The 72,089-nt window shown below is 36.7% G+C and overlaps 2 protein-coding genes across 2 annotated transcripts; one reads left to right on the forward strand and one right to left on the reverse strand.

Moving 5' to 3' along the window:
• Positions 1-5,247: 5,247 nt before the first annotated feature.
• LOC140240761 (uncharacterized) lies at positions 5,248-13,000 on the reverse strand. Its single transcript, XM_072320532.1, has 2 exons — positions 12,518-13,000; positions 5,248-7,688 (listed from the first exon to the last, which is right to left on the reverse strand). Exon 2 carries the CDS (start codon positions 7,595-7,597, stop codon positions 6,254-6,256), a length of 1,344 nt encoding a protein of 447 aa, XP_072176633.1. The 5' UTR covers positions 7,598-7,688; positions 12,518-13,000; the 3' UTR covers positions 5,248-6,253.
• Positions 13,001-18,551: 5,551 nt separating this feature from the next.
• On the forward strand, positions 18,552-33,273 carry LOC140240591 (sulfotransferase 1B1-like). The gene is made up of 6 exons (XM_072320353.1): positions 18,552-18,708; positions 29,267-29,526; positions 30,722-30,839; positions 31,342-31,439; positions 32,199-32,382; positions 33,164-33,273. The coding sequence occupies exons 1-6, from the start codon at positions 18,552-18,554 to the stop codon at positions 33,271-33,273; spliced, it is 927 nt and encodes a 308-aa protein (XP_072176454.1).
• The last annotated feature ends 38,816 nt before the right edge of the window (positions 33,274-72,089 follow it).

Here is a 72,089-nt window from a genome sequence, read left to right on the forward strand (position 1 = left end):
TCAATGAATCAAGGCCATCCAATATATTTATTATCATCTATACAATCAAGTAGAGCAAGCATTTGTAAACTGCACAAAATTACCCGGCTTCTACTCGTCTTTGAAGTTGACTCGGCAGTCACATCCCAGCGCTGAAAAGGGGAAACCCCTAAAACTGCGTACATGAAACAAACAACTGGCAAGATGCTTGCGCGCTTGTGAATTGTAACAAAAGCGACGCGCACTAGTAGCAAGCGTTTGCGCATTCAGCAAGCGCTCGCGCAATAGACGAGACAGCATTGAATATGGTATGATCTTGAACGGCAAGTAACAACGGTAGCCTATGGGGAATTAATACGTTGGCCTATGCGTTTCGTTCAATATGCTCTGATATTTAACGGTAAAAATTGAGCGGACTACAATACGCGTTTTTAATGCGCCGCTAAAATGTCCTATCATCTATATCAGAGCATATTGAACGAAACGCATAGACCAACGTATTAATTCCCCATAGGCTACCGTGGTTACTTGCCGTTCAAGATCACACCATATTCAATTCTGTCTCGTCTGTTGCGCGAGCGCTTGCTGAATGCGCAAACGCTTGCTACTAGTGCGCGTAATTTTGTTTTAATAGGGAGCTTTAGATTTTGGACGCGCGGACGTTCAAAGGGGAAAAAAAAAACATGATCTGGGGCCCGTTTCATAAACTTGTCATCAGTGACAAGTTGTTATAGATGTGACAAGCTACTGAAATCCTTGCATCTGATTGGCTGAGAGCAAATTTGTCATAGAAATGTGGCAGTTGTCACTAATAACAAGTTTTATGAAACGGGCCCCCGAGCGTGCGCAGTGTAATGACCCGCGCTACTGCGCACGCTCAGATCATGTTTTTTCCCCTTTGAACGTCCGCGCGTCTAAAATCTAAAAGCTCCCTATTGACCGATTCTGTGACGCGCTATGTGTATTTTTTTGGCATGGGCGCAGCCATAGTGGGTGTATCAGCCGACCCCCCCCCCTCCGCACTCCCCCACCCCTCTCCCTACATTAGCACGCGCGCAGAATGAAAAACTGCTTTAGCCTGTAGGCGTCTCGTACTGAGTGCGCGAATGCTTCCTTAGTGCGCGAACCTTTGGGTGCGTTCGAACGCTCTAAAGCGAACCAAAGCGAACTGAACTAAAGCGTACCGTACCGAACTGTGCCAATTTTGGAGCGTTCGAGCGCTCTATGGAGAAAGCGTACTCACGAGTTATTTTTAGAAAGGTCACGCTTGTTTGTAGCAAGAATGTCATTCACCCCTGGCGCTTGAACTATTTACAGCTGTCCAGAACAAAGAAAATGATGTTTTTGCATTGTGACGTATGCGCATGATACGCGCATGCTTTACAACGAACTTTTGGTACGCTTTGGTACGCTTTTGGAGCACATCGGGAAGTGGTCCACTTTTGGCTCGGTACAGTACGGTACGGTACACTTTAGGAGCGTTCGAATGCTCCTCTGGCGCGGGTACGGTACGGTACAGTTCGCTTTAGGAGAGCGCTCGAACGCACCCATAGTTACAAGTGCGTGTAAACATGTTACCCCGGGGTGGGGGAGAGCAGGGGGGGGGGGGGGGTCGGCTGATACACCCACTATGGCTGCGCCCTGTGCCGTAAAATGTCTGCTGCCCTCAACGAACCCGAATCGGTCAATATAACGCCTGAAGAGATCCCTGTCATTTGATTGGTTGTTTGACATTGGTAATTCGGCCCATTTCACTATGACGTCATCACCCGTGCAATTGCGGCTCCATTTACCGTGCAATTTTGGATCCATACGGTTTGCTCCATTGCGCGCTCGCTGAAAGCCTGGCACACTACGCGTTTGCAGTGTGTGTATGCGACAGCGCGCTACGCGCTAGGCTAAGGGTAAAGCGCTCAGTGAGCACTCTCGCGATCTCAGATTCTCTCTTGGTTCTTTATTGATAAAACATCAAATGACAATGATCTGATTTAGGCGTTATATAAAACAAATAAATGTTTTTCATTCGTGCTATGGACAGAATATTTCATTCGGTGAAAGATGAAATGTAGATCCATTCAACTCGGCTGCGCCTCGTTGAATGGATCATTTAATCTTTCACCTCATGAAATATTCTGTCCATTGCACTCATAAACATTCATTATTTGTATAACAATTCACAAGCGCGCAAACATCTTGCTGTTTGCTTGTTTCATACGCAGTTTTAGGGGCTTCCCCTTTTCAGCGCTGGGACGTGACTGCCGCGAGTCAACTTCAAAGACGAGAAGAAGCCCGGTAATTTTGAGCAGTTTATGCTTGCTCTACTTGATAGTATAGACGATAATAATTATATTGGATGACCTTGATTCATGGGATACCAGGGGATATTGCACTCGTTAGGGTCAATATTACACTTATCTTCGATTCGTGCAATATTGGCCCTAACTCGTGCAATATTCCCTGGTATCCCATTCATAGCCATCCAATATAATATAAGTATTTTCATGCAATAAATGCATGCATGTAAAATGGTACAATATTTGATTTATACATGTACATGCAACCAATGTTCTCATTCAAGTGTGATTTTGTGTGTGTGTGCTGTATGTATGACTTTTAATGAACTGCTTACAGTGTATTTTAAACAGGCATAACGGCTGTTCCACTGTGTGCATGTATACATTGTTGGTGCAGAGAGGTGGATCAATTTGATGGGAAATGCAGAGGCAGTGGTGTAAATGTAAACAATCCTCATAATACATTGTCAGTTAAGGGAACCACTATCTTCCTGTGAAATTATTCCTATTCCAATGCTTGATATGTTCGATTTTAATAGTCACTGCAAGTTTGAGCTAAATCGGGTAAGAAGTAAGGAAATCCTAGCTTAGCAAAGTTTAACTGTCAGTAGAGGGCATCAGACAGCTTGTGACGTATTTGTGGACATGTCTCCAAGGTTTTATACTCATAAAATTTCACATTTTTTAACTTTACTCAACAATATTTAGCGCAACTCCTCTGTAATCCAAATATGGCACGAAGGAATGCATTTTGCAAGCGCATATTTTGAAGTTGAACACTGTTTATAGATGTGAATCAAGAGAGAACTTTAAAATACTGACATTTTGTGTAGAAAATGAATGGAAAGGTGTCCACAAGTTCCACCCTGAGTTAATAATGTCGCCCTATAGGTTTCATTCGTTCGTTCGTTCGTTCGAGCTGTAGCTTCCTTATTCCTTGTCCCATTTAGCTCAAATTTCATTTATTTGCAATGAATAGATCAGATATGTCGAGCATTTGAATAAGAGCTCCCTTTAACCCTAATAAGGCCGGGCTTTTGGGGTATGCTAAAATCGGAGGGGGGGGGGGGGGGGGGGGCGGATTCCGCCCCCCCCAAGATCTCGGCCATCGGTGGTGCGATCGCGACGAAATTTGGCATGCGTGACACCTACGTCATAATCTACAAGATTGTGTCATAATTTTTTTTGAAACAATCAGTTTCTAATTTCAAGTAATTAATCAGGCAAATTAAGCTCAAGATCATATTTTAGCCTGATTAAAAGCATTAAGAGTCTACTTTTTGGTCTGTAAATCTGTTTTAGCATATTCAACGATTGTACATCACAAAAACTTCCAAAACTCATTTCGATTCTTATGTATTTTATTGTTTTCAGAATTTCTTATGTATTTCTTTGTTTTTCAACTTTTGTTTTTTCTTTGTTTTTTCATTGGAAATTGTCACTGACCACTTTTCTACCATAATTAGCATAAAATTAATCAATGAAAGTGATTAACTGTAAAAAATAATCAGGTTTTTATGACTTTCATGACAGAGCACTGTTTTCCATAGGAAATGTACACAAAATCACAAAATTGTGCCCGTTTTGGGGCGACATGCCGTTACAGAAATGGGCATGGCTTCGAAAAAGTAGACGGACGTTGCAAATTTAGTCTCAAAAGTTGCGCGAGACTTGAACGAAGAAAGTCAAGAAGTCTCGCGACGAAACCTTCTCACGTTACAGAATTATAGCGCGAAACGTCGGGGGGGGGGGGGCGGATTCTGCCCCCCGGCCCTGTTAGGGTTAAAGAGCCCATAGCGCGATGTTGCGATACCGTGGATACCATCCCAGGTTAGCTTCATGGACAGGCTGCTATCGGGATCTTCAAGGTTCAAGGGTATACATTGTACATGACCAGAATCCCCCTGTATCCCGGTGGGCAACCAATTAAGATTGATTTAATCTGACCACCCATGTTTGCCTGCGCTACCGGGTCTCCAGGCCAGTTACAAATTAGTCTGAGAGGAAAGAGAAGAATGTTACAAGCACAACAGAAATTTTGATCAAAATTGGATTAAAGGTAGGGAAGTTATGAAATCGTAAGATTCACTGATTTTTGCAAAACAGTTCCGCACCCTGTTTTATGAATAGTTGTAATTGATTACACAATTGATTTCTATGATTAAAAGTCTATGACAGCCTGTGTAGGGAGGAAATTTATAATCGATTATATCTTCATAAAATGGGGCCCTTGAACAGATGATATGAATATGCAAATGAGAGAGCTTATGATGTCATCACCTCGCCATTTTCCATTGATTGTGCATAATGGAATGATGAATATTCAATTTTCTGCCATATAAGTTTGAAATAGCATGGTACCCCGGTCTCAATACTTGTTACTTCAAAATAATGATCAGTCAGATATATTGTGAGTGGAGACCGTAGCCTGATCGCTTTGAAAAAATAGAAGAGAATGAAATATATGAAGATGTTACCGACAAACTATATTGCAAGTTGTGAAGCGATGACATCAACTCACTCTTTGCATATCCATACCTTGTATTGGCTGTTCAAGAAGTGCTTTCATGAAATAATAATTGGCAGTATCATAACTTGCCCAGTTGTTTATCCGATTTTGATCCAATTTTCACAAGTGTGCTTGTAAATTTTTACTTTTTCTTGTCAGATTAAATTCTTACTGGTCTGGTTCCCCTTTTACCTCCCAGCAAAAAAGTATGCCCAAGTATTTACTGTACACCCAGCGGGTACTGCAAACACCACTGTGGAAAGGAACATGTACACAAACACAATAAAACATACATAAAGTTATACATACACATACGCACACACACACACACACACACGCACACATACACACAGAAGATACAAGTACATACACAAAAGTCTCGATGTGCGTGGAACTAAGTTAAATATAGTTTTACTAGCCATCCAATGTCAACACAAGCAGTTGTATTACAGAAGATAAAGGCAAGTGTACGTATACAGTATAATGTTTCCCTCAAACAAACATATTCAACCATCGATTTTCCTATTTCAGCATAATAGTGACAGTAGTTTCTGAAGGCCACGGTGGTGTATACAATGTATACAGTGTATATATTTTTATTGCAGTACGTGACGGACGAACGTTTTTTTTTTGTCTTAAAAAAGTTATATGCGTACACGTTGACGCCATATTATGGCATCGTAAAATCAACAATTAACCTAATCACATGAAATTCTTCCGTCGAGATGTTTTCATTGCAACTGATTGACAAATTGCCCTACATCGACGTAAATAAGCACTGAATTGATCAGTCAACACTGATCAATTCAGTGCTTATTTACGTCGATGTAGGGCAATTTGTCAATCAGTTGCAACCTAATCACAGTAGTTTCAGACAGTCGCATCGAGTGCAAAAAACGCATTAACTCACATTTTCTTGGTATTGACCCAAACATTGATTCTTTAAACAATATACAGTGTATAAGCCATAACATCCACAGGGAATCAAGGTTACACTTGCTGCACGTACCTCATGGACTTAACGTAAATATCAAACTGAATCACTCCACTCGAAGACAAAATTACCGACAGCCTGATGCCATGAATATTTGTCAATATTGATGAAAAGTTAACCAGCTTGACGTGGTGCTCACTGCTCGTGTAAGATTGTGGAATGTCATTATTTTATTGTTACATTACTTCCCATGTACGATAATGTACCACAAGTATACTGAATACATAAGCCTGTATATATACATGATACACAAAATGTACGACTCTGTCCAAGTTGCTCGCATATATTATGCTCGTACGATCCTTTAATCAATTACAGACTCATATAGAACACAGCTTCAGAGACAAACAGAAAAACGGGCTGGAGAATCTAGTCCCTCGGGATCGTGGTCCGTCCCAGGTGGCAAGCAATAGTCGGGAAACGGTATCAACCATGCATAATGTGCCATACGGAGAATGAGATCACAATCAATTCATATCAGTTCTCTCCATCAAGATCTTCTGTCGTAGGTCCAGGAGGATCTTCGTCTCCAACAGCTCCCGCCATAGCCTCATGCTTAGCTGCAGCCTGAGCCGCAGCGAGTCTATTTTTCCTCTTTGCTTGCAGAATCTCTTCGACGCACTTTCTGCGTCGCTCTATCTTCTTCCGAATGTCGTCGAGTTCTGCAAAGTGCCCACTCCTGAGGGCGCTGATCTTGAGCTTCTTTGCCAGGGTGTTCACCAAGAATTGCTTGCGGATATTTTCGATGTCAGCCCCTGTGGCATATGGGTCGAGTGCGTTACGACTGGCTTCCTCAAACTCAAGCATGAACTTTGTGTTAAGCATCGACTCCTGTGCCGCCACGCCATTTTCACTCTCGTCTGCAGCGCCAGGGTGTTTTTTCTGTCGCGACTCTTGCCGACTTTTGCGGTTCCCTCCGGATGTCTTCACTTTTGTTTGCGCTATTTGCGGAGGGATCCGGGTCCTTCTGCGCATGCGCATCCCGCGCACAGACTCTCCGAGATCAGGGACGTCATTAACGTAGATCGTCGAGTTTTTGCTAGACGGACTGTCTGCGCGGAAATGCGATTCAGGGATCTTGAAGCGACTGATGGGGCTAAGCCGCCTCCGGTAAACGGGAGCAGAGACATTGAGCTGCACTTTGCGAGGAGGACTGGGTGATGCACTTCTAGTCGATGCCTCCTCTGGACTGTCTGTTCTTGGAGATGACTGTTCTATATGGTTCTCTGCATGGGCACTTTTTTCGTCTGTCATTTCTCCAAGTTCAGACGGACTCGTCACCACGGGCCTCGGAGAGTTAGGACGACTGGAATACTTTAAGGCAGACTCCTCGGACAGACTTGGGGTGTAGATGATCGGCAAGAGAGAATCTCGATGCAGAAGGAGCCCCTTCTTATTAAGTTGAGCAACCGCAGTTATCTCTGAATTGTCGTCCCCTTTCCCATTCTCGGATGTAGTAGCTGTGTAAGTCTCCTGATCTTCGTACTGCGTATCGCACTGACTATCGTCTACGTCCACACTATCGACTTCTTGGTCCTCATTCAACGGTTCCATATCCACCGCCTGCGCCTTTCGCTCGGCGACGATATCGCACTGCCTCTGGAAGATATCCACGAAACTGTTGAGGAACGTGACTTGGTCGCGATCCAGTTCTCTCTCTCGGTAAGCGCGCGAGCGCTCTAGGAGACGCAACTCGCGTTCGAGCTGCTGATTCGTCCTCCGTTCGTCGCGACGCGCTTCCCAGATAGTGCGCTGGTGGCGCTTATTGCAAAACGCTCGCGCGTCGCGACGTAAGAGCGATTCTGATTTTCCGACCGACATCCTGTGAGCAATCTCTCGCACGCTTGATTTCTTCAGAAGCAAAAATGCGATGATATGTTCCGACACGGTTTCAAAAGGTTGAGCGATGTAACTGTGGAGAGAGAGAGAGAGAGAGAGAGAGAGAGAAACGATCGTCAGTTCATATTATCAGTATAATATGCATACGGCGTGTTTCCATAATTTGTCTATATAATTTATTATTATCTATCAGGGGGGCGTTTCATCAACGAGTTCGTCGGAGGTTTTCACCGACAACATTAATTTGCTATCAGCCAATCAGACGCAAGGATTTACACTGACAACTGTTAAAAGCTAATGAAATCCTTGCATCTGATTGGCTGATAGCAAATTTGTCAGTGAAAACTCCGACGAACCCGTTGATGAAACACCACCCTGATCTATCTATCTATCTATCCATCTATCTATCTATTTATCTAATTTCATTATGCAACATACACATACATCCTTGTCGTTATGCAAAATGACCATAATTAAAGAGATCTGGTTATCGTATAAATCAGGCACATGCATCATGAAACTCGTCATGACTTAGACCTGCAAAAGTCGCAGGCTTTTTGTAAGGTTGAGATATTGCAATGAGAGATGATTCGGCTGAATAAAAAAGATATGAAATAACATCTCATGCATTATCAAATCAAGAGAAACTTGATGATTTTTTTTTTTTGTAATTTAAATGTACAATTTTATGTACTTTATCCGACTTTCGTGGTCGTTTGCCCGAAGAGTGAGACAAGGAAAGTCAAGGACAGCTAAAATCTGAAGGAATGTTCGAAAGCGAGAAGCTTGGAATCGATGTTCGGCAAATTAATCAGACTTCCGTGGTGTTAGATCACGCACACACACACACACACACACACACACACACACACACACACTTTGTAATGTTTTAACGGCGCCATGTATAATCTCATCTACCTGATTTATTACCTATAGACCGTTATCTCGAAGCTATTTTCTAATTTATTCGCGTAGCATTAATTTGATGCTGAACAGGTTATCCTTGAAATCAAAATGGCGACTTAGGACAGAGAAATAACCACCAAATTATTTTGCAGTTATTTTGCCCTAGGTGAGAGCCATGCATGCATGTTGTATGTGTATATGTATATATATATATATATATATATATATATATATATATATATATATACAATGTATATACAGGGGCGGATCCAGGGAGGACAGCAACCGGCGCACGCCCCCCCCCCCTTTATTTTTTGTTGAAACAAAAGAAATAAAAAGAAAAAAAAATGGGGGAGGGGTGCGTGCGCCCCCCTTTATTTTTGTAAACACGCCCCCTCTTTACGGAATTCCTGGATCCGCCCCTGTATATATATATATATATATATATATATATATATATATATATATATACACACATACAGCCATATGACGTAAGTTTCACTACCCCTCCCGCGGAATGATGCGATCTTAACACATTAAAGGGACTGTACAGTACTGGTTGAGGTGGGGATTCATGTTTTGAACATTCCTAAGTGAGATAATGAGAAACCTCATTATGAAATATGAAAGACCATGTCGTTTTAAGAAGGATTCAACATTATTTTTGTTTGATGAAAATTGGTTTTCATAAGGCTGAGATATCCAAAAAAATGATAATAATAAAAGGCGACAGGCCAAGCCTTTTATCAGGATCTCTTTGTTTCACCTTGTTTTTGGATATTTCAGCCATTTCAAACCCGATTTTTATCAAATAAACTTTTGATACTCCTTAGAATGCATGCTCTTTGACATCTCATAGAGTGGTTTCTGAATATCTCGCAAAACGTTTTTAAGCTAAATCCTCACCTCGACTGGAACTGTCCACACCCTTTAATCCACCCTTCACTTTGTATCAGTTAAAAATGAAATAACAAAATGAGAGAAATGATATAATAATATCTGCCGTCAAAACATACCTCATACATTTTGCCACACTGCCATCGATCATGATGTGACAAAAATGACACAAAAACCAAAAATACATGTATACAGTGCTCCAAGAGCTCTTTCTATCATGTAATTGTATATTTATGTTAACAGGGCTCTTTTTAAAAGCGGGCCTTTTGACTGAAAAGACTACCCTGTTTTTAAAGAAGACTGAATAAGTAAATAAATAAGTAAATAAATAGATGAATGAATAAATACATACATAAATAAATGAATGAATGCATAAAGGAATAGATAAATAAATGAATACATACATACATACATACATACATACATACATACATACATAAATATATAAATACATACATACATAAATAAATGAATAAATAATATAGGGGCCCTACCACAAACTACAGTTAGTTGATTCAGGTAATGGACTGTGTGCAGTTTTCATGTCAGCAACTGACTAGAGTTATTCGTTGATCTGCCCAAATACAATGCTGAAATTCAGTATAATCCAAATACTTAGCAGCGCCGGGCGGTCATGCGCTTTGTATCAATCAGGAGGATATAGGTAAATAATGGAAACGGTGAGGGGAATATCAAATGAGGTATCACGGGTATACGCGTCGAGTGTTATACATGCATGTTTATCGCCATTGAAACGATTCAATACCATATATATAGAAACATTCATCTTTTGTCAAATCTTACCCAAGGGGCTAAAATTACCATTTTTCTCATTATACGAGAAATGAAAAATAAAAGAGGAAGAAAACAAATTAGTGATTTTGTTTAAAACTTGTGAAATCATAGTAAAAGACTAATACAAGTTTACAAATAACACTGCATAATATAAGCTGGCGGTTATGATTTTAAACACCTGAAAATGGTTTCAATGCGCTCGAAAGAAATTTTAATATCCCTGACATCATCAGGCTGTAAGGTTATAACGACAACGGTATTTCATCATTCATAAACAATGAGAGATGGAGAGGTGTAATAGAGAGAAATAGAGAGAGAGAGAAAAAAAAAAGAAGAAGAAAGAGAATCGTCATTGACGCGAAACTGATCGGTGTATGGGATGAATTCAACGACGGTTTAACGACCTCGCCCCTTTATGTGCACTCGCGAACAAACGCGTTGTCCATGAATCCACAACATTGTCTCCATGGTTACACGACGCTGTATCATGCATCTATAGTGATGTAAGTGCCTGTATAGATAAGGGTAATTTTGTTTAATGGATGAAGGAGAGAATTAAAAATACCCCGACTCTCTTTCGACCCTCGGACAGGACATTTCCGATGACTGCAAGTGCAGCTGTCGCGGACATGGAGCTTATTGTTAGCGCTGGTGTGCGTGTTGCTCACTTGTGATATATCGATATCAAACAGAAGGATACAAATGAATGATAGCATAATATCATGCACGCTGAAACAGCATAGAGATACCTGCGGTGTAACTCTCCTCTTTATTTCATCATCTTTTTTTTTTGCATCAATGTAGTATAAATAAAAAAGAGCAACATCAACAACAGATAAGCAAGAAATAATTAGAATAATGATGTTGCTAACAATATGAAATAATGTTCATTTCGTTCGAAATTCAGTGTTTTTCACTAGTTATGCATCCTGTAGAACGTCTACAACGAAAATTACTTTAATGGACATGTTCACCCAAATAGTGTGTATTGAGTATAATATTATTCAGGGCAGAATATTGTGTGCGATTATTTCCAGAGGATGTTAGATGAACTCATTGCAATGCGTTATCACTAATTTCGTAGATGTTGTTACCATGAAATTAAGGCATGCAGAAGTGCCGTGCACGTCGACGTCTAAAAACTGCATTCATCGGTATATCAGCCGTATTACTTCTTTTGCTTTAAGATTCCCGAAGAGCTGTACGGAATTACAAACTGTATAAAGACGATTCTCATACACATTTTTCTTTAAATCTCATTGCTTGCAGACTTTTTACGTAAAAATGTGCCTTGTAAAACAGAACAGTTCAATCTAAATCTTAGTATAATCTATACTGCTATACGTGAATATTTGTGCCTAGATGACTATAGATAATTTTGAATACACTCACACGTACAGAAAAGTGAGTAAATGAAAAAGCCATCTTGGCCCAAAACACGTCATAATGACAACCTTTAAATTGCGTTTTTATAATTGCAGTTGTCTAAGATAAGGTGAACATTAGTTTATAGCGTCGCTTCTTCAGTAGATTCTTTTCTGGCTGTCGCAGGAGGTTCCATGACATTTTCTCCGTCGACAATCGCTCCCATGAAGTATCTGCACGCTAAGACAAACATAAATTCCACTCACAAACATAACCCTAACCCTAATCCTAATCCTCACATCACACTAAACCTACACTAACCCTATTTAAACCCTAACTTCTTGGAGAAAATAAGATGGCGGAATAGTGTCGCAGGAGCAAATATCGTGTCGTGAATATAAGTAGAGGGATATGCATTCAGGGATATTGATATTAATCTCACCTGTGCAATTGTTGAAAATGATAATAATAATAATAATGATGATAATAATAATAATAATAATAATAATAATAACAATAATAATAATAATAATAATAATCATAATAGTAATGATAATAATAATAATATTAATAATTTGTATATGTATGTATATATTTATATATATATAAAGAGGCGGAAAGAGGGAGGGAGACAGCCTTATATAGGATATTTATAAAACACTACCTGACTGTGTTTTAGTAGTTACCAACTTCCAGAATAGCTAGTAGTTACTAGTACTCGTTAGTCTTTTTTTTTTTTCTGAGGAACCTTCATGCGTCCAAAGAGATTTACTCGTTTTCCTCTGTGTGTGTGTGTGTGTGTGTGTTTTACTGATCTTTACCTTATGATTGTGGTATGTATGTACAATATTTGTACTCAGAAAAAGGAAGACAATAAAGTTCAAGTTCGAATTCAAGATTACTTACTTAGCAACATGCATGTCACCATTTTTTACTCACCGTCAACATTTTTTCGACTTCTTCCGAACTTGCCTTTACTTCTCGATCCGCTAAGGCGAAGCGGAGCATTAGAATGTTGAAGAAATCACGTCACAGGATACGGTCTACGCAATCGTTCCACTAGCTGCAAAACACTCGCCGATTTTTAAAATGTTGTAGGATGATGAAGGGACACGGACATCAGTTCATTTTTCTTGGTCAGTCTAAGCTTCATGGATATAAGCAGAATGCCCCAGTTCTTCAGTCGTATCAAAGGCACGTGCAATAGAGCAAAAATCAATGATCTTCAGAGGGTCCTGTTCTGTGTCCGTTTCTCGTGATCAGCAATGTTTGCAGAAACGTGAACTTGTATGTACGACTGTGGTTACTGGCAGGAATCTGTATTTTAATTTTCATTTACTTTCCATCAATACTGCATGCGTCTGGCGCTGGTGTTCCTTCCACGTTACTGGAAATCGGACGCTGGGTATAGGCCATCTGGAAGCGAACCGGACTCCTAAAACAAGCAAACTTTCAGCCAGTGTTTGCACAAGCGTGTAATGACACGACGTATATAATTCTCACACTGAACAATGAATGATTAGTTTCGAGAGGTATGGACGGAGGAATAGAATCCGAGGCGAGTTAAAACAGGCGAATCATATTTCAAAACAAAACAAGTCGATCGTCCAGGCACTGAACGTTCATATTATGGTACGTCTCAAAGCACGCTAGATCCTGGTTTGTGTATAGAGAAATTCGTATTATGATAATTTGGCCCAAAACATGCTTTTGACCCCGAATAACAGCAACGCAGACAACAAAGAAGACTGCCAGTATAACATAGTTACACCGTTCCGTTCACCATTCTTTCCTCGGTTGTTAAAGGGGTCCTGCCTTCCTCATTCGTTGAGTGGTAGACAATATCTGTATCTCATTATTGAAGAGGAAATTCATCCAAATTGGTATCGCTGTAAGCTACCAGTCGATTAGAATACTGCTCGCGAGTCGATGAACGGGCACGAATTTATCCATCCCACCAATACAAAGAATTGATTGATCGACTACAAATGATGCAGCGCACAGCCTTGGTAGCCAGCATCACCCGGTTGCCATGGTGACCACTTTCATTCACTCTCAGCCGAGTGCCTATAGACTTTCTATGGGCGGCATACCAACAACTAGCCGAAATGATATCTGCATTAATCCCTACGTGATGACAGTTATATGATTTGGTACATCTGGTGGCGTTTCCCAAAGCTCCAAGATATTTAGCGCTGTTGTAGATGCTGATAGAATACTTGATAAAACATGCACTTTGTCTACTGTGAAGATAATGTTAGATTTCAGTCATTACAGCCTCTTAAAATATTGGTATGAAGATGTTTGGCACGTGATTTTTTTTTTTTTTTTGATACAAAGATATTTCGTTATTCAAGTACCAACTAAATATGTCTCCTGTGGCATCCACACAATCCTTCAATCATGTTATGTGCTCAGATCTCAAAGAAAAAAATCAATGATCTTGACTTAAAAGAGTTAAATACGCAGAGTTAGTTTTGTTCTTGTTTTTTTTTTTTTATTTGATTGCTTGGCAACACTTAAACATACACGTTGTAATTATAATATAAAAGCACAGGTGACAAGGATATGATAAACGGTGGCTGTTTATGAGAAATGCAAGGAGGGAAAATGAAGACGAGAATTAAAAAAAAAAAATAACGGCAACATTATCGTTAGCTGGTTCCCATTCGGCACCGCAGCGTTTAGTCTCGTTATAACTTCACACAGGCCCTGAAAGTTCAGGGCTTTAAACTAGTATGCTCTTTTGTGTAAATTGGCGTTATTTTGGAGGTGTTTTGCACATAACGCTTGGCCCATGCATCAAAGAATAACTATAGCTTAATCAATTATTGGGAATAGTTTTACAGTATATCACCGTGCACTTGACTTTCGTCATAACAAACCTCCGGAATAACGAACCCTCGTAATAACGTTTTTTTCATTTTCAGATTAAGGAACATGAAGGTTGTATAGAGAATTTGTGTGTTTTCAAAATAGAAACTTCAGAACCTTATTTCATTTCTGAATCAAGGTACCTTCGGAATAGGAAACACCTACCATTCTTACGCACGAAGAGGTCAGATGGAGCTACGGATTGACAAAAAAAAAAAAGGTTGCATGAAGGAAATCTCAAATGATTTTTATTGCACGTAAAGTAGCTAGAAGAAGCGATTCTTTGGTGTAAATACAGCACGTATAAATTCTTTGCGTATCAAACAAGTCGTTTATGAGGGTGCACATATTAAGTAAGTAGGCCTATACATTGTACCTCGTACAATGGTTTGTGTGAGGGTGTATGTGTGGGAAGGATGGGGGGGGGGGATGGAAAGGAGGGGAGGGGAATACACTAGTCGATGGGTCTGTAATAGTTGACTCTATCCTGATACAATGATGGTTGAAATTTATGTCTCTCGTCAAGCCCAGAGGTTCCGTCCGTACCTTCTCAGCAAGATTTTGTTTCCAATTTCCTCCGGAATGAGATTTGCCAAATTTTGTTACAATCAGATCATGGGTGACAAAGAGGAATTCAATTGCCAATATAAAACGAAGCCGGCTGCACAATGAATGATAGATATCAATCAATTCAAGCCGTAATTCTGATTACATATCGGACTTTCACGTGATTACACTTTCAGTGTGTATCTCGTACACAGCAAGATGATGCGCTCAGGCCAATTTCCTACCACTTAGCATGCCGCCCTAGCTGCCCATCATTGCCACAGAAACGAAAAATGAAATATCTCTTTACCATGCGACTTACCCGTCTTACTTCAGATACATAAAAATGTAGTAAAATCAAGATTTAAACAGCGGACGCAAAATTTTCATATGGTGAATTCGGAAATTTCATTTGGCTTCCTTGCCCAATGCCAGTCATGTTTAGAGTAAACGCAATCCTTAGTATCATTCAAAGAATAATATAAACAAAGAATAATATGAAGGAAAATAATGGAAGATATTTGATTTGATTTGATACATCTTACACATACAATGCATGTAAATGGTGTGTATATGGAATAGTCTTTTGTTTATGTCACATACATTATCAGTGGATCGTCATCAAAGCTTGACTGGGATCGACGTCCAGTAGATAAGTTATACATCTATGTACATCTATGTACATAAACAACAATTATTGTATAATTCACTGTCAGTAATTTCCAAGCTTAGGGGATTAATGTAAGGAGAGAGAAAGAAAGGTCTACATTGAGAGTAAAATCAAGAGAGGGTTTCTTTGCATCATGATATTTAAAAGGGTCTACAGGGCAATTACCCCCTGGGCAATTACCCCGGACCCTTCCCCTGTCCCTAATTCTAATCCTAATCCTGAAACTAATCCCAACCATAACCCAAACTCCTAACACTAAACCCAACCCTAGCCCTAATCTTAACTCTAACCTTACCACTAACCAGTATTTAGCCGGGGGGTAATTGCCGTCTGGGGGTAATTGCCCGGATACGTATTTAAAGGGGATGGCTAGTAACCGATCAGTGGGAATGCTGGGGGATGATTGTTCCAATCCTTGTGGAATTCATTTAAGAGTACATTATATATCTACTGTTGTGTGAAAATCATTTGCTTCAGAACGGTCTCATATTCAAGTAATTTGCAGATTAATGCCCCGTCACTGACCAGGCACGCTAACCTGGAAACACTAAACTGCACATTACTTGAATATGAGACCATTCTGAAGCAAATAATTTTCACACAACAGTAGATATATAATGTACTCTTCAATGAATCCCACAAGGATTGGAACAATCATCCTCCAGCATTCCCACTAATTCCCACTGATCAGTTACTAGCATAGATATTGTGAGGGCGCTGTGGCATAGTAGATAAGACCCCTGACTCCCAATCGAAGGACCAGACTTTGAATCCTGCGTAGTGGTTCCTGTCCTCGCACAAGACCCACTATTATCATTATTATTATTGTTATTGTTATTATTATTATTATTATTATTATTATTTTCATTATTTTCATTATTATTATAATCATTATTTTTATCATTATTATCATTATTAATTACAAATTTATAATCCTGGTACATGGGTATCGTGGAAAGAGTTGTTACCATGTCCACGAAATTTCTTTGTTCGCATAACAAATTAAACTTGTGAACCTTGGTAGTGCAGGCGAGAAGTAGGCATGGAATATATAAAAAGTGACATATTTCTTGAGCACGATTTTTTTTTTTGATCTTCCACAGATCATAGTTCCAATTTAACACGAGCCTCCGACAAAACTGCAGGAATGAATTTGAATAGACAGCCACTAAAGACCAGAACATTACCCCTCAATACCGTACAAATTCACTTACATAGTTACCACACACTTCATGAAATTAGTGCGCGATGCTACTGAGATGTATATGTGCAGATGTGTATATTAGAATTTTCAAAGCATTTTTTTTTTTTTTTGGGGGGGGGGGTCTTTTTTGTCTTTACAAATAAATTTGGCTATTATAATGATTATTTCTATCACTCATGCACAGATCATAGCTACGGTTTTACAACATCACTTATTCTTTCCCTTGTTTCAAGTGCCAAGGTGAAAAGACGAAAATATTTCTCGAATTCCCCTCTTTTAAAAGGAATGTATATTAGCACTCGGTTATGAAAGTTTACGGTTGATGATAGTTTCGCGACAGAGGAGAATTTTCCATTAGTATATAATGTACATAAAGATAACTATAAGCGAGTCTGCCTTCCATGCGTAATACTTGTGTGTGTGGGAGGGCTTCCCGCTTTCGCAGTATAAAATTTCATCAATAAAACTTTACACAAGTTCATAGGTGTATGTGCATAGGTGAAATTACAGTTCAAGCTATGTCAAGCAAAATATTATTGATTGGACTTTGTATAATTTCATTGCTGATGTGTTTGTTTCGTTTTCAATGTTAATAGATAGCCTGTAATACTATTCAATCAAAGTACTTCAAAATACTTCTAGTTGGAATAAGTCTTTCATGATTGTGTCTGGGTGAGACGAATGATAAACTAAATAACAGATAACAAGGTCTTAAATGTGCCTTTTATGTTACATCAAACTACTGATTTGTCTAGCATCTATTTGTTTTCGGGCATTTTCCGTGCTCCTGTTGATCTCAGCCTGAGCTTCGCTTGAGTTGAACTTTAAGTTTTTATGCATGAGAGCATCGGAGATACACGGCTCAATAAACATGATAGATAAGATAACGAGACGAATATTATATATCAGTACAGGCCTGGGCACTTCCTCTGCGTAAGATACTCTTCTGTATGAGTTATTGCACGAACTGCACGATCGAACTCTGAGCAAATAAAACAAACATTACCTTAGAACCTCTGATCATACAAACATGATTTTATAGACATGGTTGCAGAGGCCTGATTGAAACTTACTTTTCATGCACAACATCGGAATCACGTGTTTGCTTGGAAGTGCAGAGTTCTATCTCTTCGTCTTTATCATCGTGCGTAGAGAACATCCCTTGTATTAATTTGCAGAAATATTCTTTGGACCACAAAGGTAACTTGCTCTCATTTAATTCTGTGATACACATCATCTCAATAAATGTTTTCCATAGCATGCATCTTTATTCCAATAGAATGTGATTATTTAAAGTCTGTTGAAAGAAATCAAAGGTAGGCACGAAGATATAAAGTTCGAATAGCTTTGGAAACACGCCTGTTATTCTTGTCGATACTATAGCGGTACAGTCTCAACACAGCCTTTAGTTAATACCTTCCCCCTTGTATTTTTTCCCCTTAGATGTCAAATCGGGTTAACAGGCTCAGATAGTACCATGTAGATAAGCGTAATCTGTCAAAAGATTATTCATAAACTTGTCAATTTCACATGAACTAAACTGGTACCGTGGATACGCTGTGGTAATATACATAAGAAGTAGAGTGAAACACTGTGTTCCGTGAGATACTTGACTCTCCTTTCCTAGGTTTTATTCATAACTTTCCCACATTAGGGAAGCCAATACGTGTGTTCCAACGATGGCTGAAGACGCTCGGAGTAAACCTGGGATTTTCTTTGATCATTGCTACAAAGGCATCTGGTACCCGAACATCGTTCTCGACTCCAGCATCGAAGCCCTTCGCTCATTTGAAGTTCGTAGCGACGACGTATGGGTTGTGACCTTCCCGAAATCAGGTAAGTATATTCTGCTATTGAATTGATGCGCTGCATACTATTGATATCCCAAGCGGGTCATTTGCTGTGCAATGTGTTGTACAGCAGTATTTACAACATGTGAATGTCCAATGAGAACATTCTACAGTATACATGTCCATACATATATTGGATTTTCTTGACAAAAAGAAAGAGAAGGTAATAAAGAAAGAAAAATGAGTAATGGTAAAAGTCAAATGTTTCCAAATAGTTTGCTTTGCATTGGTATTTCTCAATGAAATTGATTTCAAACACAACTGAATGTGAAAAAAATGTATTGAATCCAAGCAAAAAGCAATGTCAACACTGATGTGTCACGTCCGAAACACTATTTTACTATAATACAAACATCTGTTGCTTTTCAAACCAGCAAGACTTTGTCTAACTGCAGAGAGATGATGTAAAAAGATATCAAATATGAGTTGCATACTGAAGACAATACACTTATTTTGAAACTCTACTCCCCATTTTCACATCGTGGATGAGTTAATGAACAACACTCAGTTATCCCAATCCTAGGTTAATTTTAAGCATACTGTCACAAATGTATACACAAGTAGTTATGTACATGTATCAAGGCTGTATGCATGGTTGTTTTAATGTGTATGTACACAGGTGGACCAGAATAATGGAGAACATTCTATATGATATAGATATAGTACATACAGGCTGACCAGATCAGTGGAGAATTTTCTACGTGGTATACAATGTAGCTACAGTACATGTATGCATGTGACAGGAAATACATTATAGCTCACTCAATCTAGAATGATTTCACCCATTCCAGAAAATTCTGGGAAGTGCTTACATATTTGGCTGAGTGAGGCACTGTCCCTGTAGCCCAATGTGATTGGTAGTTAATTTTGGCAATGATGTTATGCACATAGTTAGGCAGTGAGTCATCCAGGATTCCTGGAATTTGGACTTGCTAGTATGTTCAGATATGTGGCCCCAGGTTGGAGAAAATTACAGAATGTACTAGAAAGGGGTGAATGGATAGTATATAAGCTGGAGAAATTCTGCAGTAGGCAGAGTACCCAACACCTCTGCTCTGAGAGTTACGTCACTTCTGGCTCTGAAGCGACTTGTTATAGTCAGTCCTGTGTTACCTGCTAACCTGCTATACAAACTGTGTTTGTGGAGATAAGGCCTAAGAGACATTTTGCCTGCAGAGAATTAATTTGCCTACATTGGAGATAGACTCTATATTTTAATGTCAACGGACATTGTTACAGCAAAGCTGTGACGGGCTGGATTCCTCGCTGGACATTATAAAGTGAATCATCATTCAACGCCTCGACTGGACGTGGTCGTCATAACGTCTGGATTTTACACGTTTCGCTGTGAACATTATACCGTGGACATCTATCGTGGATTTTACCCCAGATTTATACTGTGGATTAATGCAACCTGCGCCTTTGGAGTTACGTCGGAGGAATCATTCATCTGTGCGTCAAGGATCATTCATCGGTGCATCGAACATCGTATCTGAACATTTTCAAAGGATTACTTGATAACTAAATATGTAAGTGATTCCATTACCGATTTGTAATTGTTTCTATTGATCATTATTGTACTGATGTGAAAACCGATTACGAGTCTGTACCCACAATATCACTGTTAATAAACCGCCTGAACATTAGTTGATTGTTTCTTTTGTGCGATCATTCTCAGAGTGATTGTGGTCGTAACAAAATTGGGGGCTTGTCCGGGAAGTGAATTTAAAGCCAAAACGTAGAATTTGGAACGTTCCGGAACCTAGAATATTGGTACAGACAAAATACCACTGAGTTGATTGTTCAATTGTACATTGTGTGTAATACATGTGACAATGTCAATCAGTACAATGGATGTTCAGGCATTTGTTCAGAGGACAGATTTGTCCCTCAAAAGATTTGCAAAGGTTACGCAAATGTGATTTGACTGCTATTGCACAGCATTTGAATTTAGATGTTCCACAAGGTGTAAGAAAGGCAGAGATTCTTGACTTAGTAGCTGGTCACATGGAGCTCAAAGAAGAAATTGACACTCCAGCTCAAGCTCAAATTTCAGATCAAACACGGCTTGAGCTTGCTAAATTGCAACTGAAGGAGAAAGAAATGGAAATGAAGGATAGGGAAAGGGCTAGAGAAGTGGAAATGAGAAAATCTGAAATGGAGCAACAAATGAAATTGCGTGAGATAGAATTGGCTCATGCACAGACTGTTGGAAATCGTGAAAGGGCTCCCTCTGAATTTGATTTGGCCAAGAACATTCGATTGGTGCCAAAGTTTGAAGAAAACAGAGTCGATGCATATTTTGTGTCATTTGAGAAGGTGGCGGACAGTTTGAATTGGCCACAGGAATTTTGGCCCATGCTCCTTCAAAGTGTGTTTGTCGGCAAAGCAGCTGATGTGTACTCATCTCTCTCTGAAGAGCAATGACGTGACTATGCTACAGTCAAGAAAGCAGTGTTGAATGCTTATGAGTTGGTGCCAGAGGCTTACAGACATAAGTTCAGAAATTCGTACCGCAAACCAGGCCAGACACATGTTGAGTTTGCTCGTGAAAAAGAAATGATGTTTGATAGGTGGTACAGGTCCCTGAAAGTGGATCAGGATTTTGATAACCTACGTGAGGTTGTTCTCTTAGAAGAATTCAAAAAGAGTGTTGCTTTCAGTTTGAGGTCGCATTTGGATGATCACAAAGTGACAAGTTTGCATAAAGCAGCCTTGATGGCTGATGAGTATGAGCTGACCCACAGAAATGACAACAAACCACCTTTGAGGAATTTCTCTGGAAATAAGAGAGACAAAAATCAGTCGAGCAATCCAAAGAATGCTGGTTCTGAAAAAGGCACGAGTTTTGAAACTTCATCGGCACCAAAGCCTCAATCTGACAAAGGGTCCAGTACAAGTGCAAATGTCATCAAATGTTTTCACTGTAATAGACAGGGCATGTAAAGTCACAGTGTTGGAAGTTGCAAAACAAAACAAAGAAGGACATGGGATTTGTCATGTCAAAAAGTGTCCTACCCGAAAACAGTGTCCCGTTCAGTGAAACACAGGCCATTGAAAGTCAATCTCCCAAATTCAAAGATAGGACTAAGCAGGTGGATGAGAGCTATCGTAGCTTTTTGTTTGATGGTGAGGTGACCCCATGTACTTCTGGTGAGGCAGGTAAACCAGTAGTCATCCTGCGGGATACGGGGGCCTCTCAGTCGTTGATGGTGGATGGTGGTATGACTTTTCCACCAGATAGTGCAGTGAATGCAAAAGTCTTGATCAAACTGTTGATGGCAGTTATATGTCAGTTAAGCTGTATAGAGTGGGTTTGAAGTGTGACCTAGTTTCTGGTCCTGTTACTGTTGGAGTTGTTCCTGAGTTGCCCATGGCAGGCATTGACTTCTTGTTGGGGAATGACTTGGCTGGGGACAAGGTGGTTGCGTCTCCAGTTGTTTCGGATAAACCAGTAGTGGTTGCTGAAACTGTGCAGTTGCAGGAGGAGTTCCCTGGGATTTTCCCAGATTGTGTTGTGACTAGGTCTCAGGCTTGTAGAGCTGTTCAAGATGATGCGGATTCTGTTGATGTGGAGGAGAATTCCGGTGTTTGGTTGGCAGAAACCTTTTTCAAGGATTTGAATGATGGGGTTGCTGTATTAGGCTCCGAGGCTAACAGTGATGGGCTGTTTAGCAAGTCTTCCTTGGTTGAAGCACAGCAGGCAGACTCTGAATTGAAAGGCTTGTCTCAGACGGCGTGTTCTGAGGCTGAGGCTGAAAAGGTCCCTGAGTGCTATTATGTCAAAGATGGCATTTTGATGAGGAAATGGAGACCTCCCCATAGGCCAGCTGATGAGGATTGGACGGTGGTCCGTCAAGTTGTTGTTCCTCCCTGTTACCGCGGTGAGATCTTGAGGATTGCTCACGAGTTACCTGTTGGCGGCCATTTAGGCGTCAGAAAGACAAAGGATCGGATCATGAGGCATTTCTATTGGCCAGGGTTGAATGTGGATGTGGCTGAGTTTTGCAAGACTTGTCACACATGTCAGGTGGCTGGTAAAACACAGCATTCATTGAAGCCGGCGCCATTGATTCCGATACCTGCGTTTGAAGAACCATTCAGTCGGGTTCTAGTTGACTGTGTTGGACCTTTGCCTAGGATTAGGTCGGGTCATAAGTACCTCTTGACAATCATGGATATGTCTACACGGTTTCCAGAGGCTATCCCATTGAGAAATATCCCTGCTAAGACTGTGGTAGATGCTCTAGTGCAGTTTTTCACTAGGTATGGGTTGCCCAAGGAAGTGCAGTCTGACCAAGGGTCAAATTTCATGTCAGGCATATTTCAAGAGGTGATGTATCGTTTGGGTGTGAAGCAGCTGAAGTCGTCAGCTTATCATCCCCAATCCCAAGGTGCGTTGGAGCGCTACCACCAGACCCTAAAGACAATGATTAGGGCATTTTGTGAGGAGTATCCCGAGGATTGGGATAAGGGCATCCCTTTCCTGCTGTTCGCAACGAGGGACTCCCCAAATGAGTCGACGGGTTTCAGCCCATTTGAGTTGGTGTACGGTCATGAAGTTAGGGGCCCACTGAAGCTCATCAAAGAGAAATTCATGACTGAGGATGATGAGGTCCATCTACTTGACTATGTGTCAAAGTTTCGTGAAAGGCTTTCAAAGGCTTGTGAGGTAGCTAGGGAACACTTGAAAGTGTCACAAGACTCTATGAAGAGAAAGGCAGACAAAAATGCCAAACTTCGAACCTTCAAACCAGGTGACAAAGTTCTTGTACTGCTGCCCATACAAGGTAAACCACTGAAAGCCAAGTTCAGTGGCCCATACTGTGTCAAAAAGAAACTCAATGATGTGAACTATGTGATCAGCACACCAGAGAGATGCAAAGAACAGAGAATGTGTCATGTCAATATGCTGAAAGAATGCTATGACAGAAAGTCAGTTGGTGTGACATAGATAGTGGATAGCACAGTAGAAGTTAAGGGTGAAAAGTTTTCACTTCAAATCACGTGTACAGTGTTTAGCTTATCCATTATCGATGTATGCAATTTGAGTTTGACGTGATTGTATAAGCTCCGAGAATCCAAGCAATATCAATGTAATTGGTATCCATGAAAAGAGAACATGGAATTAATGCAGATATTCAAAAGGAATGTGATAGTATGTGATTATGGTTGCTTGATTTGGATATTACCTCACATTCATTGTAAATAACAATGAGAAATTGTGAAGGTAAAAGAAACCCTTGCTACGGCAAGGCTTTCTTTTTCCCATGGGGGATGTTGTCACAAATGTATACACAAGTAGTTATGTACATGTATCAAGGCTGTATGCATGGTTGTTTTAATGTGTATGTACACAGGTGGACCAGAATAATGGAGAACATTCTATATGATATAGATATAGTACATACAGGCTGACCAGATCAGTGGAGAATTTTCTACGTGGTATACAATGTAGCTACAGTACATGTATGCATGTGACAGGAAATACATTATAGCTCACTCAATCTAGAATGATTTCACCCATTCCAGAAAATTCTGGGAAGTGCTTACATATTTGGCTGAGTGAGGCACTGTCCCTGTAGCCCAATGTGATTGGTAGTCAATTTTGGCAATGATGTTATGCACATAGTTAGGCAGTGAGTCATCCAGGATTCCTGGAATTTGGACTTGCTAGTATGTTCAGGTATGTGGCCCCAGGTTGGAGAAAATTACAGAATGTACTAGAAAGGGGTGAATGGATAGTATATAAGCTGGAGAAATTCTGCAGTAGGCAGAGTACCCAACACCTCTGCTCTGAGAGTTACGTCACTTCTGGCTCTGAAGCGACTTGTTATAGTCAGTCTTGTGTTACCTGCTAACCTGCTATTCAAACTGTGTTTGTGGAGATAAGGCCTAAGAGACATTTTGCCTGCAGAGAATTAATTTGCCTACATTGGAGATAGACTCCATATTTTAATGTCAACGGACATTGTTACGGCAAAGCTGTGACGGGCTGGATTCCTCGCTGGACATTATAAAGTGAATCATCATTCAACGCCTCGACTGGACGTGGACGTCATAACGTCTGGATTTTGCACGTTTCGCTGTGAACATTATACCGTGGACATCTATCGTGGATTTTACCCCAGATTTATACTGTGGATTAATGCAACCTGCGCCTTTGGAGTTCCGTCGGAGGAATCATTCATCTGTGCGTCAAGGATCATTCATCGGTGCATCGAACATCGTATCTGAACATTTTCAAAGGATTACTTGATAACTAAATATGTAAGAGATTCCATTACCGTTTTGTAATTGTTTCTATTGATCATTATTTTACTGATGCGAAAACCGATTACGAGTCTGTACCCACAATATCACTGTTAATAAACCGCCTGAACATTAGTTGATTGTTTCTTTTGTGCGATCATTCTCAGAGTGATTGTGGTCGTAACAATACTTGTGTCTTGTGGGCAAGTAGGTACCATACAGTATTAAATGTTAGGTGTGGTTCATTCTATATCTTGTACCCTGTAGATAATAATGATACAAGAAAAATCAGTGAGCAAATGTATATTGCTGTATCGTGTCTATTTGCCTAAATTGGTTGTTAACACGTCACGTCCGAGACACAGTTTGTTTACATTGTTGCTCCAGAATGTACAAATAAACCTGAGCTGACATAATTCATGCATACATATAACCAGCGTGTGGTGATGAAAGTCAGACATACACCTATTTGCCTGATAAATCTGTTAGTGGAGAACCTGAATTGAAAGTTATGTCTATGTTTCGGATGTGACATACTGTTTAGTACGTGACGTGTACGTTAGCGGAAAACGGAAATTCACAGAAATGTTTTATCAAAAAACGAATACTTTCCTAATTTTAATAGACTCATTTGATGATAAAAGCGGTGATTTAGAATTGGTGAAAACTGTTCGGCTATATATTTCGGTATTAATTATCTCAATTATAAAATTTTGTTTCTGACGTGACAAAAAGTTAACGGAAAATTGTTAACAAAAACGTATTTTGGCATGTTTTCTTTTGAAGCGTGGGTTATACCAACATAACTGCTAAATGCAAATTTACAACATCATTGGCCATGTATTTAACAATGATTTTCATGCTCTCCATGTGAATTTCCTTACTCTAAGCACTGATTTTATAAAACTCTAAATTATTTATGAAAAATGTCACGTTCGCAGCACCAATCTAAAGTTAGTGTCATATGTGCATGATATTTTGGACTGTTCCAATGGTGAAAGGTATTTAGTGTGACTCCTCTTCTTCTACAACAGCAATATAAGATTTTAATTTGGGAAAGCTTCAATATATACGAGTGATATTGATTACCTTAAAACCTTGCAAAATTTCCCTTATGAAACAGTCATAGTGTTGCCACATAGCAAAACAGACTGTGAATCACAGTGTGAAACAATGTGATATGTCACACTATGGTTACCTGTGAAATTGGGACATGTGGTAACAGTGGCGGATCCAGAGGGGGGCGCAACCGTCGCACGCCCCCCATTTATTTGCTTTATTTTTATTAAAAACAAAAGAAATAAAAAGAAAAAAAATCAAACGACACCCGGAAGTGGCATTAGTTGCGCCCCCCCCTTTACAAAATTCCTGGATCCACCCCTGGGTAATGCTGTGTTATTATCACACTGTGGAAAATCACAGGGTGGATACTGTGGTAGGTAACACAGTATGTCAAACTGAGGCATCCCATACTGTGTTATCTACCACAGTCTCTCGCACTGTGTTATCTACCACAGTCTTTCACTCTGCGTTATCAACCACACTCGGAAAAAAAAATCTGGGACAATCAATAGTCATATACATGTATGCCAGAATTTATCTAATACTTAAGCGAGTAATGAATTTCAGGACAAACATGTCCCTACCTATACAACCTGTCCTTCTCCTAATATATTAACCTCAAACAATATTACTCATACAGCCTACTACCATTCTAGTCCTAAATAGATCTATAAAAGTCATCCTATTCCTAGTTAGTCATCGAGTGTTACAGTATGTATATATATATATATAGGCCATCTATATTCGTAATGCATTAAGGCATGGTTACTAACTAGACAATACTTTATTATCAAGATATGAAATTACACTTTCATAACAAAATTTACGACATTGGGAATATTTTAACATTATTAGACAATCTTTAATAAAGTTCAAAGTAAGTCCCATCATGAATACTCTAAAATTAGAAGTCTTTCATGTATTTTCTAAAAATTTTGATCGCTGTTTATGAATATTCATGAGCTATGTAAAAAGTTGTGCCACATGGTTACCATAGGGTTACCACAGGAGTACTGAAGGAATACCACAGAAATACCACATGAAGTATCACATACTGTACCTCAGCACTCCCACTTAATAGGTTATACTGTAGGAGTATAGGCCAGGTTAAATGCTGCTTAAATCAAGTCACATCATAACTCATCTATCAATTCAATTTTGGAATATGTGTGTGATTTGTTTGTTTGTTGTTGTTTTTTATTCCAGTTCGTACTGCTGCGTGATACTCATGTGAGGTACTGATGTGTGGTACATTGTATTGTCTTTTGATAGTCCTGTGGTGTAGTATATCAAGAAAAAACAAACAAACAAACAAACAAACAAACAAACACAAGAATACCCTGCGGTATTTTTCTGTGGTACTTTCATTCGTATTTTTTTGCGGTTTTGCCTTATTGTGTTATTGCTGTGTGGTATTAAGTATTGCTATGTGCTACTGCGGTGCGGTATACTGTACTCTGTGGTTTTGCTTGTGGTACTCCTGTGCGGTACTACTGTTTGGTATTGTCATGTGGTAGTCCTGTGGCATATATGACAAAATACCACAGGAATATCCTGCGGTATTTTCTGTTATATTTTCTCAGGATTTGTTGTTTGGTACTTCTGTTTGCCATTGCAGTGTGGTACTGCTGTGCGATACTATATTGTTTCTGCTGTGTGGTTTTGCTGTGTGGTACTTAATAACTGTGTGGTATTGTCCTGTGACATATGCCACAAAATACCACAGGAATATCCTGTGTCCTTTTCCCCAGCAATATTGTCAGCATAATTTTAATGACATACCTCATCACCACTCACTCGTGGGTCGGTCTTTACTGCGACAAATCTGCAACACTACATTCCAACAGGCTGCAGCATGTGACACGTTCTATGGGTATTTTATGGTAAGCTGTGGGTAAGTGGGTGAGAAACCACATAAACTAGAATTTTACACTGTGACAATTCGGTGGACACATTATTCCCACATACTGCAAAATGTGACACAATGTGGTTTTTGTGTGGCAAGCGCTGTTGCAACTGTGATTTGCAAGCGCTGTAGCAACTGTGATTACTATGTGACTTTCAGTGAAGAACCACATAGACTAGAATTCCACACTGTGGCAACTCCGTGGGCACACAAATTTCACATATTACAGTATGTGACACACTGTGGTCATTACATGGTAAGCTGTGGTAATTGTTTATGACTATGTGAGTTGTATGTGGTAAACCACATAGTTTGTAATTTCACACTGTGGCAACACTGTGAACACACTATATTCACACATTTTACACATAGTTAACTATGTGAACACAGTGTGGTAACACTATGAGATTTATATGGGATTAGCATGTGGTAAGTCACATAGTTTTAAATACACACTGTGCTCTTACGTGAACACATCTTTCCCACAAACTAAAATATATAGCGCACTGTGACTATTATGTGGTAGCTGTGGTAACTGTATACTACTATGTGCTAGTAGGAGATAAACCATTTGTATAGTCAATCGTTTCACACAGTGGCAACACTTTGAACACACTATGTTTATGTTCACACATTTTACACATAGTTAACTATGTGAACACAGTGTGGTAACACTGTGTTTGTTCCATAAGGGTTGTCCCTGAAGAATGACAATTTTGACCACATATGCCTCTCTGGCAAGGAGATGGATTGACCACATAAGTTTGTTATGCTTTGGGAGGTAGCACTTTTGGTGCCCTTGCAAACCACCGAAGAAAAAGGCAATACGACTTTGTACTTATTTTCAAAGTTAACCATTGATCTGAAACAGGACCGTATAATATATACATGATTATAAAGCAAGGCGAATACTTTCCAAACACGAGACTTTGCGGAATGATGAACATCTAGACTTTGTCGAGTTATTAATATTTTGCAGTGCTGTGACTAATTTGAAGGGCGAGAAATAAGAATAGTAACACCGTAATTCGACTTCCTTGTAAAGGGAAATGGGGCTTCTTGATAGACAAGTGAAACTGATCACTACAGTCCTTCTTTGTGACTTTGGCTGTTTAATACAAAATGTCTGGATTTGTGTGTGTGTGTGTGTGTGTGTGTGTGTGTGTGTGTGTGTGTGGTTTCTGCTTTTACTGGGAGGGAAGGCGCTGGGACTATACGCTATCAATACGTCCAAAAATGGATTATGACCGTATAATATGTGATATATCACATTGTCAACTAAAACACTTTGTGTGTGTTTCTCTCTCTCTCTTTCTGTTTAAAGGAACTCACTGGATGATTGAAATTGTCTCCCTTATCTTGAACGATGGTTATCCCGGAAAGATCAACAGAACCTTACATTCATCTGCCGCGGAGATGATCAACATGGACCAGACTTTCCCGCGTACTCTGGACGAACTGGACACAGTGAGAATGGACATGACGCCTTTCTTGAACACGATCGAGAAAGCGCCCTCACCGAGGGTCATCCTCACCCACCTTGGGCTCAATTGTCTGCCAAAAGAACTTATGAAGAAAGCCAAGGTATTAGAAGCTGAAGGTAGAAAAAGACAAAAACTCGCTGATCATAAAACAGTCACATGTTGCTGGCTATCGCCTTAAACACAGTCTCTCAAAGTAACGCCTTCGCTCAAAGGAAGAACATAATTCCTATAACACGACTGCAGAAATTTCCGATTTTAGAATCATTTCGGTATACTATTAAACGACAAAATGCGAAATGTTACTTTAAAAGGTACGCCAGCAGTATTGCAATCTGAGAGTTTCTGCATCACTAATCGCGGTTGGTACGTGATATCTTAAAACCGAATACATCGATTACAATAATATCGGACCAGTGCAGCAACTGCAGCATACATCGCACGAACTGAGTGAATATTGCATTGCGGTTTCTTAGGTCTTATTGTATACCGTAATTATGTCCCCCCCCCCCCGAAAAAAAAATACAACGGAATCTTTGCATTGATGATATTGAAAATAGTGAATCAATCCAAATACAATATCACGGTATGAAATTATAACTTATTACCCACATTTTACAGGAAACCCCATCCGATTTGCTTCAGTGGTCAAAGAGAAATGAGGAGCTTTGTAGAGCATGTCAGAAATCCCTTAATTCCCTCCAAGTTCTGTCCATTGTGTTATGCAGTTCCAAGAGCATCCAAGTGCTAAATTTGGAAGAATCACACCCATGACATGCTTTACAACAATCCCAATTTCTCTGTATGAGAATGAATAGATGAACAAGAAGTTGAAGTTCAATCATACTGATAGTTATCAATGCGAAAATCCGATTGTATTTTTTTTTTTGGGGGGGGGGGGAGGGGGTGGAGCCATACTGTATATAGACCACTGTGCACCTTTCGATCGCCACGTACTCTTCATTTGCGTTTTACCTTCCAACTACTGAACGGGCAATTTATTTTAGTAATAAAAGTCTGGTCTTTTATTTTTTTAAGCTTATGATCTCAAAATACTCCCAAACATATTTTAATCTTGGAAGACAGCTCCAGCCATAGAAGTTTCTTGGTACAACCTTTTGGTGTATTGCAAGCAAATTCCAAATAATGGAAGAGCAACCGTGAGCTCTTCTGAGATTTTCTACCTTTAAACAGATTTGGTTTGAATCTTGGCACAATTTGTGTTTGTTTGATTGTTTATTATTATTTTTTTTTTTTTGCAATAAAGCAGCGGCTATACAATGATATTTTCACTGCAGGCAGTCTACCTTGTGCGCAATCCAAAGGACGTCATGACCTCATGGTACAACTTTCTTTCACACGCGGACTTTATGCCTATGACCTGGGAAAAGAACCTCCAGCAATTTTTAGCAGGTGGTAAGTATTTGAGAATAGCTTATTATGTTGTAATGTTTGTACCAATTTTTTCCGTTCAAAATAGTAAAATGATATATTTACAGTGGCAGACGATGAGTATGGAATTTGAATTTGGGTGGTTAATATGCCTATGTATCTACGTAAGATAACAAAGTGATCAAAATACACGAACAAAAATGAATGAATAAACAAGTAAGTAAAAAAAATCAATCAAAAAACATTCAAACAAAAACTACAAGCTTTACCCTTTTTCTAAGGGGGCCTTTACTCCATATTTCCGAATCAATAGTAATGTTTGCATTTGACCTGTGCTTGGAGGGAGAAAACTGTTTGTCCTAAATCTGTAATATCTTACCCGCCATTTCAGTTTTTGCCTATTTTTAGCTAGTTCTTATGAGTGGGTCAAGTCCGGGAATTGTTGAAAAAAACCCACCTAATATCCAACTTGATAGCGTAATTTTCAAAGGATTGTGATTTCGATTAAAGTAAATTTCTCTATTAGAAATGATCTGGGGTTCTTGGCCAGAGCACGTCAAAGCATTCTGGGACATTCGTGAAGAGGAGAACTTGCTTTTCGTTCACTACGAGGACCTTTTGAAGGTACAATATTACACATCGAGCGACTTCACTAGATAGTTCAGAGATTTACGTTTCACGATTCAAGGCCGCTACGATCCAATTTTGGAACCATTCATAATTATGATTATCTTCATGCTCGTGCATGTAATGCGATGAGCAAAATTAATAGCACGTGATGCTAAGTATTATCTTGAGTTAGATTCTCAACTTCTCTACCGTGTCTATCAACAGTGTACAAACATGAATCACACGAGCTTTCAACTATTTTTTCGAAGACATTAATGTGCAAGGAAATGTAGCAGTTTTGATATAGATTATGATAATGTCTCTCATCTACCCTTATACAACAGTAAACTAAATCATTACTCATTTTCATCGAATTTCCTTCACAATTGGTGATTTTCCTCGGATTGAATTAACATATTTTGATCGGATAATCAGTGGTCCGTTTCTTTAAAGTTTTATAAAAAAAAGTTTTCGCTCATATATATATATATATATATATATATAGTACACATATTTTTGAGGGTTATATGTTTGTTTGTTTTTTTTTTTTTGGATCAATTATTATACTTCCTTGTATAGCTTGTGCGTTGTTGCTCCTTGCACTGTACAGCGCCATTTAGACAGATGAAACAATTTCATACAGTTTGTTTAAATTCGACTGTTCCCGGTCAAATCTTTGTCTCCAAATGTTGTCATTGGTTGTGTTTTGTGTGTGCCGTCCTCCTCCCATGAGCCTGATGCACTTGTATTATCACCGTGATTAAATCTCAACAGGATCCAACGTCAGGAATCGCAGCGATCGCGGAACACATTGGGCGCCCTCTATCGAAGGAAGCTCTACAACGGGTTGTTGAGAGCAGTACCATGTCAGAAATGAAAGCTACCTACCGGAAAATGGCGGAGTCTGGATTGTTTTATCTCACAAAAGCTAGTGGTCTCCTCCCCTTCCTGAACAAAGGTATTTGTTTAAAATATCTGTGTTTCTGACTGTCTAAAATCTGTCACATAATGATCGGGGTAATATTTGAATAAGTCTTTAGCATTCAATCGCCAGAGAGGATTTTCGTTATATTTATTGTTATCATCATCTACTACTACTGCTACTACTACTAATAATCATGATAATAATTACAATAAAGATGATGATGATAATAATAATAGTAATGATAATAAAATAATGTTAATAACATCTAAATGTTATACTGATAATGATTATGCTGCTGATGATGTTTATTATTAATAATGAAATCGTATACCAGACAATGCCAGAAGTTGTGTAGTATGTTTTCAGGGGCCAAACAAAAGTCACACAGAAAACAAATTGGAAATTCGACATCTCCAATGACATTGTTATAAAAACTTCTCTAGTGTCTTCTTCTAAACACAACTAAATCAAAATAACGATGTTTACTTAAAGAATACAACTAAAAATTGCAATCATATTCCATGATCTTCAAGATGACTCTACAAGTTGAAGTTATATCAAACAAACAGAAAGTCATTCAGATAAGATAATGAGCTTGAGAAGAATAATTCCTTTTCATTATGTGGGCTTATGATGCACTGATATCATAGCCTCATATGTTGTAAACATAGCACGATTTATCGCTCTTATTTTGAAACGTGATGAAACTGCAGTGTCTGGTAGCTTTCTATAAAAATGTTTTTAAATGAAATTATCCCGTCTTCCTCTTCCTGATTTCTTCACTTTGTTTGTTACCTTGTGTCTTATCTTACAGGCCAGGCCGCTCAATGGAAGAGTCGCTTCACTGTAGCAGAGAATGAGATTTTTGATGAATGGTACAGGAGAGAGATGGCGGGAACAAATATTCCAATTTCTTTCGAATGAATTTTGTGCAACACTAAATGTACTTTTAAAAAACCAACTGAAAAAAAAAAAACCAGGACGAAAAAGCCTCAGTCAGCAGTCGTTAGGATGTGAGGGATGTATTTTCAAAATGGATTTGGCAACCAACCACCGGTATTGCTTGGTGGGAGAGAATACAAACCAATGTTGTGACATTATTTTAATAGGCACTCGATTGTACAGCAGGGCGTTGTCAACGGGGTCATCCCACTAGACCGACACCCACGAGTCATACAGCCCGCGGGTTCGACACTGAAAACAGGTCCATGAGTCATACAGCTCACGAGTCATACAGCCCATGAGTTCGACACTAGGTGAAAACAGCCCACGAGTTCGACAGATATAGCACGGGGCTTGATGTGTCGGTCTCGTGGGCCTTGTTAGCTTAGTGTCGAACTAATGGGCTGTATGACTCGTGAGCTGTATAACTCATGGGCTGTATGACTTGTGAGCTGTATGACTCGTGGGCTGTATGACTCGTGGGTGTCGGTCTCGTGACGTGCACCCGTTGTCAACGAGTGAATGTTTAGGGTAATTAATTGCGAGGGAACGAAGCGACCGGGGAAGATGTGGCCATGGAGGGAACTTTGACAATTTTACATGGTGCAATTTGTGCATACTATTAAATTATCGTGGATTTATGCATCGTTTTAGAAGCAGCATTACATGGGCTTGGGTAAAGCGAATATTCGGAATATCAAAGATTTGGAGTTTTTTTTTTTGGTTTGCTTTCTATTTTCTGGATTTAACGATTTCGTGTTTTATTTTTTTCAGAGTGAGACAGTCAGAACTGGGTGTATTGCGGGAGTCTCACGCTCAATGCGTGAGAGTTGGCAGCCGTGTCGTAATGAACGATATTTGAGTAATAATAACGTTAATACGTCAACAATGTCAGTACATGAAGTGAACTTACAGCTAAAGTATTGATAAGGATGGATTTAGAGTCTAGCATCGAGACATGCCATTTAATGCCGTTAACCATCCCGTGTTTGTTTGTTTTTTTGCCTGTCTTTTATAAAGTTGTGTTCGTCTCACAAGACTGTATTTTTTTTTTCTTTTGCCACCTGAACAAGACAATGCTGATAACATCAAAACGATGCATTCCATTTTGTACATCATAATCATGACCTTCAAGGACGTTTTCTCGAGTTTTACACATTTTTTTTTTTAATGTCCATTTATGAGATGTAATCACATAACTAGTTGAATGTGCCTTAATCTATTTTTCCGGTTTCAACATTTCTTTTGATATAAGGTTTTTACTTAACGTTATTTTACTTTTACAACATGTTGATCATCCTGACTTAATGTTAAATTAGTATTGGTATTTGTTTATGTGTGTGCGTGCGTGTGTGTGTGTGTGTGTGTGTTTGTTGCTCAGTAGATAAAAAAAACAAAAACTAATCTATGTATTTGTTCATTACAGTTCAAGCGTCATCACCCATGACAGTAACCAGATACCTAGTATGGCGGGGCGTGTGATATTCGTTTGATTGCACGACATGGAAAATGATTCAACCTTTTGACCCTGAAACTGATGTTTTTATCTTCATGTTTATGAGTAATACGAACAAACCTTTCGATTATCATGCATGCCAACGTCTTTTAAAATATTTGACTCTCTGTAATTAGTATCGGTTTTGACTCGGTAATCTAATTCTAACGTACATGTGAGACTCCCCATCGTAATGCGATACAAAATGCATGTTATAATAAATACATACCGAAAACACACCAAATATGGTCAGTGAGGGAAGTTCTCGCGCGGTGTAATGATGCTTGTCGATAAAACCATCCTGGCAGTTTGAGTATCCGGCTACTTTATTCGAGAAGCTGCTCTGCAAGGTTTGATTTTTTTTTTTCCTCTACTCGTATTTGGCCGACAACCTATTTTATTTCTGTCAAGAATGGTAGCCGGTCCTTCAAGAAAAATAACGAATCAGAAACACAAAGTTTATTCACTGTCAATCCTGTATAGCACCCATCATATTTGTTGTGATGACATTTTTTTTTTCCGATTGAGTAAATTCACAGAAATGATATGTTCAGAGAGTGTGAGACCATAGAGGTGTGAGATGTTGTGACCGATCTTGGGCCGGGGAAAGGGGAAGGGGAAGTTGTGGGAAGGGGTCTAGCCCTACGATAGTAGGGAGCTCTAGAATTTAAACTGTTACGGAATGCGTGAAATATGTATGTCGTGCTTATATAACATTTTGCCTTATTCTGACAACAAAACATGTTATCAAAATATGATCTTTTTGTCAAATGACTTCATAAATGGTACTGTTTACATTGTATTGTTTAAGTTATGTAGTTGGCACTGTCAATTCCCCTGTCTTTCCCTCCAACCCCTTCTCTAACTCTGTATCTTCTTTACCCTCGTTCCCCTCCTCTTCATCGTTACCATTAAGATGGACGATGCATTAAGTGTACTAGAAGTTCAAAGAGGCCATGCACAGAAAGTCCCTTCGAAGATCCCCATACTGTTGTACCATCACAGTCCTACCGAAAAGCAAACAAATAAACATCAAATTTCAATGAGCAGATGTCACATGCAATTATCACTGTCCTAATTAGTTTCGCCATTACTGCAACAAATTCTACAAAATATTAGAATAATTCTTGAAAGGGATGGGCTAGATTTGGTTGAGATGGGCATTCAGATTTCAAATCACTACAAGAGTATTGCGAATCAATTGTATAAAAATATCAAAGAGAATGCAATTCTAAGAATAATTCAAAGTTTATTTGATGAAAATCGTTTTTGAAATGGCTGTTATATCCAAAAAAGAAGAAATCTTATGATAAAAGGTGGGACTCACCTTTATAAGGATCTTTTGTTTCATTTTGTTTTTGGATATTTCGGATTTATATCGTACATCTTTATATCAAAGTTGGAGGTTTGTTGGAGAGCTTAGCCGCGCTTTTAACTGGCCAACTCTGACGCGCCTATGAAAGTCCAAAGCAACGGGGTTTGATTTATCCAAAATCCACCAAAAAGTGCACAGGGGTATTGTCGCATGGATATTTCACATTGGAATAAAAAATAAGTGATAACAGATTGTAATAGTTGAATTGCATCTGGGAGGCTTTGTGAACTTGTTACTAAGATTGTCAGTGTTTATGTTTGTTCAGATCGATCAATTGGTATCTAAATAGATATTCCAGTTTAAATGTAGTCTTGTAAGAAAGAGTAAACTTTTACAAGTAAAACAGTGAAAACTTGATCAAAATCGGGTGAAAATTAGGGAAGTTGTGCCATTGTGAAGGCTTGCTTGCACTTGATAGAATATGCAATGTATGAAACTGATAATGTCATTACCTCGCAGTTATCTATTGATTGTTTCCAAGACACCAAAACAAAATGGGAAAAAATGTGAAAAAACAAACTGTGTTAAACATAATTTTTTTCTTAGTTGAGTACAATCAAAATGATGATTAGTAAGATATATCAGGATTTGAAAGTGAGGTGCAATTGCGTTTAAGAAAACTACAAATTTCATGACTTTATGTGGGTATAGTCAGATTACGTACTACATGGTAAATTGTGAGGGATGATATCATCAATTCACTCTCACGTCAATTCACATATTGATCTTGATTGTTGAATAACTGTTTGGTGGAAATTGGGGAAAGTTTACAGTTTCATAGCTTGCCTAATTCTCATCCTATTTTGATCAAACTTTGCACTATTGTGCTTGCAAGATCTTACTCTTGTTTTTAAGTGTTTTTTTTTTTCCAATTCCCTTGAATTCAGATCTGTTTTCATATTTCGTCATTTGCCGGGTATTTCCCTTTTTAATAGAGCAAGGTATTCTGATCAATAAAATAATACAGACAAGTGATGATTCAATTATTCATAATTTCGCAAATTTCTTCACGCTCTTGAATGATTATAGTTCTTATTTTGTACTGATAATAGACTTTCCCTCCAACCCCTTCTCTAACTCTGTATCTTCTTTACCCTCGTTCCCCTCCTCTTCATCGTTACCATTAAGATGGACGATGCATTAAGTGTACTAGAAGTTCAAAGAGGCCATGCACAGAAAGTCCCTTCGAAGATCCCCATACTGTTGTACCATCACAGTCCTACCGAAAAGCAAACAAATAAACATCAAATTTCAATGAGCAGATGTCACATGCAATTATCACTGTCCTAATTAGTTTCGCCATTACTGCAACAAATTCTACAAAATATTAGAATAATTCTTGAAAGGGATGGGCTAGATTTGGTTGAGATGGGCATTCAGATTTCAAATCACTACAAGAGTATTGCGAATCAATTGTATAAAAATATCAAAGAGAATGCAATTCTAAGAATAATTCAAAGTTTATTTGATGAAAATCGTTTTTGAAATGGCTGTTATATCCAAAAAAGAAGAAATCTTATGATAAAAGGTGGGACTCACCTTTATAAGGATCTTTTGTTTCATTTTGTTTTTGGATATTTCGGATTTATATCGTACATCTTTATATCAAAGTTGGAGGTTTGTTGGAGAGCTTAGCCGCGCTTTTAACTGGCCAACTCTGACGCGCCTATGAAAGTCCAAAGCAACGGGGTTTGATTTATCCAAAATCCACCAAAAAGTGCACAGGGGTATTGTCGTATGCATATTTCACATTGGAATAAAAAATAAGTGATAACAGATTGTAATAGTTGAATTGCATCTGGGAGGCTTTGTGAACTTGTTACTAAGATTGTCAGTGTTTATGTTTGTTCAGATCGATCAATTGGTATCTAAATAGATATTCCAGTTTAAATGTAGTCTTGTAAGAAAGAGTAAACTTTTACAAGTAAAACAGTGAAAACTTGATCAAAATCGGGTGAAAATTAGGGAAGTTGTGCCATTGTGAAGGCTTGCTTGCACTTGATAGAATATGCAATGTATGAAACTGATAATGTCATTACCTCGCAGTTATCTATTGATTGTTTCCAAGACACCAAAACAAAATGGGAAAAAATGTGAAAAAACAAACTGTGTTAAACATAATTTTTTTCTTAGTTGAGTACAATCAAAATGATGATTAGTAAGATATATCAGGATTTGAAAGTGAGGTGCAATTGCGTTTAAGAAAACTACAAATTTCATGACTTTATGTGGGTATAGTCAGATTACGTACTACATGGTAAATTGTGAGGGATGATATCATCAATTCACTCTCACGTCAATTCACATATTGATCTTGATTGTTGAATAACTGTTTGGTGGAAATTGGGGAAAGTTTACAGTTTCATAGCTTGCCTAATTCTCATCCTATTTTGATCAAACTTTGCACTATTGTGCTTGCAAGATCTTACTCTTGTTTTTAAGTGTTTTTTTTTTCCAATTCCCTTGAATTCAGATCTGTTTTCATATTTCGTCATTTGCCGGGTATTTCCCTTTTTAATAGAGCAAGGTATTCTGATCAATAAAATAATACAGACAAGTGATGATTCAATTATTCATAATTTCGCAAATTTCTTCACGCTCTTGAATGATTATAGTTCTTATTTTGTACTGATAATAGACTTTCCCTCCAACCCCTTCTCTAACTCTGTATCTTCTTTACCCTCGTTCCCCTCCTCTTCATCGTTACCATTAAGATGGACGATGCATTAAGTGTACTAGAAGTTCAAAGAGGCCATGCACAGAAAGTCCCTTCGAAGATCCCCATACTGTTGTACCATCACAGTCCTACCGAAAAGCAAACAAATAAACATCAAATTTCAATGAGCAGATGTCACATGCAATTATCACTGTCCTAATTAGTTTCGCCATTACTGCAACAAATTCTACAAAATATTAGAATAATTCTTGAAAGGGATGGGCTAGATTCGGTTGAGATGGGCATTCAGATTTCAAATCACTACAAGAGTATTGCGAATCAATTGTATAAAAATATCAAAGAGAATGCAATTCTAAGAATAATTCAAAGTTTATTTGATGAAAATCGTTTTTGAAATGGCTGTTATATCCAAAAAAGAAGAAATCTTATGATAAAAGGTGGGACTCACCTTTATAAGGATCTTTTGTTTCATTTTGTTTTTGGATATTTCGGATTTATATCGTACATCTTTATATCAAAGTTGGAGGTTTGTTGGAGAGCTTAGCCGCGCTTTTAACTGGCCAACTCTGACGCGCCAATGAAAGTCCAAAGCAACGGGGTTTGATTTATCCAAAATCCACCAAAAAGTGCACAGGGGTATTGTCGTATGCATATTTCACATTGGAATAAAAAATAAGTGATAACAGATTGTAATAGTTGAATTGCATCTGGGAGGCTTTGTGAACTTGTTACTAAGATTGTCAGTGTTTATGTTTGTTCAGATCGATCAATTGGTATCTAAATAGATATTCCAGTTTAAATGTAGTCTTGTAAGAAAGAGTAAACTTTTACAAGTAAAACAGTGAAAACTTGATCAAAATCGGGTGAAAATTAGGGAAGTTGTGCCATTGTGAAGGCTTGCTTGCACTTGATAGAATATGCAATGTATGAAACTGATAATGTCATTACCTCGCAGTTATCTATTGATTGTTTCCAAGACACCAAAACAAAATGGGAAAAAATGTGAAAAAACAAACTGTGTTAAACATAATTTTTTTCTTAGTTGAGTACAATCAAAATGATGATTAGTAAGATATATCAGGATTTGAAAGTGAGGTGCAATTGCGTTTAAGAAAACTACAAATTTCATGACTTTATGTGGGTATAGTCAGATTACGTACTACATGGTAAATTGTGAGGGATGATATCATCAATTCACTCTCACGTCAATTCACATATTGATCTTGATTGTTGAATAACTGTTTGGTGGAAATTGGGGAAAGTTTACAGTTTCATAGCTTGCCTAATTCTCATCCTATTTTGATCAAACTTTGCACTATTGTGCTTGCAAGATCTTACTCTTGTTTTTAAGTGTTTTTTTTTTCCAATTCCCTTGAATTCAGATCTGTTTTCATATTTCGTCATTTGCCGGGTATTTCCCTTTTTAATAGAGCAAGGTATTCTGATCAATAAAATAATACAGACAAGTGATGATTCAATTATTCATAATTTCGCAAATTTCTTCACGCTCTTGAATGATTATAGTTCTTATTTTGTACTGATAATAGACTTTCCCTCCAACCCCTTCTCTAACTCTGTATCTTCTTTACCCTCGTTCCCCTCCTCTTCATCGTTACCATTAAGATGGACGATGCATTAAGTGTACTAGAAGTTCAAAGAGGCCATGCACAGAAAGTCCCTTCGAAGATCCCCATACTGTTGTACCATCACAGTCCTACCGAAAAGCAAACAAATAAACATCAAATTTCAATGAGCAGATGTCACATGCAATTATCACTGTCCTAATTAGTTTCGCCATTACTGCAACAAATTCTACAAAATATTAGAATAATTCTTGAAAGGGATGGGCTAGATTTGGTTGAGATGGGCATTCAGATTTCAAATCATTACAAGAGTATTGCGAACCAATTGTATAAAAATATCAAAGAGAATGCAATTCTAAGAATAATTCAAAGTTTATTTGATGAAAATCGTTTTTGAAATGGCCGTTATATCCAAAAAAGAAGAAATCTTATGATAAAAGGTGGGACTCACCTTTATAAGGATCTTTTGTTTCATTTTGTTTTTGGATATTTCGGATTTATATCGTACATCTTTATATCAAAGTTGGAGGTTTGTTGGAGAGCTTAGCCGCGCTTTTAACTGGCCAACTCTGACGCGCCTATGAAAGTCCAAAGCAACGGGGTTTGATTTATCCAAAATCCACCAAAAAGTGCACAGGGGTATTGTCGTATGCATATTTCACATTGGAATAAAAAATAAGTGATAACAGATTGTAATAGTTGAATTGCATCTGGGAGGCTTTGTGAACTTGTTACTAAGATTGTCAGTGTTTATGTTTGTTCAGATCGATCAATTGGTATCTAAATAGATATTCCAGTTTAAATGTAGTCTTGTAAGAAAGAGTAAACTTTTACAAGTAAAACAGTGAAAAGTTGATCAAAATCGGGTGAATATTAGGGAAGTTATGCCATTGTGAAGGCTTGCTTGCACTTGATAGAATATGCAATGTATGAAACTGATAATGTCATTACCACGCAGTTATCTATTGATTGTTTCCAAGACACCAAAACAAAATGGGAAAAAAATGTGAAAAAAAAAACAAACTGTGTTAAACATATTTTTTTTTCTTAGCTGAGTACATTCAAAATGATGATTAGTAAGATATATCAGGATTTGAAAGTGAGGTGCAATTGCGTTTAAGAAAACTACAAATTTCATGACTTTATGTGGGTATAGTCAGATTATGTACTACATGGTAAATTGTGAGGGATGATATCAATTCACTCTCACTTCAATTCACATATTGATCTTGATTGTTGAATAACTGTTTGGTGGAAATTGGGGAAAGTTTACAGTTTCATAGCTTGCCTAATTCTCATCCTATTTTGATCAAACTTTGCACTATTGTGCTTGCAAGATCTTACTCTTGTTTTTAAGTGTTTTTTTTTCCAATTCCCTTGAATTCAGATCTGTTTTCATATTTCGTCATTTGCCGGGTATTTCCCTTTTTAATAGAGCAAGGTATTCTGATCAATAAAATAATACAGACAAGTGATGATTCAATTATTCATAATTTCGCAAATTTCTTCACGCTCTTGAATGATTATAGTTCTTATTTTGTACTGATAATAGACATTAATTACAGACATCATTTTTTCCATAACATAAACATAAAGTCAGGAAATCTGTTTTTGTGATGTCTTAATCTCGTGTTAGAGCACGCCGTAGACGTTTTGAATGACGTATTTCATTATATATCGTATTTAAAGTGTTTAAAACATCTTTAATGCTGGATTACGACGAGAGAATGCAATTCTAAGAATAATTCAAAGTTTATTTGATGAAAATCGTTTTTGAAATGGCTGTTATATCCAAAAAAGAAGAAATCTTATGATAAAAGGTGGGACTCACCTTTATAAGGATCTTTTGTTTCATTTTGTTTTTGGATATTTCGGATTTATATCGTACATCTTTATATCAAAGTTGGAGGTTTGTTGGAGAGCTTAGCCGCGCTTTTAACTGGCCAACTCTGACGCGCCTATGAAAGTCCAAAGCAACGGGGTTTGATTTATCCAAAATCCACCAAAAAGTGCACAGGGGTATTGTCGTATGCATATTTCACATTGGAATAAAAAATAAGTGATAACAGATTGTAATAGTTGAATTGCATCTGGGAGGCTTTGTGAACTTGTTACTAAGATTGTCAGTGTTTATGTTTGTTCAGATCGATCAATTGGTATCTAAATAGATATTCCAGTTTAAATGTAGTCTTGTAAGAAAGAGTAAACTTTTACAAGTAAAACAGTGAAAACTTGATCAAAATCGGGTGAAAATTAGGGAAGTTGTGCCATTGTGAAGGCTTGCTTGCACTTGATAGAATATGCAATGTATGAAACTGATAATGTCATTACCTCGCAGTTATCTATTGATTGTTTCCAAGACACCAAAACAAAATGGGAAAAAATGTGAAAAAACAAACTGTGTTAAACATAATTTTTTTCTTAGTTGAGTACAATCAAAATGATGATTAGTAAGATATATCAGGATTTGAAAGTGAGGTGCAATTGCGTTTAAGAAAACTACAAATTTCATGACTTTATGTGGGTATAGTCAGATTACGTACTACATGGTAAATTGTGAGGGATGATATCATCAATTCACTCTCACGTCAATTCACATATTGATCTTGATTGTTGAATAACTGTTTGGTGGAAATTGGGGAAAGTTTACAGTTTCATAGCTTGCCTAATTCTCATCCTATTTTGATCAAACTTTGCACTATTGTGCTTGCAAGATCTTACTCTTGTTTTTAAGTGTTTTTTTTTTCCAATTCCCTTGAATTCAGATCTGTTTTCATATTTCGTCATTTGCCGGGTATTTCCCTTTTTAATAGAGCAAGGTATTCTGATCAATAAAATAATACAGACAAGTGATGATTCAATTATTCATAATTTCGCAAATTTCTTCACGCTCTTGAATGATTATAGTTCTTATTTTGTACTGATAATAGACTTTCCCTCCAACCCCTTCTCTAACTCTGTATCTTCTTTACCCTCGTTCCCCTCCTCTTCATCGTTACCATTAAGATGGACGATGCATTAAGTGTACTAGAAGTTCAAAGAGGCCATGCACAGAAAGTCCCTTCGAAGATCCCCATACTGTTGTACCATCACAGTCCTACCGAAAAGCAAACAAATAAACATCAAATTTCAATGAGCAGATGTCACATGCAATTATCACTGTCCTAATTAGTTTCGCCATTACTGCAACAAATTCTACAAAATATTAGAATAATTCTTGAAAGGGATGGGCTAGATTTGGTTGAGATGGGCATTCAGATTTCAAATCACTACAAGAGTATTGCGAATCAATTGTATAAAAATATCAAAGAGAATGCAATTCTAAGAATAATTCAAAGTTTATTTGATGAAAATCGTTTTTGAAATGGCTGTTATATCCAAAAAAGAAGAAATCTTATGATAAAAGGTGGGACTCACCTTTATAAGGATCTTTTGTTTCATTTTGTTTTTGGATATTTCGGATTTATATCGTACATCTTTATATCAAAGTTGGAGGTTTGTTGGAGAGCTTAGCCGCGCTTTTAACTGGCCAACTCTGACGCGCCTATGAAAGTCCAAAGCAACGGGGTTTGATTTATCCAAAATCCACCAAAAAGTGCACAGGGGTATTGTCGTATGCATATTTCACATTGGAATAAAAAATAAGTGATAACAGATTGTAATAGTTGAATTGCATCTGGGAGGCTTTGTGAACTTGTTACTAAGATTGTCAGTGTTTATGTTTGTTCAGATCGATCAATTGGTATCTAAATAGATATTCCAGTTTAAATGTAGTCTTGTAAGAAAGAGTAAACTTTTACAAGTAAAACAGTGAAAACTTGATCAAAATCGGGTGAAAATTAGGGAAGTTGTGCCATTGTGAAGGCTTGCTTGCACTTGATAGAATATGCAATGTATGAAACTGATAATGTCATTACCTCGCAGTTATCTATTGATTGTTTCCAAGACACCAAAACAAAATGGGAAAAAATGTGAAAAAACAAACTGTGTTAAACATAATTTTTTTCTTAGTTGAGTACAATCAAAATGATGATTAGTAAGATATATCAGGATTTGAAAGTGAGGTGCAATTGCGTTTAAGAAAACTACAAATTTCATGACTTTATGTGGGTATAGTCAGATTACGTACTACATGGTAAATTGTGAGGGATGATATCATCAATTCACTCTCACGTCAATTCACATATTGATCTTGATTGTTGAATAACTGTTTGGTGGAAATTGGGGAAAGTTTACAGTTTCATAGCTTGCCTAATTCTCATCCTATTTTGATCAAACTTTGCACTATTGTGCTTGCAAGATCTTACTCTTGTTTTTAAGTGTTTTTTTTTTTCCAATTCCCTTGAATTCAGATCTGTTTTCATATTTCGTCATTTGCCGGGTATTTCCCTTTTTAATAGAGCAAGGTATTCTGATCAATAAAATAATACAGACAAGTGATGATTCAATTATTCATAATTTCGCAAATTTCTTCACGCTCTTGAATGATTATAGTTCTTATTTTGTACTGATAATAGACTTTCCCTCCAACCCCTTCTCTAACTCTGTATCTTCTTTACCCTCGTTCCCCTCCTCTTCATCGTTACCATTAAGATGGACGATGCATTAAGTGTACTAGAAGTTCAAAGAGGCCATGCACAGAAAGTCCCTTCGAAGATCCCCATACTGTTGTACCATCACAGTCCTACCGAAAAGCAAACAAATAAACATCAAATTTCAATGAGCAGATGTCACATGCAATTATCACTGTCCTAATTAGTTTCGCCATTACTGCAACAAATTCTACAAAATATTAGAATAATTCTTGAAAGGGATGGGCTAGATTTGGTTGAGATGGGCATTCAGATTTCAAATCACTACAAGAGTATTGCGAATCAATTGTATAAAAATATCAAAGAGAATGCAATTCTAAGAATAATTCAAAGTTTATTTGATGAAAATCGTTTTTGAAATGGCTGTTATATCCAAAAAAGAAGAAATCTTATGATAAAAGGTGGGACTCACCTTTATAAGGATCTTTTGTTTCATTTTGTTTTTGGATATTTCGGATTTATATCGTACATCTTTATATCAAAGTTGGAGGTTTGTTGGAGAGCTTAGCCGCGCTTTTAACTGGCCAACTCTGACGCGCCTATGAAAGTCCAAAGCAACGGGGTTTGATTTATCCAAAATCCACCAAAAAGTGCACAGGGGTATTGTCGTATGCATATTTCACATTGGAATAAAAAATAAGTGATAACAGATTGTAATAGTTGAATTGCATCTGGGAGGCTTTGTGAACTTGTTACTAAGATTGTCAGTGTTTATGTTTGTTCAGATCGATCAATTGGTATCTAAATAGATATTCCAGTTTAAATGTAGTCTTGTAAGAAAGAGTAAACTTTTACAAGTAAAACAGTGAAAACTTGATCAAAATCGGGTGAAAATTAGGGAAGTTGTGCCATTGTGAAGGCTTGCTTGCACTTGATAGAATATGCAATGTATGAAACTGATAATGTCATTACCTCGCAGTTATCTATTGATTGTTTCCAAGACACCAAAACAAAATGGGAAAAAATGTGAAAAAACAAACTGTGTTAAACATAATTTTTTTCTTAGTTGAGTACAATCAAAATGATGATTAGTAAGATATATCAGGATTTGAAAGTGAGGTGCAATTGCGTTTAAGAAAACTACAAATTTCATGACTTTATGTGGGTATAGTCAGATTACGTACTACATGGTAAATTGTGAGGGATGATATCATCAATTCACTCTCACGTCAATTCACATATTGATCTTGATTGTTGAATAACTGTTTGGTGGAAATTGGGGAAAGTTTACAGTTTCATAGCTTGCCTAATTCTCATCCTATTTTGATCAAACTTTGCACTATTGTGCTTGCAAGATCTTACTCTTGTTTTTAAGTGTTTTTTTTTTCCAATTCCCTTGAATTCAGATCTGTTTTCATATTTCGTCATTTGCCGGGTATTTCCCTTTTTAATAGAGCAAGGTATTCTGATCAATAAAATAATACAGACAAGTGATGATTCAATTATTCATAATTTCGCAAATTTCTTCACGCTCTTGAATGATTATAGTTCTTATTTTGTACTGATAATAGACTTTCCCTCCAACCCCTTCTCTAACTCTGTATCTTCTTTACCCTCGTTCCCCTCCTCTTCATCGTTACCATTAAGATGGACGATGCATTAAGTGTACTAGAAGTTCAAAGAGGCCATGCACAGAAAGTCCCTTCGAAGATCCCCATACTGTTGTACCATCACAGTCCTACCGAAAAGCAAACAAATAAACATCAAATTTCAATGAGCAGATGTCACATGCAATTATCACTGTCCTAATTAGTTTCGCCATTACTGCAACAAATTCTACAAAATATTAGAATAATTCTTGAAAGGGATGGGCTAGATTCGGTTGAGATGGGCATTCAGATTTCAAATCACTACAAGAGTATTGCGAATCAATTGTATAAAAATATCAAAGAGAATGCAATTCTAAGAATAATTCAAAGTTTATTTGATGAAAATCGTTTTTGAAATGGCTGTTATATCCAAAAAAGAAGAAATCTTATGATAAAAGGTGGGACTCACCTTTATAAGGATCTTTTGTTTCATTTTGTTTTTGGATATTTCGGATTTATATCGTACATCTTTATATCAAAGTTGGAGGTTTGTTGGAGAGCTTAGCCGCGCTTTTAACTGGCCAACTCTGACGCGCCAATGAAAGTCCAAAGCAACGGGGTTTGATTTATCCAAAATCCACCAAAAAGTGCACAGGGGTATTGTCGTATGCATATTTCACATTGGAATAAAAAATAAGTGATAACAGATTGTAATAGTTGAATTGCATCTGGGAGGCTTTGTGAACTTGTTACTAAGATTGTCAGTGTTTATGTTTGTTCAGATCGATCAATTGGTATCTAAATAGATATTCCAGTTTAAATGTAGTCTTGTAAGAAAGAGTAAACTTTTACAAGTAAAACAGTGAAAACTTGATCAAAATCGGGTGAAAATTAGGGAAGTTGTGCCATTGTGAAGGCTTGCTTGCACTTGATAGAATATGCAATGTATGAAACTGATAATGTCATTACCTCGCAGTTATCTATTGATTGTTTCCAAGACACCAAAACAAAATGGGAAAAAATGTGAAAAAACAAACTGTGTTAAACATAATTTTTTTCTTAGTTGAGTACAATCAAAATGATGATTAGTAAGATATATCAGGATTTGAAAGTGAGGTGCAATTGCGTTTAAGAAAACTACAAATTTCATGACTTTATGTGGGTATAGTCAGATTACGTACTACATGGTAAATTGTGAGGGATGATATCATCAATTCACTCTCACGTCAATTCACATATTGATCTTGATTGTTGAATAACTGTTTGGTGGAAATTGGGGAAAGTTTACAGTTTCATAGCTTGCCTAATTCTCATCCTATTTTGATCAAACTTTGCACTATTGTGCTTGCAAGATCTTACTCTTGTTTTTAAGTGTTTTTTTTTTCCAATTCCCTTGAATTCAGATCTGTTTTCATATTTCGTCATTTGCCGGGTATTTCCCTTTTTAATAGAGCAAGGTATTCTGATCAATAAAATAATACAGACAAGTGATGATTCAATTATTCATAATTTCGCAAATTTCTTCACGCTCTTGAATGATTATAGTTCTTATTTTGTACTGATAATAGACTTTCCCTCCAACCCCTTCTCTAACTCTGTATCTTCTTTACCCTCGTTCCCCTCCTCTTCATCGTTACCATTAAGATGGACGATGCATTAAGTGTACTAGAAGTTCAAAGAGGCCATGCACAGAAAGTCCCTTCGAAGATCCCCATACTGTTGTACCATCACAGTCCTACCGAAAAGCAAACAAATAAACATCAAATTTCAATGAGCAGATGTCACATGCAATTATCACTGTCCTAATTAGTTTCGCCATTACTGCAACAAATTCTACAAAATATTAGAATAATTCTTGAAAGGGATGGGCTAGATTTGGTTGAGATGGGCATTCAGATTTCAAATCATTACAAGAGTATTGCGAACCAATTGTATAAAAATATCAAAGAGAATGCAATTCTAAGAATAATTCAAAGTTTATTTGATGAAAATCGTTTTTGAAATGGCCGTTATATCCAAAAAAGAAGAAATCTTATGATAAAAGGTGGGACTCACCTTTATAAGGATCTTTTGTTTCATTTTGTTTTTGGATATTTCGGATTTATATCGTACATCTTTATATCAAAGTTGGAGGTTTGTTGGAGAGCTTAGCCGCGCTTTTAACTGGCCAACTCTGACGCGCCTATGAAAGTCCAAAGCAACGGGGTTTGATTTATCCAAAATCCACCAAAAAGTGCACAGGGGTATTGTCGTATGCATATTTCACATTGGAATAAAAAATAAGTGATAACAGATTGTAATAGTTGAATTGCATCTGGGAGGCTTTGTGAACTTGTTACTAAGATTGTCAGTGTTTATGTTTGTTCAGATCGATCAATTGGTATCTAAATAGATATTCCAGTTTAAATGTAGTCTTGTAAGAAAGAGTAAACTTTTACAAGTAAAACAGTGAAAAGTTGATCAAAATCGGGTGAATATTAGGGAAGTTATGCCATTGTGAAGGCTTGCTTGCACTTGATAGAATATGCAATGTATGAAACTGATAATGTCATTACCACGCAGTTATCTATTGATTGTTTCCAAGACACCAAAACAAAATGGGAAAAAAATGTGAAAAAAAAAAACAAACTGTGTTAAACATATTTTTTTTTCTTAGCTGAGTACATTCAAAATGATGATTAGTAAGATATATCAGGATTTGAAAGTGAGGTGCAATTGCGTTTAAGAAAACTACAAATTTCATGACTTTATGTGGGTATAGTCAGATTATGTACTACATGGTAAATTGTGAGGGATGATATCAATTCACTCTCACTTCAATTCACATATTGATCTTGATTGTTGAATAACTGTTTGGTGGAAATTGGGGAAAGTTTACAGTTTCATAGCTTGCCTAATTCTCATCCTATTTTGATCAAACTTTGCACTATTGTGCTTGCAAGATCTTACTCTTGTTTTTAAGTGTTTTTTTTCCAATTCCCTTGAATTCAGATCTGTTTTCATATTTCGTCATTTGCCGGGTATTTCCCTTTTTAATAGAGCAAGGTATTCTGATCAATAAAATAATACAGACAAGTGATGATTCAATTATTCATAATTTCGCAAATTTCTTCACGCTCTTGAATGATTATAGTTCTTATTTTGTACTGATAATAGACATTAATTACAGACATCATTTTTTCCATAACATAAACATAAAGTCAGGAAATCTGTTTTTGTGATGTCTTAATCTCGTGTTAGAGCACGCCGTAGACGTTTTGAATGACGTATTTCATTATATATCGTATTTAAAGTGTTTAAAACATCTTTAATGCTGGATTACGACGAGAGAATGCAATTCTAAGAATAATTCAAAGTTTATTTGATGAAAATCGTTTTTGAAATGGCTGTTATATCCAAAAAAGAAGAAATCTTATGATAAAAGGTGGGACTCACCTTTATAAGGATCTTTTGTTTCATTTTGTTTTTGGATATTTCGGATTTATATCGTACATCTTTATATCAAAGTTGGAGGTTTGTTGGAGAGCTTAGCCGCGCTTTTAACTGGCCAACTCTGACGCGCCTATGAAAGTCCAAAGCAACGGGGTTTGATTTATCCAAAATCCACCAAAAAGTGCACAGGGGTATTGTCGTATGCATATTTCACATTGGAATAAAAAATAAGTGATAACAGATTGTAATAGTTGAATTGCATCTGGGAGGCTTTGTGAACTTGTTACTAAGATTGTCAGTGTTTATGTTTGTTCAGATCGATCAATTGGTATCTAAATAGATATTCCAGTTTAAATGTAGTCTTGTAAGAAAGAGTAAACTTTTACAAGTAAAACAGTGAAAACTTGATCAAAATCGGGTGAAAATTAGGGAAGTTGTGCCATTGTGAAGGCTTGCTTGCACTTGATAGAATATGCAATGTATGAAACTGATAATGTCATTACCTCGCAGTTATCTATTGATTGTTTCCAAGACACCAAAACAAAATGGGAAAAAATGTGAAAAAACAAACTGTGTTAAACATAATTTTTTTCTTAGTTGAGTACAATCAAAATGATGATTAGTAAGATATATCAGGATTTGAAAGTGAGGTGCAATTGCGTTTAAGAAAACTACAAATTTCATGACTTTATGTGGGTATAGTCAGATTACGTACTACATGGTAAATTGTGAGGGATGATATCATCAATTCACTCTCACGTCAATTCACATATTGATCTTGATTGTTGAATAACTGTTTGGTGGAAATTGGGGAAAGTTTACAGTTTCATAGCTTGCCTAATTCTCATCCTATTTTGATCAAACTTTGCACTATTGTGCTTGCAAGATCTTACTCTTGTTTTTAAGTGTTTTTTTTTTCCAATTCCCTTGAATTCAGATCTGTTTTCATATTTCGTCATTTGCCGGGTATTTCCCTTTTTAATAGAGCAAGGTATTCTGATCAATAAAATAATACAGACAAGTGATGATTCAATTATTCATAATTTCGCAAATTTCTTCACGCTCTTGAATGATTATAGTTCTTATTTTGTACTGATAATAGACTTTCCCTCCAACCCCTTCTCTAACTCTGTATCTTCTTTACCCTCGTTCCCCTCCTCTTCATCGTTACCATTAAGATGGACGATGCATTAAGTGTACTAGAAGTTCAAAGAGGCCATGCACAGAAAGTCCCTTCGAAGATCCCCATACTGTTGTACCATCACAGTCCTACCGAAAAGCAAACAAATAAACATCAAATTTCAATGAGCAGATGTCACATGCAATTATCACTGTCCTAATTAGTTTCGCCATTACTGCAACAAATTCTACAAAATATTAGAATAATTCTTGAAAGGGATGGGCTAGATTTGGTTGAGATGGGCATTCAGATTTCAAATCACTACAAGAGTATTGCGAATCAATTGTATAAAAATATCAAAGAGAATGCAATTCTAAGAATAATTCAAAGTTTATTTGATGAAAATCGTTTTTGAAATGGCTGTTATATCCAAAAAAGAAGAAATCTTATGATAAAAGGTGGGACTCACCTTTATAAGGATCTTTTGTTTCATTTTGTTTTTGGATATTTCGGATTTATATCGTACATCTTTATATCAAAGTTGGAGGTTTGTTGGAGAGCTTAGCCGCGCTTTTAACTGGCCAACTCTGACGCGCCTATGAAAGTCCAAAGCAACGGGGTTTGATTTATCCAAAATCCACCAAAAAGTGCACAGGGGTATTGTCGTATGCATATTTCACATTGGAATAAAAAATAAGTGATAACAGATTGTAATAGTTGAATTGCATCTGGGAGGCTTTGTGAACTTGTTACTAAGATTGTCAGTGTTTATGTTTGTTCAGATCGATCAATTGGTATCTAAATAGATATTCCAGTTTAAATGTAGTCTTGTAAGAAAGAGTAAACTTTTACAAGTAAAACAGTGAAAACTTGATCAAAATCGGGTGAAAATTAGGGAAGTTGTGCCATTGTGAAGGCTTGCTTGCACTTGATAGAATATGCAATGTATGAAACTGATAATGTCATTACCTCGCAGTTATCTATTGATTGTTTCCAAGACACCAAAACAAAATGGGAAAAAATGTGAAAAAACAAACTGTGTTAAACATAATTTTTTTCTTAGTTGAGTACAATCAAAATGATGATTAGTAAGATATATCAGGATTTGAAAGTGAGGTGCAATTGCGTTTAAGAAAACTACAAATTTCATGACTTTATGTGGGTATAGTCAGATTACGTACTACATGGTAAATTGTGAGGGATGATATCATCAATTCACTCTCACGTCAATTCACATATTGATCTTGATTGTTGAATAACTGTTTGGTGGAAATTGGGGAAAGTTTACAGTTTCATAGCTTGCCTAATTCTCATCCTATTTTGATCAAACTTTGCACTATTGTGCTTGCAAGATCTTACTCTTGTTTTTAAGTGTTTTTTTTTTTCCAATTCCCTTGAATTCAGATCTGTTTTCATATTTCGTCATTTGCCGGGTATTTCCCTTTTTAATAGAGCAAGGTATTCTGATCAATAAAATAATACAGACAAGTGATGATTCAATTATTCATAATTTCGCAAATTTCTTCACGCTCTTGAATGATTATAGTTCTTATTTTGTACTGATAATAGACTTTCCCTCCAACCCCTTCTCTAACTCTGTATCTTCTTTACCCTCGTTCCCCTCCTCTTCATCGTTACCATTAAGATGGACGATGCATTAAGTGTACTAGAAGTTCAAAGAGGCCATGCACAGAAAGTCCCTTCGAAGATCCCCATACTGTTGTACCATCACAGTCCTACCGAAAAGCAAACAAATAAACATCAAATTTCAATGAGCAGATGTCACATGCAATTATCACTGTCCTAATTAGTTTCGCCATTACTGCAACAAATTCTACAAAATATTAGAATAATTCTTGAAAGGGATGGGCTAGATTTGGTTGAGATGGGCATTCAGATTTCAAATCACTACAAGAGTATTGCGAATCAATTGTATAAAAATATCAAAGAGAATGCAATTCTAAGAATAATTCAAAGTTTATTTGATGAAAATCGTTTTTGAAATGGCTGTTATATCCAAAAAAGAAGAAATCTTATGATAAAAGGTGGGACTCACCTTTATAAGGATCTTTTGTTTCATTTTGTTTTTGGATATTTCGGATTTATATCGTACATCTTTATATCAAAGTTGGAGGTTTGTTGGAGAGCTTAGCCGCGCTTTTAACTGGCCAACTCTGACGCGCCTATGAAAGTCCAAAGCAACGGGGTTTGATTTATCCAAAATCCACCAAAAAGTGCACAGGGGTATTGTCGTATGCATATTTCACATTGGAATAAAAAATAAGTGATAACAGATTGTAATAGTTGAATTGCATCTGGGAGGCTTTGTGAACTTGTTACTAAGATTGTCAGTGTTTATGTTTGTTCAGATCGATCAATTGGTATCTAAATAGATATTCCAGTTTAAATGTAGTCTTGTAAGAAAGAGTAAACTTTTACAAGTAAAACAGTGAAAACTTGATCAAAATCGGGTGAAAATTAGGGAAGTTGTGCCATTGTGAAGGCTTGCTTGCACTTGATAGAATATGCAATGTATGAAACTGATAATGTCATTACCTCGCAGTTATCTATTGATTGTTTCCAAGACACCAAAACAAAATGGGAAAAAATGTGAAAAAACAAACTGTGTTAAACATAATTTTTTTCTTAGTTGAGTACAATCAAAATGATGATTAGTAAGATATATCAGGATTTGAAAGTGAGGTGCAATTGCGTTTAAGAAAACTACAAATTTCATGACTTTATGTGGGTATAGTCAGATTACGTACTACATGGTAAATTGTGAGGGATGATATCATCAATTCACTCTCACGTCAATTCACATATTGATCTTGATTGTTGAATAACTGTTTGGTGGAAATTGGGGAAAGTTTACAGTTTCATAGCTTGCCTAATTCTCATCCTATTTTGATCAAACTTTGCACTATTGTGCTTGCAAGATCTTACTCTTGTTTTTAAGTGTTTTTTTTTTCCAATTCCCTTGAATTCAGATCTGTTTTCATATTTCGTCATTTGCCGGGTATTTCCCTTTTTAATAGAGCAAGGTATTCTGATCAATAAAATAATACAGACAAGTGATGATTCAATTATTCATAATTTCGCAAATTTCTTCACGCTCTTGAATGATTATAGTTCTTATTTTGTACTGATAATAGACTTTCCCTCCAACCCCTTCTCTAACTCTGTATCTTCTTTACCCTCGTTCCCCTCCTCTTCATCGTTACCATTAAGATGGACGATGCATTAAGTGTACTAGAAGTTCAAAGAGGCCATGCACAGAAAGTCCCTTCGAAGATCCCCATACTGTTGTACCATCACAGTCCTACCGAAAAGCAAACAAATAAACATCAAATTTCAATGAGCAGATGTCACATGCAATTATCACTGTCCTAATTAGTTTCGCCATTACTGCAACAAATTCTACAAAATATTAGAATAATTCTTGAAAGGGATGGGCTAGATTCGGTTGAGATGGGCATTCAGATTTCAAATCACTACAAGAGTATTGCGAATCAATTGTATAAAAATATCAAAGAGAATGCAATTCTAAGAATAATTCAAAGTTTATTTGATGAAAATCGTTTTTGAAATGGCTGTTATATCCAAAAAAGAAGAAATCTTATGATAAAAGGTGGGACTCACCTTTATAAGGATCTTTTGTTTCATTTTGTTTTTGGATATTTCGGATTTATATCGTACATCTTTATATCAAAGTTGGAGGTTTGTTGGAGAGCTTAGCCGCGCTTTTAACTGGCCAACTCTGACGCGCCAATGAAAGTCCAAAGCAACGGGGTTTGATTTATCCAAAATCCACCAAAAAGTGCACAGGGGTATTGTCGTATGCATATTTCACATTGGAATAAAAAATAAGTGATAACAGATTGTAATAGTTGAATTGCATCTGGGAGGCTTTGTGAACTTGTTACTAAGATTGTCAGTGTTTATGTTTGTTCAGATCGATCAATTGGTATCTAAATAGATATTCCAGTTTAAATGTAGTCTTGTAAGAAAGAGTAAACTTTTACAAGTAAAACAGTGAAAACTTGATCAAAATCGGGTGAAAATTAGGGAAGTTGTGCCATTGTGAAGGCTTGCTTGCACTTGATAGAATATGCAATGTATGAAACTGATAATGTCATTACCTCGCAGTTATCTATTGATTGTTTCCAAGACACCAAAACAAAATGGGAAAAAATGTGAAAAAACAAACTGTGTTAAACATAATTTTTTTCTTAGTTGAGTACAATCAAAATGATGATTAGTAAGATATATCAGGATTTGAAAGTGAGGTGCAATTGCGTTTAAGAAAACTACAAATTTCATGACTTTATGTGGGTATAGTCAGATTACGTACTACATGGTAAATTGTGAGGGATGATATCATCAATTCACTCTCACGTCAATTCACATATTGATCTTGATTGTTGAATAACTGTTTGGTGGAAATTGGGGAAAGTTTACAGTTTCATAGCTTGCCTAATTCTCATCCTATTTTGATCAAACTTTGCACTATTGTGCTTGCAAGATCTTACTCTTGTTTTTAAGTGTTTTTTTTTTCCAATTCCCTTGAATTCAGATCTGTTTTCATATTTCGTCATTTGCCGGGTATTTCCCTTTTTAATAGAGCAAGGTATTCTGATCAATAAAATAATACAGACAAGTGATGATTCAATTATTCATAATTTCGCAAATTTCTTCACGCTCTTGAATGATTATAGTTCTTATTTTGTACTGATAATAGACTTTCCCTCCAACCCCTTCTCTAACTCTGTATCTTCTTTACCCTCGTTCCCCTCCTCTTCATCGTTACCATTAAGATGGACGATGCATTAAGTGTACTAGAAGTTCAAAGAGGCCATGCACAGAAAGTCCCTTCGAAGATCCCCATACTGTTGTACCATCACAGTCCTACCGAAAAGCAAACAAATAAACATCAAATTTCAATGAGCAGATGTCACATGCAATTATCACTGTCCTAATTAGTTTCGCCATTACTGCAACAAATTCTACAAAATATTAGAATAATTCTTGAAAGGGATGGGCTAGATTTGGTTGAGATGGGCATTCAGATTTCAAATCATTACAAGAGTATTGCGAACCAATTGTATAAAAATATCAAAGAGAATGCAATTCTAAGAATAATTCAAAGTTTATTTGATGAAAATCGTTTTTGAAATGGCCGTTATATCCAAAAAAGAAGAAATCTTATGATAAAAGGTGGGACTCACCTTTATAAGGATCTTTTGTTTCATTTTGTTTTTGGATATTTCGGATTTATATCGTACATCTTTATATCAAAGTTGGAGGTTTGTTGGAGAGCTTAGCCGCGCTTTTAACTGGCCAACTCTGACGCGCCTATGAAAGTCCAAAGCAACGGGGTTTGATTTATCCAAAATCCACCAAAAAGTGCACAGGGGTATTGTCGTATGCATATTTCACATTGGAATAAAAAATAAGTGATAACAGATTGTAATAGTTGAATTGCATCTGGGAGGCTTTGTGAACTTGTTACTAAGATTGTCAGTGTTTATGTTTGTTCAGATCGATCAATTGGTATCTAAATAGATATTCCAGTTTAAATGTAGTCTTGTAAGAAAGAGTAAACTTTTACAAGTAAAACAGTGAAAAGTTGATCAAAATCGGGTGAATATTAGGGAAGTTATGCCATTGTGAAGGCTTGCTTGCACTTGATAGAATATGCAATGTATGAAACTGATAATGTCATTACCACGCAGTTATCTATTGATTGTTTCCAAGACACCAAAACAAAATGGGAAAAAAATGTGAAAAAAAAAACAAACTGTGTTAAACATATTTTTTTTTCTTAGCTGAGTACATTCAAAATGATGATTAGTAAGATATATCAGGATTTGAAAGTGAGGTGCAATTGCGTTTAAGAAAACTACAAATTTCATGACTTTATGTGGGTATAGTCAGATTATGTACTACATGGTAAATTGTGAGGGATGATATCAATTCACTCTCACTTCAATTCACATATTGATCTTGATTGTTGAATAACTGTTTGGTGGAAATTGGGGAAAGTTTACAGTTTCATAGCTTGCCTAATTCTCATCCTATTTTGATCAAACTTTGCACTATTGTGCTTGCAAGATCTTACTCTTGTTTTTAAGTGTTTTTTTTCCAATTCCCTTGAATTCAGATCTGTTTTCATATTTCGTCATTTGCCGGGTATTTCCCTTTTTAATAGAGCAAGGTATTCTGATCAATAAAATAATACAGACAAGTGATGATTCAATTATTCATAATTTCGCAAATTTCTTCACGCTCTTGAATGATTATAGTTCTTATTTTGTACTGATAATAGACATTAATTACAGACATCATTTTTTCCATAACATAAACATAAAGTCAGGAAATCTGTTTTTGTGATGTCTTAATCTCGTGTTAGAGCACGCCGTAGACGTTTTGAATGACGTATTTCATTATATATCGTATTTAAAGTGTTTAAAACATCTTTAATGCTGGATTACGACGAGAGAATGCAATTCTAAGAATAATTCAAAGTTTATTTGATGAAAATCGTTTTTGAAATGGCTGTTATATCCAAAAAAGAAGAAATCTTATGATAAAAGGTGGGACTCACCTTTATAAGGATCTTTTGTTTCATTTTGTTTTTGGATATTTCGGATTTATATCGTACATCTTTATATCAAAGTTGGAGGTTTGTTGGAGAGCTTAGCCGCGCTTTTAACTGGCCAACTCTGACGCGCCTATGAAAGTCCAAAGCAACGGGGTTTGATTTATCCAAAATCCACCAAAAAGTGCACAGGGGTATTGTCGTATGCATATTTCACATTGGAATAAAAAATAAGTGATAACAGATTGTAATAGTTGAATTGCATCTGGGAGGCTTTGTGAACTTGTTACTAAGATTGTCAGTGTTTATGTTTGTTCAGATCGATCAATTGGTATCTAAATAGATATTCCAGTTTAAATGTAGTCTTGTAAGAAAGAGTAAACTTTTACAAGTAAAACAGTGAAAACTTGATCAAAATCGGGTGAAAATTAGGGAAGTTGTGCCATTGTGAAGGCTTGCTTGCACTTGATAGAATATGCAATGTATGAAACTGATAATGTCATTACCTCGCAGTTATCTATTGATTGTTTCCAAGACACCAAAACAAAATGGGAAAAAATGTGAAAAAACAAACTGTGTTAAACATAATTTTTTTCTTAGTTGAGTACAATCAAAATGATGATTAGTAAGATATATCAGGATTTGAAAGTGAGGTGCAATTGCGTTTAAGAAAACTACAAATTTCATGACTTTATGTGGGTATAGTCAGATTACGTACTACATGGTAAATTGTGAGGGATGATATCATCAATTCACTCTCACGTCAATTCACATATTGATCTTGATTGTTGAATAACTGTTTGGTGGAAATTGGGGAAAGTTTACAGTTTCATAGCTTGCCTAATTCTCATCCTATTTTGATCAAACTTTGCACTATTGTGCTTGCAAGATCTTACTCTTGTTTTTAAGTGTTTTTTTTTTTCCAATTCCCTTGAATTCAGATCTGTTTTCATATTTCGTCATTTGCCGGGTATTTCCCTTTTTAATAGAGCAAGGTATTCTGATCAATAAAATAATACAGACAAGTGATGATTCAATTATTCATAATTTCGCAAATTTCTTCACGCTCTTGAATGATTATAGTTCTTATTTTGTACTGATAATAGACTTTCCCTCCAACCCCTTCTCTAACTCTGTATCTTCTTTACCCTCGTTCCCCTCCTCTTCATCGTTACCATTAAGATGGACGATGCATTAAGTGTACTAGAAGTTCAAAGAGGCCATGCACAGAAAGTCCCTTCGAAGATCCCCATACTGTTGTACCATCACAGTCCTACCGAAAAGCAAACAAATAAACATCAAATTTCAATGAGCAGATGTCACATGCAATTATCACTGTCCTAATTAGTTTCGCCATTACTGCAACAAATTCTACAAAATATTAGAATAATTCTTGAAAGGGATGGGCTAGATTCGGTTGAGATGGGCATTCAGATTTCAAATCACTACAAGAGTATTGCGAATCAATTGTATAAAAATATCAAAGAGAATGCAATTCTAAGAATAATTCAAAGTTTATTTGATGAAAATCGTTTTTGAAATGGCTGTTATATCCAAAAAAGAAGAAATCTTATGATAAAAGGTGGGACTCACCTTTATAAGGATCTTTTGTTTCATTTTGTTTTTGGATATTTCGGATTTATATCGTACATCTTTATATCAAAGTTGGAGGTTTGTTGGAGAGCTTAGCCGCGCTTTTAACTGGCCAACTCTGACGCGCCAATGAAAGTCCAAAGCAACGGGGTTTGATTTATCCAAAATCCACCAAAAAGTGCACAGGGGTATTGTCGTATGCATATTTCACATTGGAATAAAAAATAAGTGATAACAGATTGTAATAGTTGAATTGCATCTGGGAGGCTTTGTGAACTTGTTACTAAGATTGTCAGTGTTTATGTTTGTTCAGATCGATCAATTGGTATCTAAATAGATATTCCAGTTTAAATGTAGTCTTGTAAGAAAGAGTAAACTTTTACAAGTAAAACAGTGAAAACTTGATCAAAATCGGGTGAAAATTAGGGAAGTTGTGCCATTGTGAAGGCTTGCTTGCACTTGATAGAATATGCAATGTATGAAACTGATAATGTCATTACCTCGCAGTTATCTATTGATTGTTTCCAAGACACCAAAACAAAATGGGAAAAAATGTGAAAAAACAAACTGTGTTAAACATAATTTTTTTCTTAGTTGAGTACAATCAAAATGATGATTAGTAAGATATATCAGGATTTGAAAGTGAGGTGCAATTGCGTTTAAGAAAACTACAAATTTCATGACTTTATGTGGGTATAGTCAGATTACGTACTACATGGTAAATTGTGAGGGATGATATCATCAATTCACTCTCACGTCAATTCACATATTGATCTTGATTGTTGAATAACTGTTTGGTGGAAATTGGGGAAAGTTTACAGTTTCATAGCTTGCCTAATTCTCATCCTATTTTGATCAAACTTTGCACTATTGTGCTTGCAAGATCTTACTCTTGTTTTTAAGTGTTTTTTTTTCCAATTCCCTTGAATTCAGATCTGTTTTCATATTTCGTCATTTGCCGGGTATTTCCCTTTTTAATAGAGCAAGGTATTCTGATCAATAAAATAATACAGACAAGTGATGATTCAATTATTCATAATTTCGCAAATTTCTTCACGCTCTTGAATGATTATAGTTCTTATTTTGTACTGATAATAGACTTTCCCTCCAACCCCTTCTCTAACTCTGTATCTTCTTTACCCTCGTTCCCCTCCTCTTCATCGTTACCATTAAGATGGACGATGCATTAAGTGTACTAGAAGTTCAAAGAGGCCATGCACAGAAAGTCCCTTCGAAGATCCCCATACTGTTGTACCATCACAGTCCTACCGAAAAGCAAACAAATAAACATCAAATTTCAATGAGCAGATGTCACATGCAATTATCACTGTCCTAATTAGTTTCGCCATTACTGCAACAAATTCTACAAAATATTAGAATAATTCTTGAAAGGGATGGGCTAGATTTGGTTGAGATGGGCATTCAGATTTCAAATCATTACAAGAGTATTGCGAACCAATTGTATAAAAATATCAAAGAGAATGCAATTCTAAGAATAATTCAAAGTTTATTTGATGAAAATCGTTTTTGAAATGGCCGTTATATCCAAAAAAGAAGAAATCTTATGATAAAAGGTGGGACTCACCTTTATAAGGATCTTTTGTTTCATTTTGTTTTTGGATATTTCGGATTTATATCGTACATCTTTATATCAAAGTTGGAGGTTTGTTGGAGAGCTTAGCCGCGCTTTTAACTGGCCAACTCTGACGCGCCTATGAAAGTCCAAAGCAACGGGGTTTGATTTATCCAAAATCCACCAAAAAGTGCACAGGGGTATTGTCGTATGCATATTTCACATTGGAATAAAAAATAAGTGATAACAGATTGTAATAGTTGAATTGCATCTGGGAGGCTTTGTGAACTTGTTACTAAGATTGTCAGTGTTTATGTTTGTTCAGATCGATCAATTGGTATCTAAATAGATATTCCAGTTTAAATGTAGTCTTGTAAGAAAGAGTAAACTTTTACAAGTAAAACAGTGAAAAGTTGATCAAAATCGGGTGAATATTAGGGAAGTTATGCCATTGTGAAGGCTTGCTTGCACTTGATAGAATATGCAATGTATGAAACTGATAATGTCATTACCACGCAGTTATCTATTGATTGTTTCCAAGACACCAAAACAAAATGGGAAAAAAATGTGAAAAAAAAAACAAACTGTGTTAAACATATTTTTTTTTCTTAGCTGAGTACATTCAAAATGATGATTAGTAAGATATATCAGGATTTGAAAGTGAGGTGCAATTGCGTTTAAGAAAACTACAAATTTCATGACTTTATGTGGGTATAGTCAGATTATGTACTACATGGTAAATTGTGAGGGATGATATCAATTCACTCTCACTTCAATTCACATATTGATCTTGATTGTTGAATAACTGTTTGGTGGAAATTGGGGAAAGTTTACAGTTTCATAGCTTGCCTAATTCTCATCCTATTTTGATCAAACTTTGCACTATTGTGCTTGCAAGATCTTACTCTTGTTTTTAAGTGTTTTTTTTTCCAATTCCCTTGAATTCAGATCTGTTTTCATATTTCGTCATTTGCCGGGTATTTCCCTTTTTAATAGAGCAAGGTATTCTGATCAATAAAATAATACAGACAAGTGATGATTCAATTATTCATAATTTCGCAAATTTCTTCACGCTCTTGAATGATTATAGTTCTTATTTTGTACTGATAATAGACATTAATTACAGACATCATTTTTTCCATAACATAAACATAAAGTCAGGAAATCTGTTTTTGTGATGTCTTAATCTCGTGTTAGAGCACGCCGTAGACGTTTTGAATGACGTATTTCATTATATATCGTATTTAAAGTGTTTAAAACATCTTTAATGCTGGATTACGACGAGAGAATGCAATTCTAAGAATAATTCAAAGTTTATTTGATGAAAATCGTTTTTGAAATGGCTGTTATATCCAAAAAAGAAGAAATCTTATGATAAAAGGTGGGACTCACCTTTATAAGGATCTTTTGTTTCATTTTGTTTTTGGATATTTCGGATTTATATCGTACATCTTTATATCAAAGTTGGAGGTTTGTTGGAGAGCTTAGCCGCGCTTTTAACTGGCCAACTCTGACGCGCCTATGAAAGTCCAAAGCAACGGGGTTTGATTTATCCAAAATCCACCAAAAAGTGCACAGGGGTATTGTCGTATGCATATTTCACATTGGAATAAAAAATAAGTGATAACAGATTGTAATAGTTGAATTGCATCTGGGAGGCTTTGTGAACTTGTTACTAAGATTGTCAGTGTTTATGTTTGTTCAGATCGATCAATTGGTATCTAAATAGATATTCCAGTTTAAATGTAGTCTTGTAAGAAAGAGTAAACTTTTACAAGTAAAACAGTGAAAACTTGATCAAAATCGGGTGAAAATTAGGGAAGTTGTGCCATTGTGAAGGCTTGCTTGCACTTGATAGAATATGCAATGTATGAAACTGATAATGTCATTACCTCGCAGTTATCTATTGATTGTTTCCAAGACACCAAAACAAAATGGGAAAAAATGTGAAAAAACAAACTGTGTTAAACATAATTTTTTTCTTAGTTGAGTACAATCAAAATGATGATTAGTAAGATATATCAGGATTTGAAAGTGAGGTGCAATTGCGTTTAAGAAAACTACAAATTTCATGACTTTATGTGGGTATAGTCAGATTACGTACTACATGGTAAATTGTGAGGGATGATATCATCAATTCACTCTCACGTCAATTCACATATTGATCTTGATTGTTGAATAACTGTTTGGTGGAAATTGGGGAAAGTTTACAGTTTCATAGCTTGCCTAATTCTCATCCTATTTTGATCAAACTTTGCACTATTGTGCTTGCAAGATCTTACTCTTGTTTTTAAGTGTTTTTTTTTTCCAATTCCCTTGAATTCAGATCTGTTTTCATATTTCGTCATTTGCCGGGTATTTCCCTTTTTAATAGAGCAAGGTATTCTGATCAATAAAATAATACAGACAAGTGATGATTCAATTATTCATAATTTCGCAAATTTCTTCACGCTCTTGAATGATTATAGTTCTTATTTTGTACTGATAATAGACTTTCCCTCCAACCCCTTCTCTAACTCTGTATCTTCTTTACCCTCGTTCCCCTCCTCTTCATCGTTACCATTAAGATGGACGATGCATTAAGTGTACTAGAAGTTCAAAGAGGCCATGCACAGAAAGTCCCTTCGAAGATCCCCATACTGTTGTACCATCACAGTCCTACCGAAAAGCAAACAAATAAACATCAAATTTCAATGAGCAGATGTCACATGCAATTATCACTGTCCTAATTAGTTTCGCCATTACTGCAACAAATTCTACAAAATATTAGAATAATTCTTGAAAGGGATGGGCTAGATTTGGTTGAGATGGGCATTCAGATTTCAAATCACTACAAGAGTATTGCGAATCAATTGTATAAAAATATCAAAGAGAATGCAATTCTAAGAATAATTCAAAGTTTATTTGATGAAAATCGTTTTTGAAATGGCTGTTATATCCAAAAAAGAAGAAATCTTATGATAAAAGGTGGGACTCACCTTTATAAGGATCTTTTGTTTCATTTTGTTTTTGGATATTTCGGATTTATATCGTACATCTTTATATCAAAGTTGGAGGTTTGTTGGAGAGCTTAGCCGCGCTTTTAACTGGCCAACTCTGACGCGCCTATGAAAGTCCAAAGCAACGGGGTTTGATTTATCCAAAATCCACCAAAAAGTGCACAGGGGTATTGTCGTATGCATATTTCACATTGGAATAAAAAATAAGTGATAACAGATTGTAATAGTTGAATTGCATCTGGGAGGCTTTGTGAACTTGTTACTAAGATTGTCAGTGTTTATGTTTGTTCAGATCGATCAATTGGTATCTAAATAGATATTCCAGTTTAAATGTAGTCTTGTAAGAAAGAGTAAACTTTTACAAGTAAAACAGTGAAAACTTGATCAAAATCGGGTGAAAATTAGGGAAGTTGTGCCATTGTGAAGGCTTGCTTGCACTTGATAGAATATGCAATGTATGAAACTGATAATGTCATTACCTCGCAGTTATCTATTGATTGTTTCCAAGACACCAAAACAAAATGGGAAAAAATGTGAAAAAACAAACTGTGTTAAACATAATTTTTTTCTTAGTTGAGTACAATCAAAATGATGATTAGTAAGATATATCAGGATTTGAAAGTGAGGTGCAATTGCGTTTAAGAAAACTACAAATTTCATGACTTTATGTGGGTATAGTCAGATTACGTACTACATGGTAAATTGTGAGGGATGATATCATCAATTCACTCTCACGTCAATTCACATATTGATCTTGATTGTTGAATAACTGTTTGGTGGAAATTGGGGAAAGTTTACAGTTTCATAGCTTGCCTAATTCTCATCCTATTTTGATCAAACTTTGCACTATTGTGCTTGCAAGATCTTACTCTTGTTTTTAAGTGTTTTTTTTTTTTCCAATTCCCTTGAATTCAGATCTGTTTTCATATTTCGTCATTTGCCGGGTATTTCCCTTTTTAATAGAGCAAGGTATTCTGATCAATAAAATAATACAGACAAGTGATGATTCAATTATTCATAATTTCGCAAATTTCTTCACGCTCTTGAATGATTATAGTTCTTATTTTGTACTGATAATAGACTTTCCCTCCAACCCCTTCTCTAACTCTGTATCTTCTTTACCCTCGTTCCCCTCCTCTTCATCGTTACCATTAAGATGGACGATGCATTAAGTGTACTAGAAGTTCAAAGAGGCCATGCACAGAAAGTCCCTTCGAAGATCCCCATACTGTTGTACCATCACAGTCCTACCGAAAAGCAAACAAATAAACATCAAATTTCAATGAGCAGATGTCACATGCAATTATCACTGTCCTAATTAGTTTCGCCATTACTGCAACAAATTCTACAAAATATTAGAATAATTCTTGAAAGGGATGGGCTAGATTTGGTTGAGATGGGCATTCAGATTTCAAATCACTACAAGAGTATTGCGAATCAATTGTATAAAAATATCAAAGAGAATGCAATTCTAAGAATAATTCAAAGTTTATTTGATGAAAATCGTTTTTGAAATGGCTGTTATATCCAAAAAAGAAGAAATCTTATGATAAAAGGTGGGACTCACCTTTATAAGGATCTTTTGTTTCATTTTGTTTTTGGATATTTCGGATTTATATCGTACATCTTTATATCAAAGTTGGAGGTTTGTTGGAGAGCTTAGCCGCGCTTTTAACTGGCCAACTCTGACGCGCCAATGAAAGTCCAAAGCAACGGGGTTTGATTTATCCAAAATCCACCAAAAAGTGCACAGGGGTATTGTCGTATGCATATTTCACATTGGAATAAAAAATAAGTGATAACAGATTGTAATAGTTGAATTGCATCTGGGAGGCTTTGTGAACTTGTTACTAAGATTGTCAGTGTTTATGTTTGTTCAGATCGATCAATTGGTATCTAAATAGATATTCCAGTTTAAATGTAGTCTTGTAAGAAAGAGTAAACTTTTACAAGTAAAACAGTGAAAACTTGATCAAAATCGGGTGAAAATTAGGGAAGTTGTGCCATTGTGAAGGCTTGCTTGCACTTGATAGAATATGCAATGTATGAAACTGATAATGTCATTACCTCGCAGTTATCTATTGATTGTTTCCAAGACACCAAAACAAAATGGGAAAAAATGTGAAAAAACAAACTGTGTTAAACATAATTTTTTTCTTAGTTGAGTACAATCAAAATGATGATTAGTAAGATATATCAGGATTTGAAAGTGAGGTGCAATTGCGTTTAAGAAAACTACAAATTTCATGACTTTATGTGGGTATAGTCAGATTACGTACTACATGGTAAATTGTGAGGGATGATATCATCAATTCACTCTCACGTCAATTCACATATGTGTGGCGCTCCGACAAAATGAGTCATAAGTCGCACGGGGAGTTTTCCCGTAATGAGCCGAAAATGAAGGGGAAGCACTACTCGGGTCGAAATTTTTTTATGACGGATTTTGATTCCTTTATGTTTTATCTGTTTGCACAGAAAATTTCAGCGTGTGAAAATGAGTACAAGTGTCCCAAATCACCGTTTTTCTGAGACAATTTTTTTCGGTTACATTTTTTTCGAACGCTCGCCTTTGCGTTGCGTTTCGCACCTATTGTTCTTGCCAGATCGAGACTCCGCCTCCGTTGCTAGGGTGTATGCTAATGAGGCATTGCTCTTGACTCCTTTGAAGACAAAACAAAGCATGGTGCGCGCGGCGGCGTCGGCGGCCAAGCGGCGAGGGCTATAGAATTACGCAATAATAGTGAGCTGACCAAGGCTATTGATTGCATGACCAGCGAGTTTCGTTTGATACATGCACTCCATTTCAATGAGTGGTGATTGACATGACGCACAAATCGCACTGAAAAAAAATAATTCCAACGAACGATCACGCAAAATTTATGATACTTTATCTATGAGCTAATACAATGATCACATATCGAACTCGAAACCTTTTTTATGCGTGTGTGTACTTTTACAACGGTTATTAATTGGCCTCATTAATGAATTTGTTCAAATAATCATAACTTTCGTTCCCTGGTATGTGACTTGCTGTTTAAAGTTCATCTCTGGAGATATAGTAGGGCCTAAGTTGTCAATTATTCTCGTTTTTATAAAGTCGACAATTTGTGTGCAATTCGCCAAATGTATGTAATGCGTACTATTATTTCCCTGGTTAATGAAACTTATTGCCTTATTACTTATGATGGTTTGGGCCGTGACGGCATGGAGAGAAATAGGAAGACAAACATTATTAATGCCCAGATAGCTCGTGTTCCCTTTGGAGGATATTCTGACTCTAGTCATCTGTGTATTTTTTTAGAAGTAGGACCTATTTGAGAAAGGGACAGAAAGCTGTGTCGCTACTCAAAAGTGTGCTTCTTCATTTTGTTTTGTTTTTTTTTAATCAGAATGTTTGTAATGAAAGCTGTTTGCCGTGTATTGCGTGTAGCTGACATGTGAGAGGTCAAGTCTGCAAAGAATTGGGACAATTGAGTTGGCTAACAGCTTTGCCAAGTAGCAGCGCTAATTGCCCATTGAATTGCGTATTCTGAGGAATTTCGAATGAAAGAACTCGGACGGCAATGTTCACGCCTTGTATCCGAGTAAACCCCGCATCAACGAAGCCTTAAACAATGAAAGGTAAACTTCCTGCTATCAAGGGGTGGATAATCATGCAACTAGTATTCTTTCTTCGCCATTGATAGCAGAATCAATGACGGAATGGAGCAACAGTGTTGGAGGATCGGCATTATGTCTGCTAATTTGTAAAGGAATTTTTCAGTCTCCTTTTGTGTTCAGAACCACAGTCAGTGACGCTAACTTACTCTATCTCCTACAAGCTATCGTTACCATCTTAAAACGTGAATTTTATGAAAGGCTAAAAGTGATCACGGAATCAGTTCTTCCGCGTGACACATGCAGGCTTTTATAATAGCATACCAAGCTTAAATCGTTTACCTGTATAGAAAGGGCGGGGATACACACTTATCGCAATCATCCGGATTTGAGAGTGATACACTCTACTACTTTTCTTCATCTTTCCCCCGACAAAGACCATGGTAATTCAAAACAAACAAACAAATAAACAAACAAACAAACAAGCAGTTGATTTATATCAGAACGTAGAGATTTTTTTTTTTTGTGTTTCATGTATGTATAGGTCATCTCTTGATGTATAGTAGGCATTTGTTGTCGTTTTTACAGCGTTTCCTAATAAATGCCTATAGCGAAAACCCAACAAAACTTCTATCAAGGAGGGAAGGGAACTTAAATTTAAATATCACATAGTTTACAGAAATCAGACATGTAAATAAGGCAATCATATACATCCGCACGGCCGGTTGTAATCTCTTACTATGATTATCAAACATGATCGCCTGCATTTACGTGCTTTTTTCTAATTTCTTGAACTTTGCCTCATTTTCTCTCTCTTTTTTTAAACAATTGCTCGAAACATTTAAAAATCGTAACACAGTCTGCTATCCCACAACATAATATTCCATTTGATTTGTCACTTATTGTTGGTCGGGTGACGCCAAATGTTGGAATCTCGAGCGATGATACACGGCATTTTGTTTGTTGGTTTTCGTCTCATCGCTCAAAAGAATTTTGACTACGATTACAAGACATAACTGATGGTTTACAGAAGTGATCATCAATTCAGTAAGGATTAGTCAAGTCATGAATTCACTTTACCCATCATGACTGTCTAATCGAACTACGACATTGTTTGGGTAACCGCGCCTTTTTATTCTCATAGTTCAAACTAATTCTTGACATAATCAAAACAAATAATTCTTTATTAAATTTCTCAAAATACTCAATAGACGGCCTAAGTCAAAACTTTCTACAAAGATTGCCTATACGGCAATCTTTACTAGCCTAAACAAGTTTTCTAGAGCTATCAGTTCCCCCTATGACAATGATTTCGATCGCGTTTTGAACTTGTATCGAACTACTTTCAAAACAGCTATTACCTTTGTAGTTCGATTAATAAACCAGTCTTTTGAATTCATAACCAACATTCGTAATCGTAACAATACAGTAACATAGTACTGCATGTCAATAAAAGTTGGAAAATGTAAATGCTATAATAGTAGCGCAAAAAAAAAAATGAGTAACGATTATCTTCATACATTCTAATTCCTAGTGATGTCGCTACGAAAATGACACATGGTTTGGTTCAAGCAAATAAAAGTAAAAAGGAATGGGATATACTTCTAATGATAGTACCACGCCGTACAATGCATTTCACTGTATTTTGTAACATTTGGTTACGTTTCTGTGCGCTTTACGTATACGGAAAATAAAAGGCAGATTGGTGCTATTAACATGCTAACACGCAACGCATTCAAAATGTTTTTTGAAATACACCGTATACAATATAATGTTTTAGTATACGGTTTGAAACTTTGAGTTTGCGAGTCCTTTATGAAATTATGAGCAGGGTTATTACATTATCAAGCAAAAATTAAAGTATTTAGGGATTCGGATTTGCGCAGGAGACTAACAGTGCTATATTTGGCGATCGTTCGCAACAGAGACAATCCTCTTCAATAGATATACAATGTAATTCTGTTTTCATGAATTGAAAGAGAAACGAAAAGAAGTCAACTTTTTAACTTCATTTAGCTTTCTCACCAATTGAACTTGATTTGATCTGCCATGCATGATATCGCTGTGTGCTCTATTAATTATATTAAATCATTTAATCGGCGTGCTTGTTTTTTATGCAGAATATCACAGGTAAGTTTAATTCATTGAAGTTCATAATGTTTGTACATATGGCGTGTTCGTTGTTTTCTATTTTCATTTTTATAATATATCACGTGTCCATTATCTGATTCTGACCACGAAAATATGGCGACTGTTTAAATGCGGAGCATGTACTGGAAAACTGTAATGTCTCCTGCCAGTATAGACAAACTGATTTCTAGTCTATCCCCGCTTAAAATTGAAATGAAATTGAACAAAAAAAAAAAAAAAAAAACAACAACAAAACGAAGTTCGACTTTCAGTAGATTTCAACCGTTTTGTATAGTGCCTGATTCATGTAATGGACACAATTCTTTAGCACATAAGCAATCACACAACTTTCGTGAATAGATGTGTCTTAATGATTGCATCTCATGGAAGAAAACTCGTCTCCTTGCCTGAATTTTAGCTTCTTCCTGTTCAAGCTCGCGTGAAAGAAATAGTTGAACATCAATCGCAATCATTAAGAGAGGCACATCCTTAGAAATAAGCACAGGAGTACTGAGACACACTACGAAATAAAAACGGGCCTTTTATCGCTATTGACAACGCATGACATTGAAATGCTTTTTTTTTTCCCTTGGGGGAGGGGGGTAATACAATTGATTATTCTGAAGGTTCGTTAATCACACAATGAAATATGGTTTGCCATTAGCTTAGGTTCGTTAACAAGAAAATTAAATGCGGTTCCTTTCCGGTAGTTCCTTTACCCGAAAGTAATCAAGCAATCATTTTTTTCTTCTGATAAGGTTTGTGAATACAAAACGAAGTGAAGAAGGCCTAAGTATTAATTCCGAATATTTTTCAGTATTATTATTTATGATCCACTTCTCAAACGCAGAAAGATTGTAACTGCGCATGTGATGTAAAAAAAAAAAATCCGCTTAAGCTACAAGTTAATTGTTTTTTTATATGCTATGCTATTAGAAAAGTGACTGAGAATCATTGTAAACCCAACGTGAAGCTGTCAAGCCTACATCAACCTTTGCTTCTGATACTTCTGATAAGCGATAATTGCTGTGCACGCAACGCCTATTAAAAGGAAATGTGCCTTTGATATGGCGGGAAATCATAATGTTACGGCTGTATACAGCTGCAGCAGAAAAAACGCGAAAGCAGTTTTTGATGCTCTGCAACATTACGACCATGTGCGTAATTTGAGGGTTTTAAGTACACGCAAAGAACACGATCTCAAAAGACGACTATCGTTAATCAACTTCATTGACTTTTTCTACCGATGCTGTCTTTTGAACCCCCGCTTAGAATAGGTTCTCAGGTTCTATTTAATAGGTATTGGTACTTGCTAAACGCATCCTCTTTAGTTTCCATTGACAACAACATGGGAGGAGAATGGAAGCGATGAACGCCCTCGCTAAAAGACGCTTCTCGTAAGACGCATTGCGTGCCCGCCTACAATAGGTTCTCAGGTTCTATTTAGGTATTGGTACTTGCTAAACGCATCCTCTTTAGTTTCCATTGACAACAACATGTATGGGAGGAGAATGGAAGCGATCAACGCCCTCCCTAAAAGACGCTTCTCGTAAGACGCATTGCGTGCCTTCTTTTCTTTCTACTGTTTCCTATTGTTTGTGAGTTAAAAATTGCGGCAAACCACAACGCAGCCGACACACAACGCGTACCGACTCATTCATGCGGCGGCAGCGGCACGGACACAAACGCGCCGAAGTTTACATTCGGGCTGCCGTATTGGTCAGAATCGTTAATGATAGACCTGTCCTGCGATTGGTTGATTATCTTACATACCCAAGCTATCGCCTTATACGGTAGTGCGTGCGATGGAGCGTAAACGCCGTCGCTAAGCAGGACAGTTGTATTGTTTCGTCCCGTGAAAGAAACAGGTTGTGAGCATGAACATAGCCTGAACTTTGAGAGCGATTTTCTCCGTTATTTAGAAAATCAACTGACGTAACAAACGTGGTTAATATTCGTTTTTATGATCTATAGGGATGTCGAAATGAGTTGTATTACATATCAGTGTAAAGCTTAGAGTCTGTAGAATTCACTTATAGGCATAACTACGATTTCATTTTTTGCGACTTTTGACTCATTCCGACGGAGCGCCACACATATTGATCTTGATTGTTGAATAACTGTTTGGTGGAAATTGGGGAAAGTTTACAGTTTCATAGCTTGCCTAATTCTCATCCTATTTTGATCAAACTTTGCACTATTGTGCTTGCAAGATCTTACTCTTGTTTTTAAGTGTTTTTTTTTTTCCAATTCCCTTGAATTCAGATCTGTTTTCATATTTCGTCATTTGCCGGGTATTTCCCTTTTTAATAGAGCAAGGTATTCTGATCAATAAAATAATACAGACAAGTGATGATTCAATTATTCATAATTTCGCAAATTTCTTCACGCTCTTGAATGATTATAGTTCTTATTTTGTACTGATAATAGACTTTCCCTCCAACCCCTTCTCTAACTCTGTATCTTCTTTACCCTCGTTCCCCTCCTCTTCATCGTTAC

The sequence above is a fragment of the Diadema setosum genome, chromosome 17 (genome assembly GCF_964275005.1).
Source record: "Diadema setosum chromosome 17, eeDiaSeto1, whole genome shotgun sequence".
Taxonomy (NCBI): Eukaryota; Metazoa; Echinodermata; class Echinoidea; order Diadematoida; family Diadematidae; genus Diadema; species Diadema setosum.

What these genes read in the sequence shown, in the direction of transcription:
- LOC140240761 (XM_072320532.1), bottom strand. Translation starts at nt 7,597, where the DNA reads ATGTCGGTCGGAAAATCAGAATCGCTCTTACGTCGCGACGCGCGAGCG.
- LOC140240591 (XM_072320353.1), top strand. Translation starts at nt 18,552, where the DNA reads ATGGCTGAAGACGCTCGGAGTAAACCTGGGATTTTCTTTGATCATTGC. An exon ending in TGTGACCTTCCCGAAATCAG is followed by an intron (nt 18,709 to 29,266) that starts GTAAGTATATTC and finishes TTCTGTTTAAAG; the next exon opens with GAACTCACTGGATGATTGAA. An exon ending in CCAGCAATTTTTAGCAGGTG is followed by an intron (nt 30,840 to 31,341) that starts GTAAGTATTTGA and finishes TTTCTCTATTAG; the next exon opens with AAATGATCTGGGGTTCTTGG.